Here is a 69628-nt window from a genome sequence, read left to right on the forward strand (position 1 = left end):
CCCAAATTCTCACCTGATGGCCCCCCTGCGACTGTGCCTGTCTTAGGTTGTTCCTCCCTTGAGGAATCTTACCCGTCTCTGGCTAACCAGTCATCTTCCGGGGCCATACAGGGAAATGTAAAGTTGGTAAGTGAGAGAGAAGCCATATTGTTTGCAAAGGTTAGCTTTTTACTTCTTTGCAGATTTATGCCCTGTGGCTTCTATGCCCAGCACTTGTCTCGAGGTATCTTTACCACCTGGAGGAATTATGATACTCGGTAAATTCGATATGAGGCACGAATTCTATTTAAGGTTTGTAATTAGGAAGGAAGAAGAAAAGCTATAGATGTAGCATATGAAGGAAACTTGGGAGGATTGATTATTTCTTTGACATATCTTCTTGTATAGTACCTTAAGTATGTATAGGTTTTAAACTACTAACTAATTTGCACACACATATTAACATAATAGGAATACGGTGACATAAACAAAGCAAATCTATAATTACCAGCCATCTCCAGTGAAGCCAAGAAAACCATTTAGGCACCCTAGGCATTTGTGAAAATTTATCTATGATATGATGGATATTGTCCAACTGTACTTGAACCATCAGACAAATTAAAGCAGCCCATTTCTGGGATCTGTTCACATCCCATATGTTCTTTTAACCATAGATAGTCTATAGTCATGAGATTTTGGGGTGCTACAACTTGCACCCCTCCCAACTCCTGGTTGAGTTCCAACAGTACAGATCCAGTCAAATTCGTTGTCTCACTGTATGCACATGCCAGCCTAGACATCTCCCTCCTCCTTCTTATGGCAAGTCCAGGAGACGGTGGGCTGGATGCAGCCACAACCGCAGCATCGTCCGGATCCCTGTGGAGGCTTTTTGATGATCATCCCCCGGCACGAGTCCTCCAGAGAGTGCTGATGCCGGAAGCTCCTCCTCATATCGTATCTTAGTTCATTTTCTGGGTATCCAAGCTAGGCCTTGATCTTCTGCGTAGAAACAAACAGAGCCTTTGCCCACACTTTGACATGCCCTCTACACCACTGTGCAGAACTCATTGGAGGTCAGCACACAGTAACTGCTTTCTTTTTTTTTTTTTTAATTAAGAGAAAGGAATATTATCAGAAAAGAGTACCTCCATAGCTGATCATCTGACACCCTTTAAGTGATCAACATTAAGGATATTTAAAGCATGCGTTTATCTTTGATTTACCAATAGTTTTATCCTGTTAAGGAGTAATCCCCCTTTTCTTTCTTTCTTTCTTTTTTTTTAAAAATTTTTAATCTACACTTACCTGAAGAATACTATGTTTACTATGCTCTCCCCTATATCAGGTCCCCCCTAACAACCACATTACGGTTACTGTCCATCAGCTTAGCAAAATGTGGTAGAGTCACTACTTGTCCTCTCTGTGTTGTGCAGCCCACCCTCCCCTTTCTCCCTCCCCCCCATGCATGCTAATCTTAATACCCCCCTTCTTCTTCCCCCCCCTTATCCCTCCCTGCCCACCCATCCTCCCCAGTTCCTTTCCCTTTGGTACCTGTTAGTCCATTTTTGGGTTCTGTAATTCTGCTGCTGTTTTGTTCCTTCAGTTTTTCCTTTGTTCCTATACTCCTCAGATGAGTGAAATCATTTGGTATTTCTCTTTCTCCGCTTGGCTTATTTCACTGAGCATAATACTCTCCAGCTCCATCCATGTTGCTGCAAATGGTTGGATTTTTCCACTTCTTATGGCTGAGTAGTATTCCATTGTGTATATGTACCACATCTTCTTTATCCATTCATCTACAGATGGACATTTAGGTTGCTTCCAATTCTTGGCTATTTGAAATAGTGCTGCGATAAACATAGGGGTGCATCTGTCTTTCTCAAACTTGATTGCTGCGTTCTTAGGGTAAATTCCTAGGAGTGGAATTCCTGGGTCAAATGGTAGGTCTGTTTTGAGCATTTTGATGCACCTCCATACTGCTTTCCACAATGGTTGAACTAATTTACATTCCCACCAGCAGTGTAGGAGGGTTCCCCTTTCTCCACAGCCTCGCCAACATTTGTTGTTGTTTGTCTTTTGGATGGCAGCTATCCTTACTGGTGTGAGGTGATACCTCATTGTAGTTTTAATTTGCATTTCTCTGATAATTAGCGATGTGGAGCATCTTTTCATGTGTCTCTTGGCCATCTGTATTTCTTTTTTGGAGAACTGTCTGTTCAGTTCCTCTGCCCATTTTTTAATTGGGTTATTTGTTTTTTGTTTGTTGAGGCGTGTGAGCTCTTTATATATTCTGGACGTCAAGCCTTTATCAGATCTGTCATTTTCAAATATATTCTCCCATACTGTAGGGTTCCTTTTTGTTCTATTGATGGTGTCTTTCGCTGTACAGAAGCTTTTCAGCTTAATGTAGTCCCACTTGCTCATTTTTGCTGTTGTTTTCCTTGCCCGGGGAGATATGTTCAAGAAGAGATCACTCATGTTTATATCTAAGAGGTTTTTGCCTATGTTTTTTTCCAAGAGTTTAATGGTTTCGTGACTTACATTCAGGTCTTTGATCCATTTTGAGTTTACCTTTGTATATGGGGTTAGACAATGGTCCAGTTTCATTCTCCTACATGTAGCTGTCCAGTTTTGCCAGCACCATCTGTTGAAGAGACTGTCATTTTGCCATTGTATGTCCATGGCTCCTTTATCAAATATTAATTGACCATATATGTTTGGGTTAATTTCTGGGGTCTCTAATCTGTTCCACTGGTCTGTGCAGGCCAAACTTTTAATAAAGAAAATTTATCCACAGTTCTTCTGCCATCCGCTGAAATATTCCGTTATTAGAATCTGGGAGAGTTAGTGGTGGGCCGGTTGTTTTATTTCTCCGTGGATGGAACCATTTTTCTTGTGTATTTAATATCCTGGAGGAATATTTTCCCTACCCAATACTCGGTCCAAGACAGCCAGTCCACCGAGGACCTCCGGGTCATTGTTTCGTCATCTGGTGACTCGGGACAGGTTATTTGTACATTTGTGTTTTCCTCGGTCATTAAGGGGGAATTATGAAGAAATTGGCCCATAATCGCAGCTCTGATTACAGGACAATCCCTGCCCTTGGAGCTCGGACAGGCCCCCATCGCATCAGGAATGGTCGGTGGCCTTGCAGACGGTGTTAACGGCTTTACTGAGACTCAGGGCTTTTGTGTGAATGACCCCCCCCACCCCCATCTCCCATGAGGAGGATTTTGTATGTTGTCTCACTCCAGGATAATTTGTAAACGTAGAAATATGAAAATGCCCCCTGTTTCCAAAAGTTTTAATGGGTCGTCCTGCGGTGGTGCCGGGGCCGACTTGCTCAGGGAGGCCTTCCAGCTCACAGGGCTGCAATGGAGGATCAGGCTCTCCGGCCCCTCCGGCCCCTCCTCTCCGTGATGCTGCCGTTCAGCGAGCCTCCGAGGTCCCCAGCAGGAGGAAGGTGAGCAGCAGCAATAAGAGAGGATTCTTAGGACTTTCGGTCTTGGTCTTGGTCGATTACCAAAGGTCTGGGTCCCCAAATCCCAAAGACGATACTGGGTGTAAGAGGATCACAGATGGTGGGGAGAAGCAGCCGATGAGAATGGGTAACACAGGAAAGACTTGACGGGGCACAGGAAGAAGGGCTCCTCCTTGGCGATGGGGACGAGAACCTTCCAGAATGCAGGACCTCTGAGCTGGAGGGGGAAGGGCCGTGGGGAGGGCAGGGGGTGTGAACGTCACTGCACCCCGTCCAACCCCACCTAGGCTCTGGCCCAGCTGTCTTTCCAGGACGAATGTCAGAAATGCGGGAGGCTCTTTTGGGAACATGTCACCTCCTTTACTCCCTGGTTCGAGCCCAGTGCTGCCACAGGGTGCTGGCTGTCCCAGCAGAGCCAAGGGCCGGAGGGTGGGTACCCAGGGAGCCTTACTTTGACACTCTTCCCCTTTGGCGGGCAGGAGCCCCGGGGCACTCCAGAATGTCTCGGGACATTGACGCGTGGCCTGTCCTGTGGGGACCTCAGGGCCTGCCTAGAGGCAGGGGTCGACCGGACATGGACAGGCACAGTGGGCTGTGTGCTGGCCCGGTCACCTCAAATGCACAAGGTTCCCCGTCTCCCAGCCTGGGGACCCAGATCCCAGAGAGGCCAGCCGCTTGCTGCCCTAGGGAGCGAACCCGGGTTTGTGTCTACTGCGTCTTCAGCAGCTGCTCCCCAGCACCCCATCCCCCGCCGTGTCTACACAGGTGCCTGTCCCAGACTCTGTCCAGAGGTGTCCTTGTAGGAGCTGGAAGGTGGGGGGTGGGGGTGGGATTCCCTGCCGTTCAGCCCTCGGATTCAGGCTCACCAGCAGCGAGGGCGACTACAAGCTGTTCTCCACGCTCTGAGTTTGGAGGGATGGGTGGTAAGAGACCCCGTGGGAAATGTGTCCAGAGCGTGAGAGGACCACCCCACTCTGGACCATGTCTGCGAGGACCTGGACGTCTTGGTCATTTTAGAACCCCCAGGAATGATGAGAACCAAAAACATCTCCTAATATTTTTATTGTTCCTTAGATAACTGGATAGTACAAAGTTCCCCTCTTTGTTACTTAAAAAATGTACTTTCCACACACTGTTGCCCTCAGGAACATTCCTTTCCTGTTGGAAACTGAAATTCGTCTAGATAAGCCCTTCTCATCTGTGGCTACATTATTTAGATAATTTAACAAGAAGAGAATAATTCCTTTGACCGTTGCTAACATGAACTTGATCGTCTCTAAGGGTGAACACTGATTTTTTTTTTCTTTTTAGGAAGGAAAACCATCCACTTATTAATCCAGACTACGGCATTGCATTTACAACATTAATTGCATAAACTGAACATACAGAGGTACCACCTCGAGGAAACAGACGGACGCTGCACGATACATCTACGGGGCACGTGAGTTCACACGGGTGGGCGCTGTGACTGTCCACGGGCAACTTGGAGTCTCAGCACAGTTAACTTAAGACACAACACACGGTCGAGAAACAGCAGCTGTGATGGGATGTGAGTTAAACTAGCCTACGTGGACCCCTTGGACGCTGAGCGTGGCCTGGGGGATTCTCAAGGAGACACAACCACGCCCATCAGAGCTGACCACAATCTAAGGAAATGTCCATGCGATTCTAACGGTGGGATGTTCTGGGGCGAGAATTGGCCAACAGTCATTGCCTTCCCTTTTTAGTATGTGATTTGACCAGAAAGGGGATGGGGGTGGGGGTGGGGAGGGCCAGGGAGTCCTGGGCTGCAGTTCCAGCTGCAGAAACGGGGGCTTCTTCCCTGCGCGTCACCCCCGCGGCTTGACCTAGAGAAACATGGAGGTGGTGTCGTCCCGAGATGCCGGAACCCGTGTTGCTGATGATTTGTCAAAATGAGTATTATTAGTCTCACTGGGATCATTTTGGCAGCCATGTCCCAGAACTTCCACACGGGTGAGGACTCGGACCCTGGCTTCTAGAGGAGGCAGCTACAACTCGTCCGAGCGGATGACGTGGAAGAGGGTGACGTTGTAGAGGATCTGGTGGCCGTTGTTCCAGGCGTACAGGGCGCGGTCCTTGGGGTTGTAGTCCAGCATGGAGATGTGGGAGTACTTGTTCTGGAAGGGGATGTCGATGTACTCGTAGGTCGAGGCGTTGGTCTGGTATGCGTAGTGCACCTTGGTGCCCCCCGAGTAGCCGTTGGTGACGTAGAGGGTCCCGCAAATGATGAAGGCCTCGCCGGCGCTGCGCTTGGGGTAGCTCGTGTTCCAGGTGTGCAGCACCTGCAGGGACACGGGGTCCAGTTTGCTGATGACGATGTTGCCAGCATTCTGGTTGGTGGCGTAGACGGCCCACAGCCCGTTCTCGTCCACCATGAGGTCGATGTCCGAGTGGCCGCCCCAGGCATAGTGGTACATGTTGTTGTAGCCGGCGTAGTCCAGGCTGCGGGTCTTGAGGATGGTCTCGGTCCTCAGGTCGAACCTGATGACGATGTGGCTCTGGAACTTGTTGAAGTAGATGGACCCGTTGTAGACCACCTGCCCCGTGCCTGACCAGGGGTGTGGGAGGCGGTGGGACGTGAAATTGTCCGTGGTCATGAAGTCGATCATGGATTTGTACTCGCGGACGAAGCGGTTGTTGTGGTAGCCGTCCATGTACCAAACCTGAGGAGAGAGCAGTACCTGTTAGCGGTTCCCAAGGCGGACAGAGGGCCCCTCACCCCGAGGCAGCCTCTCTCGAATGTGGAATTTACTTCACTCAGCACTGCGAGCAGGGGCCGGGGGACCCGGGGGGAGAATGGTTAAGATTAAAGAAGTCATGCCCTTCCTCCAAACCCACACAGCACCTCCCAGAAGGACAGGGCTGTTCCCCGGCAGGGAACATGTGCTCTGTGGAGGGTGGGGGACACTGATGCCCCGCGGTCGCCCTCTGTGCATGCGCTGCAGCCGCCCTCTCCAGCCCCGACACCGAGCCCTCTGTTTGGGATGCTTCCGGGCTGTGTGGCGGCAGACACACCTGTTTGTTAGCTGGCTGAGGGCACACAGTAGGTGTGCACACCTATTTGGGGAAGGAGAGAACTCAGACCGTGTATAGAAATCCCAAGCCAGTCACTCGGCATTGGAAAGGGTGTGGCTGCCTGGGTCCTCGCGAGGCCAGATGCTCGCAGCGCCAGGCAGCGCTGGTCTGCCGTATGGACCCATTCTCAAGCCCCAGGCACGGCGATCTCCTGAATCCACCTGGCACCCTTGTCAGGCTTCTGCATGCCACAGGGCACACGCCATTAGTCTGGCCTTTGGGATGCTGAGAGAGTGATCACTCTTTGTCACACCCAACCTGGGAAAAGTGTCTCTCCAAGAGGAATGGGGGCCTTTGCCCAAGGCCCTGATTGTCACAATCAAGCACAAGCCCAGTAGCGGCCCGAGTTCGGGGTTACAGAGGAAGAGATTTCAGATTATTGCTTAAATGCCAGTTGACTTGAAAACTGTCTAGACTTTGTATCAAACGTTTAAGTCATTTTCAACCAATATGGGAGCAAATTAGAAAGCATCGCAGTTAGTCAGACGGAAATCTGCTGGGCTACTGCGGGCCCGGTGCATCTGTCTGGCAATAACACAGCTGCTTGATCCATCAAGGGCTCTCTGCGAGCTGCAGGAGAGATTACGGATGCGGGAGCTTAAAGATGCAGCATTACACATGCGTTAAAAATTAAAAAAAACCCATAACCTTGTTCCTGAGACATCCATTCAGATGCTTGGAGGCAGATGCGCTTTTTGTTTTTAATGAGATTTTTTTTTTCAAACACTGGGTCTCCTGTGAGGCTTTGATCACCCTCAGCCTCCCATAGACCAGCCCTCAGCGATGTGGGTCTCGGGTTAGAACCAGCGACGGCAGACCTGTGGGGGCATCAGGGGCACGTGGGAGGGTGTGTAGAGCACCCCCCGACACACGTTGCCCAGAAGCCGACCCCCTGCCTCGGCTCGGCTGTCTCCCGACACGGGGGCACCGCCGCTTTCAAGACTCAGCTCAAACGAGCTCCCCCTGGCCATCTCCTGACCACCTCTGAAGGGCCTGCCTCAGCGAGGAGAATACTTTTTGGATGTCTGCAAACATCTGCCTCCCTTACAAGCGGGCCTTTGGCAGTGGGGCCCCTGCCCGAGGCATCCCTGTACCCCTGGGGTCCAGCGCCTCCTTCCTATGGGCAGAGTGGGGGAAAATCAGCATCAAATTACTAAGGATTTTTAAACTACCTTTTCCTCCTGCAAACTTGCAAACTGGACACGGTGCACACCACCTTCAGAAAATGCAATGTAGCCTGGGAGGAAAATCGGCACAGAGCGCTAACTACCTAACAAGCAGCTCTTGGCTGATGGCTCTAGGTCACCACTGAGAAGCCACACCACAGAAGGAGGGGCATAACCAGAGGCCAGGGCCTCATGGTAAGAGCCCCCTCCTCTGAGTATGTTCATTCTGATCCCACCTGAAACACCTTCTCCTTCCCCTCCTATCTGAGTCCTGCTCAGGTGGAACCCTGATACCTCCAGGAGCCCCCTCAGGTCCCCCGAGCTATCTGGCCTCGCTTGAACCCCTGCATCTGAGCTCCGGGGCCTGGAGCCAGCAGTCCTCAGCCTGGCTGCTGTCTGTGTCCCTGACTTTGACACCCCAGGGCAGTTACATCAGACCTGTGGGGGTGAGCCAGGCATTCGTGCTGGTTCCAGCTTCTGGGTGATTCTAACTGCAGGCGAGGTACCCTCTCCCGCCTGGCCCCGGGGCAGCGCATTTCATGACCTGAGCACACCTGGACTTTGTGGGGCTCTCAGCCTGGGCTCCTCACCTGAGCAGCTTAAAAGCCCTGGGCTGGGTCCTAGCTGGACTAGTCTGATGTAGCGGGTTTGAGTTCTGGCCTTGGCACCAAGATTTTAAAAACCTGCCCACTTAAAATGCAGAAGCCAAATTGAAAACCACGACTCTGGCTGCACAGCAAGCAGGTGGGGCCAGAGCCCCTCCCCACAGCCTCCCCAACGCCACTCAGGGCCACGCCCGGGGGGAAACTGAGTCCTCGACAGACTGACGGCTTGGGGGTTCTCGTCCCCAGCCCGGGTCCAAGACCAATGTCCCAGCAAGGCTGAGCTCCCAGAATGCACAGGGGCATGGGGACGGGCTGCACTGGCCTCTGGAGAAGTCTGGGGGTCCAGCTCCCTGCTGGAGGCCAGACCCAGCCAGGAAGGAGCCTCGGGGCAGTTTCTCAGCCTTGGCATACAGCATTTGGCATTTATAGGCAGCTGGGATTCTGGGCCACACCTGCAGTTTAGTCTCTGGGAAGGGAGCCCCAAAGAGGCTCCAGCTGTCAGGGTGTCACCCTTCTGGGAGGACCCATCTTTTTCTCATCAGGACCCAAAGTCACCCAGATAAAACCAAGAGCAGAGCCGGGGTGTCAAGATGCCTTGACACTTGCCTGTCTTCACACGGACTTGGCTCTGGGTGCTGGCATTCTCCTGGCTTCCAATTTTCAAGCACACGTGTGTACCAGGGGCACTGGCATTACCCCATTTTCAGACTAGAAACTGGCCAGAGGGCTTGGGTGCTGTAGCAATGGCCAGACACTGACAAACTCAGGTGACCAAGCCCTGTGCTCGAAACTCTGGCCCAGGCCAGGGGCTCTCAACTGGGGGGGTTCTGTGCCCAGGGACGGGTGGAGGTGGCCACTGTCACCTGGGGCAGGAAACCAGGGGGCTGCCGACACCCCCGCACTGTACTGCATGGTCCTCAACAGACAGTGGTGCCATCCCGACGGCAGCAGGGTGGGCCAAAGCCCTGCAGCGGGTGAGGGTACCCCAGGCCGGGAGTCTGGCCTGGCCAAGTGGTCCGTCGGTTCCCCTCTTTCCCTGCTAAAGGTCCTGGGATGCAACGGGAGACAGCTGCGGGACCAGGGCCTCTGGCTTTGGAGGCCACAGAGCTGGGGGTGTTGACAGTGAGTGCAGATAGCACACGCCCCCGAGTTTCTTTTGAGGCGAGAACAGCACAAGAAGACATTTCTTTCCTGCGGGGAGCCTGAATCGAGGCACACCCGCCCCTGACCGTTAAGGGTGCTGGTGGTCTTGAGGAAGAGCTTGCGGACATGTAGTCCACCTGGAGTTGTCGTCCCAAATAAAGGTGTGGGCTCCTCTGTTCCTGCCTTCACGGAACGGGGTTGGGTGACATTCTCTTGATGCTGTCACCGGCTTCCTATGCTAGAGGCTCCGAAGGCGGCTGAGGGTCACTTGAGGCCACAGACACCACCTCAGAGTGCCACCTACCACGAAAATGGTGGCCTGAGCCTCCCCTCCCCTTCGCTAGGCCACCAGCTCTCTGCTGGCCTCCGGCCTGGCTGCCACCTGAGCGGACCTGACAGGACTCCAGTCTGGCCCTTACTCACCCCCCTAAACCGGACTCCTCGGCCCCACTGCCTCCCGCAGCACATGTCTGGCCCTCTGCACCCGGCAGGCCACCTGCGTGGCTCTCCAACACAACCTGTCCTGGGCCTCCCTGCCCGGCACGTGCTGCTCCCACTACGGCGCCCCCCCATCTCCTCAGGGAGCTTTCCAATGCCACCTCCTGGGCCCCCAGAAGGGGAGGTCTCAGTAGTGGGGTGAACGGTGGCTCCAAAAAGATATGTCCGAATCCGGGAACCGGTGAGTGTGACCTTCTTTGTAAAAAGGGTCTTTGCCGATGTCTTCAAGCATCTCTGGATGAGATCGTCTTGCATTGGGGTGGGCCCCACACCCAGCCTGCTGTCCTTACAAAGATGGAAGAGGAGAGCCATGTGGCAAAGGAGGCAGAGACTGGAGGGGCTGCAGCCGGGACCACCTGGACCACCAGAGCAGGTAGGAAGGGTCTGCCCTGTGCCTTCGCGCTTCTGGTCTCCAGGACTGGGAGAGAATGGCTTTCAGATCTTCTGAGCTGCCCTGGGCGTGGAGATCTGTTACACCCGGTGGACTGCCACATCATCCTTGCCGACAGGGGTGTCCCTGTCTGTCTCTCCCAACTCTGAGCCCAGAGGGGAGGGCCTCTCATGACCACTGTGGCCCCAGCACCTGCCCCATGTGGCTCAAGGCACCTCTGTGGCTCTGGGGACTCCACGGATTAGAGGCTCCCATGAGGCTGGGGGCACTCAGATGGCCAAGACAAGGGAGGCCTCCCAGCCAGTCTGCTGGGGGTCTGGGCCCCACACTTCAGCATGTGCCCCGGGATGGGGTGCTGCTGTCCCACTCTAGGCCTCAGCTCCCCTGGCTGCAAAAGGGTTCATTAGGCCCTCCTACGTATGATTGTTCAGTAACCACCAGCTGTGAACATTCCTGATGCCACCTCCTGGGCCCCCAGAAGGGGAGGTCTCAGTAGTGGGGTGAACAGAATGAACGGGCTTGTTACCCTTCGTGGGTTAGACAGCCCTCGAAGCCTTCCAGGGCTCGCCAGCCCCACATCCGGCCAAAGGGAAGAGGCTCTATGGCCTCCAGGGCCATGGGAGTGGGGGACTGCGTGCGTAGCTCCTCCGAAAAGTGAGCCCACAGCAAGGTCAGCCTTGGACACAGCCCAGAGCCTCAGTGACATCCAGACCACGGTGCTGTCCCCCATGGGATCCCAGAAGCCTAGGCAGGGCAGGGGTCCCGGGGCCCACCGGCTCCAGACCCCTGTTCAGAGGCCCAGAGACTTGGAGGGAACTGGCTGTTGACATTCCATTCCTTGACTCTGCCTGCCTTTGGGGGACTGGCCCCAGCACCCCCACAAACCCCCTGGAAGGCCCCTGTGCCAGAAAAGATAAAACAAATCTTAGATTTTTCATTTGTAAGTGCCAGACTCGGAGGGGGTGAGCTCAAGAAGTTCACCAGAACCAAAACAGCACCCCCAGTAAGGAAACCCAGGCCTCCCCATCTCGTCTGCATTTCCGTTCCAGGTGGGGGTTTACTGAGGCTTGGGGTTCTCCTGATTGTCTGCTTTCCAGTGAGGAGGGCAATCTCAGTTCAGGGCAGGGCGGGGTGGGGGCATCAGTCTGGTACCACTCTGCAAAAGGCACTGATGTGGCCATGGAGTGAGGAGCTACAGCAGAGCCAGCACCCCGAGACCGTGTCTGCTCCCCCAGAGGAGGGGCTGGAGGGGTGCCCGCGTCCACCGAGCACCTGCCTGCAGGCTCTGGTGGCCACCGGCCACACCTGATTGTCTACCACATTTCGGATAACTTGGCCTTCAAGCAATGGCGTTCCACACGACCCTTATAAAATACCAGGATGGCTTTGACCACGTTTCGATGACAGGGAGGACTTTCAAACACCGAGCCAAGCTCACTGTTGTCCATAAAAATGTAACGTCTCGGTGATGATCTCACCCTGACACTGAACTTCCTGGGGCGGCCAGGAGGGGATGGGCCCCCTTCTAATGTCTGACATGAGCCGGCCTGGGACTGCAGGGGGCAAACAGGCCAGTCAGAGGGAAGGCGGTCACCAGACTCCACAGGGCAGTCAACGCATCCAGAGTGGGGGAAGGGGGTTGTGTGGGGAAGGGCACAGCCTGGCATCAGGGTGCCATCAGAAGCATGTGGGTACATCACTTGGACATGGTGGGAGAGCACCAGAGCCCAGAACAGCGCCTGGCACACGTCTGGTGCTTTGTGAACGAGTCAGGGCAAAGGACACAAAGGGGCCCAAGCTAACTCTGCTCAGTGCAAAGGCAGTGGGCCCTCGGAGCTGCGCAGGCTCTCCTGCGGCCCTGTAGATGGGCTCTCTGAAATTCTCAGGTGTCCCCGAAATTCTTCCCTCCCTGGGACCTTTGGCCACCCCCCTCCTGCCACACCCTCTGTGGCAGCCCACACTGAAGCTGACGCGGATGGAGATAGTTGTTCTCTGCATGTGTGGGATCAAAACTGGATGGGAGAATGAAGCTCAAAATAAAACAAAACAGCGCTTGCTCCTCCGGATCAATGTCGGGGCCTGGGGACCTGTCGGTTAGCAGGGGGCAGCGGCGACAGTCACTTACTTAGCAGGAGGGTTCAAGGTGGCTGTGCTGAGTAAGTGGCTGGAATGGCCTGAACCCAACTTGGGGTGGGGCTGCCAACTTTCCGAAGTGCCCCTGGGGGCCCTGCCAGCCCAGCCCTGCCTCCTCCCTTGCTGAATCCTCAGCTCCCCATGAAGACCCCTCTTCCCACCGTCCCTTCTCTGTCCATCACTAGGGCCTCCTTTCCTGGAGGGCGATCAAATCATCAAGCAGAAAATAGATGTCTAACTATCAAAAGCATCCATTGCCACACCGAGGGCGCTGTGAACTACAGCCTCACTGCCCCAGGACATGAGGGCAGGGGGTGGGGTGGGGAACAGCCGCTTCCATCCTTGGTGTCAGAAAAGATCATCTGACTAGGCTCTGCACAAAGGAAACTGATACCAAAGGACATTCAGTCCACCCGGAGGCTTCTCTGCAGCGTCAGGTATGGGTGGAGTCCAGACTGGGGCTCACCCTCTGGGCACCAAGGGCATTGGCTTTGCCTCCTGGATGCCAGCAGGCCTGCCTGGGTTTGTGGGGTGTGGGGGCGGGCAGACTGCAGGCAGGGGAGAGGGCGGCTGGGGGGCTGGTAGCGGGAGACCCAGCCTGGAAGGTCAGCCGGCCTTTCCCGACACTCCGCAGGTCCTGGACCTGGGTTTTCTCATCAGCACAGCGGGGACAGCAGCCGCCGGCGGAGGGGTCGCTCCAGGACCCGACCAGGAGGGCGCGCAGAGCGCCCAGTGAAGGGCTCGCCTGCTTTACAGGCACAGAGCTGCCTCCTGTGTGGGTGGGGCCAGGGTGGGGCCTCCACGGCGCCCAGTCCCGCAGACCCGCCAGCATCATCTTGTTTTTCTTTCTGTATTACCGCGTTGAGCACCAACCACCATCTGTGGCAAACACCAGCGTGCTCCTAACCAAACTGGGAGCAGAGGTGGGGTTTTCCAGGTGGGATGCGGACTAGAACAACAGTCCCAGTAACAATTAGCCAATTCAATTGTTAGAAAGCTTGCAGGCACCAGCTGGCTGTCACCATTCAGAAGGCGCACAAAACCAACCTTTACCCTGAGCCCAGTCCCGTCCGGGGTTCACTGTCCATAGCCAGCCCCCCACCGCCTCCCCAGCAAAGCGTGGGCAGGGCCATCTCGAAGGGCTGCTGGCCTGCCGGGGCGGCGGGGGGTTCCTCCCACGGGAGTCTGGTGGATAAAGGCAAACGACAGGCTTCCAGGAAGCCTGTCAATGTCCCCCCATCTCTCTCCCCCACAGGAAGAAAGTGTGCCAAGCTCAATGCCGCCTCATCTTTAAATACAAGCGATCATGAGTTAAGCTGCCTCTTAAGTGGCAGTCTGGGGGTACAGAGGTCAGAAGCCTCAGGAGAACAGAATCCATCCATTTCCATTAAAGATCCTCCAGACAAGGCTCAGCGCATCTCAAATTTCAAAGCCCCTCTCAATCCTGCCTGGAGGGAGAGTCGAAGTTTTTAAGTTGCTTATTTTCTGAACCTCCTGCGAGTCCCTGAAGGCAAGGGACGGAAACACCCAGACTGTGGGCCTGCCCCCTCTGGGGGCAGCATCAGGGTGGACCCCCCAAGGACGGAGAAGGCCCGACAGCTTCTCTCCTCACCAAAAGGCCTGGCGCGTCCTCCTGGCGGAGGGCCCATAAGGCGGTGCTGTCCTGACTCACAGCTGGGGCTGCACAGTGTCAGTTCCCCCCAGCCAGCCCGCCCTCGGCCCCCCACATCCCCAGGGGTCTCAAACCCCAGGAGACTGCCACCCACCCAATCAAGACACATGTGGTGGTTCTTTCTCCTTGTCTGAGTTTTTACTCAGGGGGAAAGTCTACAAAAAAGTACTCCGTCTCTTTCTTAAATCAAAAGGGAACATGAGTTCCCATCAGCCATGAAAGGAATGGCAAATGAAATACAAATGAGGTGTCATTAAAACAAGAAAGGCCGGGTGGCTGCTTCCTGGAGTGGCAGCGGCTGGCAACTGGGAACTGGGAACTGGGAGGGTTTTAGCCGGGAGCCAGGCTGAGCCACACGCGGGCCCAGGGACGGGGCGCGCTGGCAGGGGCACTGTCGTCGCCATCGCCCTCATAGCATGCCCTGTCCCTGTCTGTGACTCGGGGTTATCAGCACCTCAGTAAGGGACCTGGGCCGTTCCCCAGAGTCTCCCAGAACAAACCCTCCCGGGGTGTAGGCCCTGCTCTGTCCCCACCGCTGGAGTGGCCAGCTGGGTAGGTGGGCACACTGGCATTGGAGTGAGGGCCAGACGCTTGGGGGTGGAGACCAGGCCCATGAGAGCACCCCTGAACAAATGACCCCCGATCCAGGCCAGGGTGGGGCTGGGGGAGGCACTTACTCTGTTATCGCCTTCTGGGGCCAGAGGGTCTGTCATCCAGGACCCAAACCTTGATCCGGAGGTCTTGACGGTCACTGGGTCACTGATGCCTGTCAGCTTCCCACAAGCTGGAAGAGAGTCACAGGAGGAGGAGGTGAGTGCCCAGGCCCCCTGGACTGCCCCCGGGGGTCCCTGTCCCGCAGCCCCTCCCGGTCTGGGATGTGTGCCTGGTAGACGCCTACACCCTTGTTCTTCCTGGTGACACCCTGGCCCCGATGCCGGATAAGCTACCCCTCCCCTAAACAGACAGCAACTCAGCCAGGGCAGGCAGGGAGGGGACCACATGGCCGGGGTGGGGTGCCAGTGCAGCCCCTGGGGGCAGGTCAGCCTCGCCTGCCCGCACCGGGTCTCCTCCCCTGGGAAGCGGGATGGCTGCAGTTTGACACCCGGGGCTGCTGGAGGGAGGGGATTGTAATGGCTGGTGCATGTTGGGCACGCTGTGGGGCTCCATGCCAGCCACTGTGCGAGGCAGATTTGCTTCATGGGGCAACAGGACTTGGGAGCTGCATGACAAAGTGCCCACCCCTCTGCACCCCTCCCAGGAGAAAGGCCGGCTGCCCTCACCCAGGAGCCCAGGGCGGGGTTGCCCCATCTGCCTGGACGGGGCCCCAGTGGCTGCAGAGCTGGAATTTTGAAAGCACCGACCAGGGAGCACCAGGGTGGACGGGACCTTGGGCATGACCTCAGCACCCTCCCATCTCAGATGCAGGCTGCAGACGGCTGGGGCTCGCTCAGGGCCACTCAACAGTTTGCCGGCTGGACCTGACCCCAGCACGCCCAGGAGCCTGTGCAGTGCCCCTCCCCTAGCTCCCCAGCCTTCCAGGCTGCCCCTGATGGCCCGGGGGCAGCTACCATGCCGAGTGCAAAGCCCACTCCTCCTGCTCAGATGCCAACCTATGTGCTCAGACACTTAAGTCTTCTGGAGCACAAGAATCTCAGCCAGACGCGGAGGGGCCGTAGGAGCCAGATTCTCAACCTCTGGAGGTGGAAGCGGGGGCCTGTGCCTTCTGAACGTCCTGCCCTTCCTCCAGGCAAGGCCTGTGTGGCACTGCTCAACTGCCACCCCATTAGCATATGTGCACAGTGGTCTGCAGCGTTCGGAGGAGCTCTGGGCATTCTGGGAGATTGTCAGTGACTTGGCCCAGCGACCTCGGTTTAGCCTTGCGAAGTGGAGGGGCAAGGCCCGGCCCACTCCCCTGTCCACACAGGCTGGGGTGCCTCCTTCTCTCTCACAAACTTAAAGTGGGGTGAGTACATCCATGAGCACCATCAAACAAGATTGGAAAGGTACAACTCCAATACCCACCCGCCCAGCGCCTGGCGCTGCCGCTTCTCTGTGCTGGCAGGAGACCCATCTCTGAGCAACACAGAGGGATCAGGAGCTGACGGCGGGCAGAAGAAAGGCTGGCTTTGCACCCAGATTCCCATCAAGCCACGCTGCCCTGCTCCTAAGTGCCCGAGGCCCGCTGCAGGGCCGCTGCCTCTGGCCCGCACCTATTTTTACCCATCCACCCCTTCTCCGGGCTTAATTGTTGTTCCAGCTTCAGGAGTCACGCGCTTTCTCCCGCGGACACTGTCCCCCCGCTGCCCATGTTTCTCAGTAGCAGCGTTGCTTGCAGGGCTGGAGGGCATGTCTCTAGACAGGCAGGGTCACTGCTGAAAATCCGAGCAGTCCACTTGGTCCTGGGCGTCCCCTCCTCAGCCATGGGCTGGGGGTCACGTCCAAGGCCAGCCAGCATCTACAGCGACCAGAAGTGAAGAAAGTGGGGGGGTTCTCAGAAAGCTCACGAGACTGCTTGCTCACAAGAGTCCCAGGCCAGCTTTCCACCTTGAGGATTCGGGGCGGGGCTCCCTAAGTATTTCTCCTGGAGGAGGACGGGCGTGAGCGAAGGCTGGCCTCGCCTGGCACTCTCTCTGTTCCAGGCGGCCCTGCGGGGATCTGGGCTGCCCCGGGAGACAGCAGACCCTCTGAGTGGGCGGGGGGCATCTCTACCATGGACTGCCTTCCTGTAGTCCTCCTTGCTGCCCGGAGGTGGCGGCTAAGGCAGCATCCCGTCCTGTGAACTTCCCATGGGAGAGCCTCCCCAGCCCTGAGCCAGCGAGCACTAGTCCGGTTGGCCCCAGAAGAGGTCCAAAGGAGCCCTGGCACCCGCTGGGGTCATGGCCGGGAAGCCCGTGCAGAGCCTGCTGGTGTTCTGTCCAACAGCCCGCTGTGGGTCCCAGCCGCTTCACCCTGCGCTGCTGGCTCAGACTAGAGCTCCATCCCCGAAGGAGACCAGCTGTGTCCCCGTCACACTCAGATGGTGAAGATGGAGGGTCAGCACCCCGGCCTGGCCCAGAGGCTGGCCACTCACCCAGCTCTTCCCGCCTCCACACCTTTGCTCAAGTGCCACGCCTGCCTCCCCACCTGTCTGCTGAGGCGTCAGGCAAACCGATGTCTCTTCCAGAGACCTCTCCCTTCAGAGCTCGGCCCACCTCGTCCCCCCTGACATGCACTGCGTGGGGTGAGGACCCGGGTCTGGGCCTTAGTGCCCCAGGCAGGACTCCTGCAGGACCCGTCCTGTTCCCCCGACTCAGCCTGGGGAGCTGTGACGGAATGAATGATGAATGAATGAATGAATGACTCATCTTTCTGAAAATCCTCGTCTGTCTATTGCTTTGCCCTGTGTCCCAGCAGAGGGGATGGAGGTGGAGGCCGGCCTCCTCTGCGGGCAGCAAGGATGGCTTCCCTTTTCTATAGAATGAGTAACAGTGGCGAGGCCGCCTCAGAGGATGGTGGTGGGATCCCAGGGGCGAGGGCTTCTAGAAGGATGCCTGAGGGGAGGGAGCACCCCCTGAGCGGCCTTGTCATGACCGTGAATCAGTTGCAGAAGGGCCCCATTCCCAAGGCAGGGCCAGGCTGCCCTGGGCCAGTCCACACCCTCCCCAGCCACCGCTGTCTCCTGGCCTGCCCGCCAGGGACCCCTATCCCTCACCCAGGCCCCGTGCTCCAGGGCACAAGCCCCAGCCCCAGCCCTGGGCAGGAGCCTGACGGTCCTGTCAGAGCCAGAGGGCCCTGCTGGCTGGGAGCCCCACTCTCCACGTGACTGGCCGCAGCTCAGGCCTCCAGGGCCCACGGCGCAGGAGGCCCCCCCCTTGCCTTGAGTCAGGGAGTTATTTTTGGTTCTCTGTCCAGACTGCTTCTGCCAAGACCTTGGGAACTGACAGGATCTAAAAAAGCCCCACGGCCGAGCCTCACAGCGGAGTCTTGGCACATCCGGTTCGGGCAGGAGTCCCTCTGTCACGCACGGCTCGGGGTGTGTGTGAGGAGGGCAGGGGAGGAGGGGGGGGCCCAGGCAGGGCCCTGTGCGGGCGCCCCAGAGGGGCCGAGCCCCGGGACAGCATGCTCGCTGGCAGGGCCTGGCCACCCCGAGCCCGGGACGACTCTCAGGGGGAGGATGGCCGCCTTGCAGAGCTGGGGGCCGGGACAAAGTAGGGCCCCGCCGATGGAAGCATGTGCCCCTGCTATTCCTAGAAGGAGGCCACTTCTGAACGACAGCCCGGATGGGACCCGGACCAGAGGACACACCACAGAGAGAGGCCAGAGACCAGATCGAGGGGCTGGCTGCCCCACAGCGGGCAGCCCGCATCCCAGGCCGCCCAGCACACCCCGTGCATCCAGGGCTTATCCCTTAAAGGCTGGGAGGCGTTTGCAAAGCTGGGGGCTTGAACAGACTAACTCCCCTCAGATGAAATCCCCTGAGGACTCAGAAGCCCCCCATGGCCAGCCGCATGCTCAGAGCCAGAGCCTGGGAGGGGGCGAAGGGAGGGTCACACATCCTGCCCTCCCAAGGGCTCGGGAAGGGGCAGATGCACAGCCCAGGCACTTCCAGGAGGACCCCGGAAGGGGACGCCCCTCCAGACCCTGCTCAGCTCTCACGGATGAGCCACTGCTCTTCAGAGCTGGGGTGCTTCCTCCCTGCCAGTCCAGCGGGCTCTCCTGCAGACCCAGGCGTCCTGACCCAAGCTCTCAGTCCTCCTCCAAACGCAAACCCACAGGTGCTACTTCATCCTGGTCCCTGCCAGGAGCGTGCTTGTCGGCTCCCTCCAGGTCCCCGGAGCCGGTGAGGGCCAGTCTCTCTGCCTCGACCCTTCCCCGCATCTCCAGGGTTAAGGAATAGGGAGGCCTCGGAAGTGCCTCCCCAGGAGAGCGAGCCCCAGGGCAAAGCATGGCGCCCCGACACCCCAGACTGGGAAAGCGCCCGCGCTCTGACTCTCCCAGCCTGGGCTCTGGCGGGCGCAGCTCCCCCTGGCTGGCGGGGCTCTGGGGCTTCGCTCAGGTGTGCTCCTGGTGGGACGAGGAGACCCCACGGACACCAGAGCTGGGGCTCCGCCTGAGCTTATAGGTGTCTGGGCACTTCCTTCCCACCCTTTAAAAGAAAAACTAAGAAGCCTCTTAGCATCTGGGTCCCAGGATGGTATACCTGGGGAAGCCCTAAAAATCAGCTCTTTTCCCCTCATTTGACAGCCAGAAAATTGAAGGCACATGACGTGCCGGGCCACACCGATGTGCATGAGCCGCACTCTGCCTTGGGTCTGGCTTCAGTCAGCTTAGTCGTGGGGGTGGCTGACTCCACAGACTTTATGGGGTGACAGAGAAGTCCACACCCTGCTCAGGGGACAGGGCTGGGGTCAGCTCTGCCCTCCCCTCCCAGAATGAGAGGAGCTGCTGGGAGTGGTGAGACCCCGAGCCCTCCCAGAGGACCCCCAGGGTGCTGAACTTCTGCCCAGTTCTGGGAAGTTTCAGATTCAAGTCTCACGTGGGCCACTATGAAAAACATACAGTCCCATTGAGAGAAGGATCTTCACAAATGGAAACAGAAAACAAATGGGGCCTGCATTCCAGGCTTTAGTTTTTCCTGCATGTGCTCTGGGTCAGGATCATCGGCACCGTCAACTTGAAAGGGGGTGACGCAGAGAGATGGAATTTAGAGCCCTTTTGGGGGACTGCAGGGACACCCGTCCTCCACGGCCACACCAGGAAGGAGACAGGCCTCTGTTCACTGGACCAAGACACCCATGGCGGGACCTAGACGCAGCTGAGGAGTGGAGGGGCGAGGCAGGCCACCACCCCACGACAGTCACCCTGCGGGCATCCTGCCCAGGGGTGCCTGTGGGCTCCATGGCTGCCTCCCCTGCGTTAGCCTGTGGGCGACTCCCACCCCTCGGGAAACAGGCTGCAGAGATGGTGCGGATGTGCAGGGCTAAAATTATGACTAAATTAAGGATCCACAGGATACTAACTTAGTCCCTGTTATTACTGAGAAACCCAGGGAGAGGGAGGGGCAACAGCCAAATCTGTCATCTGTCTGTCCACCAAGTCTACCTTCCGTCTGTCTACTATGTATCTATTTATCATCTACCTACCTATCATATATCTGTCTGTCTATCCATCATCTATCATGTATCTAACCATCTACCTACCTACCTGTCTGTCTGTCTGTCTGTCTATCACCACCCACTTACCTAGCTCCTATCCATCCCACAATCACCCGTCCTGCACTGGGCACCGTCGTGCACTGGGCAGCCCGAGGTGCCGCGGCGTCTGTGTCCCACTGCACTGACTCCAGGGTACAGGGACTCTTACACCTTCATTTTAAGGAGGAACAAGTGGCTGGCACTTGAGATGTCAGAGCCTTGAGACAGTCACACAGCTACAAAGTGGCATTCAGCATCTTACAACACTGCCTCCCCCCTACCCGGGCTCTCACAGCTTGGTGTTCTTCCAAATCCCCCCGGGGCTGGTTAAATGCAGATCCCCGGGCCCCACCTGCAGACTGATTCGGTGGGTCTACCTGCATGTCTAGGTCTTTCTGAAGAGAGAATTACACGCAGAGGTGAGCCACGTGGCTGCACCCCTACGGTGGAGAACACGGCCCCTGGGGGCTTACTCCTCCTCAGTCCTTACTCTCACAGTACCCGGGGATGTCCACCCAGCTGCTAAAAACAGGCCACGTACAGCCGGGAAGGCTGCTCTGCCTGGAAGGGCTCTGAGCTTCTCGCCAGTTAACTTTCTGCTCTGAATTTCCATTTAGCTCCCTGATCCCTTAATTGGGAAGTGGGAGGGTTTTCTCCCTGGTATACACAGTCTGCATACCAGGGAGAGAAAATGCTGCTCGTGGGAAATAAATAACCAACAGCCACCCACCCTGGATTCTCCCTGGGCTGAGGGGACGCCTCCACGTTCGGAGCATCTGGAGAGGAAGCGGCGATTGGGGCCTGGGGGTAACTGTGGGCAAAAACCCAAAGACTGTGCCAGCGGAAATATCCCCACAATCATTAACAATTCAAGCATTCTCACCGACTCCCGGAATGTCAACAAACATGGGAAGAACAGTTAGAGAGGGTGCGGCGCAGACCCCTCCTGGGATGGTCCCAGGTCCCCAGCCCCACACACCACCGGGAAAACGCGGCACCAGTCCCTCTGGGACAGGGCAGAGGCGTGTGCTTGCCTAAACTCCCACCTGTCCTCTCCAGAACTAGGGAAGTTAAGAGCTGATGCCTTTGCTAGGACACTTGAACAGCATTACAGGGGACTAGACGCAGAGCCTGTTCACCCCAAACGGCTGGCCAGCTCTACTTCCCTGCCTTTTGAATATCCTCTCACCCAACAGCACTGGGATTTGTAGAAGCGTTTGTTCCTTGGGGGTGTCTTAAGTTTATAATGAGGCATTTGGGGTGGGGAGGGATAAAAAGAGAATCAAGTTAGAACCTAATTAAACCTAACGGAAACTTCTTCACACAGCAGAAGCACCCTAAAGATTACCCTGAGTAACTCTAAAAAATGTATACTTCAAATAAAAAAGCTTTGTATGAAAAATGGTTGGTGAGAAGGGCTAGATCACCTTCATTAAGAAAATCTAAAAATGGAATTGGAATTTAAAAGGTGCTATTTAAAAGTAGACTTGGGGAGTAACACGTTCAGCTTTGCTAAAGCAGCTAACAGGAAAGGGGGTGACGCAGTGGGCATTTGGACTAAACATCCAAAGTGCTCCCCCAAGTTGGGGGTGCTTAGAAAATATGGGTGGGAGCAAGGCGCTCATTAGCTTGCAGGCTCCACGCCTTCCAGGACTCCACTTGCTGTGAATGGCAACTTCTACTGTGATGTGATTGAATTTTCTTTTCTTTTTTATCCAAACTCTGCATGATTCATATCTTGGGAGCTTCATCGGCCCTCCTTCTCACCCTGGAGGGAATCTGAGAGGTGTGTTTCCAGTCCTAAGAACTTGTGTCCTAAAAGCTCACTCCAGCAAGCACGCACACACATGCATTCTTCAGATGGTACGTAACATCTAATTTCATCCTACTTTTTCCAGGTGTGCAACTGCATGGGGTTTGTGAGCTGGCTGTTGCACAGGACTGGACAACCCTGGGGTGGGGGCTGCTGCCTAACTCCTCGCCATCCCTCAGGGTAGCCCTACCCAGAAGCCCTAGTCCAGCCATCATCTCATCAACTCGCTGCAGCCAGGCGGGCGCTGTCCACTTCAGCACCACTCCCCTAGGCCTCGTGTGGGCCGAGGTGGGTTGTGCAGTGCCACGCCCCTGCAGGGTCTGGGCCTACCTAGTTTTTGCATGCATGCACGGAGCCTTTCTTCAAGATTGGACACTCTGCTCTGAAGTTCATCGTAGTCATAGGCGCCAATTTCCTCTTGCAGCTCGTTTAGCACTGACGTCAGATTCTGGACCTCCTCTTTAAACTGCAATACCAATTTGGCATCGGCCTTGTACTCTTCCAACACGGGTATCAAAGGCCTAAGTTCATCCATTTTCGCTTTTATCGCCTGCAAGGTCAAAATAAGCTGGGTTCAGTGCGATGCGTGCAAAAACTTGTAACACCCTGCCTTGGCCTGGCTTCTCCCTAGGCGAGGGAAAATGCACATATTTACAGGTTTATTTATTCTGGTCCAAATGAGTTAGAAGAGCATATTAAACAGTCTTCAGAACACCAACACATTTGGGAAAGGTCTTTATTGTCAGTTTAGAATGCCACATCTTAAGGTTACATGCTTTAAGTCACATACACAAAGTTTCTCTTTTTTTTTCTTTTTCAAAAAATGCATTGACAAGTGTTCAAACTATTCATGAAATGCATCTACAGTCGCATGCAAAAGAGATCCTGGTTGTGTTCAAGATTCCTTAGTGAAATGGTGCTAAGTATTGGGAAATAATAGTAAAAATGCATGGTGCAAAAAACTCTCTGGCCCTCTTTCATGGTTACATGGGGTGGACTGTTTCTTCAGTCACTGCAGCGCTGAAAAAACGCTTTTAAGTTAGCCCTGCAAGCAAGAAAACGAAATACTGTTGAGGAACTAGCTCACTAGCCTGCCTTAAACAGCCAGTAACAGACAAATATTTTCATGGTCACTTAAAAAAAAAAATCACACTTCGATGCTAGAGTTAGTCCAAACAAACTGCTTTAACAATTATACAGACCTCCCTCACAACATTTGCTGTGGAAATCCTTAAGGCCATTAAAGCACGGTAAAGGCAAGGGGTTGCTTTTCTTCCCCTGGAACCGAATCACCCCACATTTTGGAACTGGGAGATGCTTGTGTGGACGATGCTTGCAAAGACGAGCTAGCCAGGGCTGCTAAAGATACCCTCGTCTTTAGAGGAACCTGAGTCCACCGCAGAGAAGGGAGGGCTGGCCTTTCAAGGAGAGACACAAACTCTTTTGGGTCAGGCAAGTCACAATCTCCTTCCCGGATCATCCGTGGTGGCATGTCAGAAGCAAAGACATGAATGACCACCTGCCTCCAATGAGCAATTGGCTCATTTCTCACCCAAAACAGGAACAGGCCTGCTATTATTTTATTTGTAATATAGACTTATAACTTCATTAGCTTGTCATTTGTCTGTATAAGGTATGGCTTTTCAAAGTGAGTTCTTGCTTCATGCAGGGAGCCCATCAAAGGAAAACATTTGCATAAAAAGGACGGGAAGACAGCCTCGGCAATTCCTAGTCAGAAAGGGCTGTGTAATTTGACTTGTTCATTTACATCTAGGTTAGGTTCCTAATTAACATGCATGTATATCTTAATTAAGGTGCATATAATTTCTCAGTTTGATCATTCTGAAGCTGAGTGAACTCTAGGTGGATATATACATATGTGTACATATGTATATATCATTTTAGGTCAAACAAACTCTGGCTTTAATGTCCAGAGTTACCTGGAGAAAAGGGACACTTACCACAGAGCGAGAAAGATGTTGGTGTCTCTCTCTTCCCTGCGAATCTACACCGTGTGCCTTGTCATAGCTAAATCAGGTCAGATGTGAAAAACCTCCCTGAGTGATCCCCGCGCAGAAATGGCTGTGATCAATTAAGCTAATCCTTGGCTAATGTGATTTACCCACAGCAGCTGTGGAATGACAGGGACCCATCAGGTCCCTTCCCAGCTAATCCGGAAGCCGGGACCCTGGCCTGGGAAGCTGATAGGGGCTGAGCACCGCAGCTCAGGTCGGCCCCTGCCCCTTTCAAGGCAGCCTTTTCACCAAACCGGGGTGAGGACCGGTCGCCTCTCGATTCCCAAGGACAGCAGCCATTTGCAAGGCAAAAGGCAGTCCTGGTTGGGCTCCTCCCCGTCCCAGATCGCTATTTCTAAAGGTAAAGGGTGGGGGGCGGGGAGGCATGAAGGGAAAACAAGCCGGGTCTTGGAGAAGGAGGAGGAGCAAACGTACCTTGAACTGCCTGGCCAGGTGTTGCTTATGACTCTCCTCCACCTGCTTGAACTTGGACTCCAGGCCTTTCATTTGGTTCTCCATCTTCTCCACGTACTGCAGGTCTCTCTGAGTCCGCCTGTCCAGGACCTCTATGGACTGAGACATGTTTTGCACCTGTCAAGAAGGCAACAGGTTCAAGCAGCAGCTGCGGCAGGTGCTGGGTGATGTGATTTGCCTCCTGACGCACGACAGCGACCTTTTCCCCGCGTCCAACACATGGGGAACCAGAAGCGGCCCGCACAATATTTACTGATTATCACCAGCATCCGGGATGGTTCTGACCAGGAATGCCCCAGGGCTCACTGCTTTGCTAAGCATTTCCCCTGCCATCTTCCAGGAGTTCTCTCATGCCCAGAGATGCAAATCCGGGTACAAGAGCCCCCCGGTTCCTCATGGGTCACAGTGCCAGGTATATGGTTTTGGGAGAATTTTTTCTGTTTCTTTGGTGCGGGGGATTGTTTCTAGCCTCTATTCTGCAGGATGAGATGGGTTAGGTAGACATGAACACCAACAAAGATGAACAGCACCACGGGGTTCCCCACACCAAGTATGGGTGATCTTTGCTCCTAAATCTCACTGGGTGTCTTGCTGCGATGGTTGCATAAGCGGAGAAGGAAGAACAGGCAGCTACTTTCCCTGATTTTGCATCACCCGTGTCCCCCCATCTTGTACACCATCCATCACATCCCACAGTGTCATAGGGGGGTGGCTACTCGACAAACATGCACATTCAGAACGTAGAGTCAGGAATCAATCACCCAGCAAATGAGGAATCGCTGTTTTACATCTTTCCAGGCAGATCTGAATTGAGTCTAGCCTCAAGACGTAACTTTAATATTCAACAGGATTCCAGAGAGCTTAAAAGAAAAACAGCTTTAGTGCAGCCACCTGCCAGTGCATTTTATTTTCAGGAAACTGGCTTGCGTTCCTGTGCGAATGCACTTGGGCGGTGGGGAGATGGAGTGAAGCTCAGGATTGCCGCAGTGGGGTTTGGGGCATTTTCTCAGGATCTAGGGACGAGGATACCTCTGTAACTGCAAATCTTCACTTCTGTTTTTTTGCTGAATTTGAAAATGCTTTCCCTTTTAAGAACAAAGTCATTAGAGTCTGAGGCTTAGCTTTGCCTGGTCAGTGAAAAGGAGACGCTAGTGTGGTTTCCACTGCTTACGGTAAATAACAGAGAGCAACCTAAGGCTTCTATTACTCATCTTAGCACCTAAAAATGCCGGGGATTTTAGGGCTTATTATTTGAAAGTAACGCACACAAATTCAGTTTAAAAACACAGGTTTGTACGATACAGTATGTGGGCGCCTCTGACTCCCTCTGATCCTTTCTCTTTAGATGTTTTATGGGAAACTGAAATGCACTTGCTCGATTACCTTACATCTCCCTGTTCTCCCTCGGCTGTCTCATTCTGTCCCTTTAAATAACTGCAGCACTTTTTTTGAGAAAAGTTGAAATGTTTGGTGTCCCTCATCCTTTAAGGCCCAGCCAAAATGCTACCTCCTCCGGAAAGGCTTCCATGATGAGCTAAACCAGAAGTGGACATGACTGTCACCTTGTTGCACATGGCTGACGGCAGTAACCCATGCACCTGCTCAACCACCTTGTTGGATAGCAAACTCAGGGGAGCAAGGGGGACTGGGCCTCATTCACACCTGCGACCCCAGCACAAGGCCCAGCCCCTCCTGGACAGGGATGCCCTGCAGCCCGAGGGCTAGAAGGAACACTCAGGGCAGCTGCAGTCAGAACCTCTCTGCCCTCCCTCCTGAAAGGATATGATTCCTGACATGAAGGGCTAACCTGCTAAGCAGAAGCTGCCCAGGCCATGCTGGCTTGGGTCTCCTCCTTCTAACAGGGTGCCATGCACGCCACAATGGGCTTTCCATTTGCCAGAGAGGGAATGCTTTTAACAGATTTTAAATAAGAATGAATTTAGTAAACATTTGAAGATGCCAAGCTACTCAGTTGCTTTAAAACAAAATACACATCCTGTGGTTCTCCCCGCCCGGAGGAGTCCCTCCTCTGGCCAGTCATAAAGCAGAGGCTGAGCCTAAAGCCACAGTCACTCTCCTGAATGTCCCCACCCTCGAGACCCTCGGGACCCCCGGGACCCTCAAGACGGGCAGGTCTGTAAGCCCACTTCTCTGAAACGTCTGTTCTCTGACCTGTGGGATGTGTCCCTGAGACACGGAGAACTCAAGGTCACACAGCTCAGTGGCACAGCCTGCCCCATGCATTAGCAGCTGGAACGTCGGGGGCGGGGTGGCAGCGCCCTGGGGCAGGCACACCTGGCCTCAGGGGACTGACTGACTGCCAATAGTTACAAACATTTTCCATGTTCCAGGCACTGTGCAGAACCCGTGGTGTTATTTATCTCATTCCATCTTTATGAAACCCTGGGAGGTAATGTTGTTTTGAGGACCATTTTACACACAAGGACACCAAGGCTCAGAGAAGTTAAGCAACTTGTCTACTGTCACACAGCAGTCGGCCACGATTCAAGGCCTGGACTGACTTCAAATCCCACACTTTCAAATTCAGGGCCATGCACTTCTTCAAAGAGAACAGGGCCTGGGGCCCCCATTGGCCTTTTGTTCTCTGTGGGTCTCCAGCGGTCCTTCATGCTGGTCAGAACCATCAGGGGAGCTATCAGGCAGGCTGTAGGCCCCTTCCAAGGAACCCGGAGCTTAAAACTGCAGACTCTGGGCTTGGGACCCATGTCTGCACCTTGGGCAGCTCCTCAGGGGGTTTGAAAGTGAAGCCAGGCTGGGGAGAGAAGAATGAGATGCTCTCAAGAGGGACCCGGGCCGCACTGACAGAGGACGCAGTCAGTTGGCGCTCCCCGTCCTGCTCCCCCAGGCGAGGGAAGGAAGGAGGACGAGGAGAAGGGGGAGAGGGAAAGAAAGGGCGGGTCCCAGAGACAATGCAGGGGGGGAGCACAGGGCGGGGGCCTGCCCCTTCCTAAGGCAGAAGGCGGGGAGCTCCAGGACCTGCTCCGCAGCAAAAGGCCTGACAGAATTCTGTAAGCAGGGCCCGCCAGGGTGTGAAACAGGGCTGTGAATTTTAAAGCAGTGATGCTGTGGTGTACTTAGGCACAGGGGAGAGCTCCAAGGCCTCGTTCCCAGGGGCTCTCAGGGGTCCTGGCCCCCATCTGGCGCCTCCTCCCAAGAGCTGGAGGGTCCTGTCCTCCAGCACCCCCACCTGCCCCAGCGTCCCTAAAGCCTGGTGGCAAGCTCCACCTCCTTTCTCTCCAATCTTGAATAATTAAAGGCCCAATTACGCGGTGGTCTAGTTTGGTGTTAATAAATGTTTGTGGAATCTGTAAAATGCATTTTACTTTAATTCTTTTTAAATGATTGCCTGGGTGGCTGAAGATGGCAGTGTCCCTTAGCGGGCACAGGCCGTTCCATGCCCCTCCTCTTCTGCCCAAGGAAAGGAATCCCTCCCCATGCCCACTGCACAGGTGGGGCTGGGGGCACCCTATGAGAGCTCCTCCCCACCCTCTCCGGACAGTTCAGGAACCCGAGACCAACACAGGGCCTGCCCTGCCTGCAGTTACGTGCAGGTCTGTGGTTGAGCTGGGCTCCAGCTGTGCAATACCCACCCTGGTACCCACCCACCCCACCCACCGGGCAGGCCTCCCCTCACACTTCTCCACGGGGGAAAAGCTACAACTTCACTGGTTAGGTGTGTATTTGTGTGTGGTGATGTGTTTGTGTGTGTGTGAGAATATGTATGGCGTGTGTGTGCACATGTGGGTGTGCGCATGTGGTATACAGGTATTTGGCATGTATGTGTGTGGGGGGGGGGTGTACTGTGACACCACTCTCAGGGTGTGAGGGGTCCCATGTGTGAACGCCCCTCCTCAGGGCCTGGCTGGTGGAGAAGGTTCCCCACTCACCTTCCCTCCCTCGGTAACTCTTGGGGCCTGACACTCAGGCTGTCTGAGAATCTGGGGTTCTTGGGGTGGGAGGGGCTAGGAGGTGAGCGGGCTGCGCCAATCAGGGCCGAGGACGCCAGGCAGGTGGGAAGTCAGCCAGGGGCTTGGGTACTGGCTCCTGGACAGCTGTTTGGCCTGAGATAGTCAGGCTACCCTCTGGCCCAGGTTTCGTGGAATGGGGTGAAATCTCACTTGATCTTGTGAAGATTAAGTGGAATAATGGATTCAAAATGTGTGCACAGACTGCACAGGGTTGATCCTAGGTGGCTTAGAGGGGACGACAAAGTGGCTTTTGCCCAGGAAGGCATTCATGGTGGTGAGGGCCAGGTCCAACCAGTAAGAGGCAGAAAGAGAGCCCATCAGGGGAAATCCAACTGGCCCACGGCAGCTGTCCCTGGGCGCTGTGTGGCGGCAGCCCTGAGCCTCTGGACCAGAGACTGGGCATTACTGGGAGGGGATGGTGTGGGAGCGGAGCCCTGCATCCCCACCCCCTTCACCCACGCGGCTCCTCAGTGGGGCCTGCAGTGACCAGGAGGGTCGATTCATCGCCTCCTTGGCCACCCGTGGGCAGTTGCTGTCTATTCAGCCTTCATTCACTCACTGATTCAAGCACTCACAAATATCCCGAGTGGACGAGCCAGGGAAGAGCCAGGCCTTGGAGCCGGGACGGACACACAGAGGGACATACACGGCACACACGCATCCCACGCGGGCTCACCTTCTCCAGCAGCTGCCTCAGCTGTTTCGTGCGGGCATCCCGGGAACACATGGTCTGCTGGGGGGCAACCACCGTGCAGATACACCTGCCCTCGCTGTCCTGGGCAGAGCTGTACACCTGCCAGCTCTCCTCAGGGTTGGTGGGCAACACCTGGAGAGGGGCAGGTGGGTGAAGGAGGGCAGGGAGAAAAGGGAGACCATAAGGCTGGGCACCAGGGCCTGCAGCCAGGGAAGACTGCCACGTCCAACCCCAGGGTGGGGAGGCATCCCAGGAGCAAGGAGACAGTCACCCCACGGGATCCCCACGCCTGGAGGGAGCAAACAGGCACTGTTCTTTAAACTTTTTTTAAATTCAGGGGATTATTCAAATTTGAGAGATGTTTGAGCTTTGGCATCTGACCAAATCTATGCTTTGGGTAGAAGAGAGGGGTCGAGAGGGCAAAGCCGGAGAGGGAGGGAGGCTAGGAAGCCAGTGGCTGACTGACTCACAGGGAGCACGTAAGTTAGAAATAAGATCTCCTCTCCAGAAGGCGAGCAGGGGCGGCCCGTGCAGCCTTCTCTGCTGCGGCCTGATGCAGGGGGGGGGAGCACCCGAAGAACAGCCGGACCCGGCAGCCCGTTCACCCAGAGCTGCTCGGGCCCCGAACCTCAGCAAAGGCTGCCTGGGAGAACGCCGGGCTTCCAACTCTGTGCACTGCTTGCCACCACCAGCTTCGGTGGATATCACTAAGTTTCTGGTGTCACGTTGTGCAGGGTCACACCCAACCTCAGTCCTGAGGTGTGCCCACAGACCACCAAGAAACCAGGGCTGAGAATGGCTGGTGTCACCTTCAGCCTGCTCAGGTGGTCCTGACTGCCAGGTACGCAGGGTGGACACCGCTGCCCCACAACACTCCCTGGGCACAGATCCTCCCTGGCGGTCTGCCCAGTCGCCTCCGGTCACCTCCCTGCTATTTTTAGAATGGGGATGGGCAGAAGTTGGGGGCGGCGAGGATCTGTAGTAATGATACATTTCATTTCATTCATTTCCAACCCCAGAAGCTGAAGACCCAGAGGCAGGAACGAAGCCATCAGGAAGCAAACACTGCATGCAATTCTGGGAGCAGCAGGTGAGGTGACATGAGGGGCCTTGGGAAGGGGCGGCCGCAGACCTTCCGGAGAACTGCGCCCTTGGCAGCAGGGGGCGCAGAGCGAGACCCTGCCCTTCACCTCCCCTTGCTGCTCATGGGGAGCCGCCTGGGGCCCCTTTCTCCGTTGCTCAGGGGTGGTTCCCGCTCAGCCTGGGCTCCAGCAGCTCAGCCACCATCCCAGCGGTCAGCCCTGCCCAGAGGCGGCCCTGGCCATTCTCTCCCTCCCTCCCCCAAGGCCTTGCGAAAGGAGCGGAAGGGCTGGGGGCGAGCTTGGGAAGGAGTTGGCCAGCCCCCAGCGGCGGCTCCCGGGGCCAATGTGCACCTCTGACACTGGGACCCTGACGGACCTTCGAGTGGGGACGGGGACGGAAAGGTGCCTTGGGGCTTGGGGGCGCCCGCTGTCCAGCCCGCCCGCCGGGCCCCAGTCCGCGCCGGGTCCAGTCCGGCTTTTACAAAGTAGGGCGGGCTTGGTTCAGAGACCCGGCCGCGCCGGCCCAGCCTGGGGTCCTCCGCGGCGCCCCACCCTTTACTCGCTGAGTGACCTTGGACAAGTCCTCAAGTCCCCTGCCTCAGCTTCCTAACCTCATCAAGGAGGGGCCTGCTGTTGGCTGAACGAGGACTCCAGGCTTCCAAGTCCCTGAGCAGGCACCCCCCCGCCCCGCGCGGACCCGGCCACCGAAGGACGCGTGACCCCCGGGGGGCCCGCGGCGGGAGGGGCGGCCGGGCCTGGGGGCGCAGGGGCTGGCTCACCCCGCGGCTCGGGCAGCCCGCCCGGGGGCCCGGCCGGCGCCCTTAGCCCCGCGCCCCGCCACCTGAGCGGCGCGCGCCCAGCCCGGGCTCGGGGAGGGGGCCGCCCCGGCGGGCGGCGGGAGCACTTACGCCGGTGCTGCGGTCGAGCGTCCCGCCGCTGGCCGCCGAGAGCCTGGTGGTGTTGAGGCCCACCAGCGAGGGCAGCGTCTGGGACATCCAGTTGGTGATCATGGCCATGGTGCTCAGCACGACCCCGATCTTGAGCAGCGGCACGGACATCGCGTCTCGAATCACCTCCTGCGCCCGCGCCGCGCCGGCGCCGGCTCCGCGCCCCGGGCAGCCTTCAGGCGGCGGGCACCGCGGCGGGCAGGGGCGCCCGGCCGTGTCCCCGCGCCCCCTCGGCCCGCCGCCGCCCGCCCGCCGCCGCCGCCGCCCCGCGCGCCCCGGCCATGGCCGCCCCGCGCCCGCGCGCCGGGGACAGTGGCCGCCGCCGCCCTGCGCGCCCGCCGCCGGGAAGGGCCGCCCGGCTCTGGCTCTGAGCGCCGCGCGGGCTGCGCGCGGGGGCCGCGGCCGGGAGGCGGGGACACGGCCGGGCGGCGGCCGACGCAATCTGCCCAGGCAACGGGTGGATTTTTCCTCCCCGCTCCGGCTCCCCGCCGCCCCCTGGCTGCTGGCAGCGAGGGCTGCAAACCCCCGTCGCGAGGGGTGGGGACGGGGTGACCGGGAGGGCAGGCAGACCACCGCCCGCCCCCCAAGTCCCAAGAGTGGGCGCCCGGCCTGGCCGCTGCCCACCCACCCTCAGGCCGCCGGGCGGGCGAGCGAGGCCGGGCACCCCTCCGAGCCCACCCCGCCCCGAGGGCTCGCTCCATCCCGGCTGCTGGGCACGTAGTTCGCAGGCGGGCCCAGGCTCCCCACCGGCCCAGGCGGCCCCAGAAACCCAGCCAGGAGGGCAAACTCTTGGCCGGCTCCGAAAACAGACCCTCCCGGGGGTCTCCAGCTCTGGGGAAAGTGAATGAGCAGAACGGAGCGGCCCTCGCGGGGGCCGGGGCAGCCAGGTGCTCTGAGGCCTTTGGGAGGGAGGGAGTCTCCCGTCAGGTGCTACACCCACCAGTGTGGGCTCCCGGTGGGGGTGCAGGCTTGGGCTCAAGCATGCCATCCCAGCGGGAGAGCTAAAGGGGTCCCACCCACGAGGGGGTGGTGGCTAGGGCCCTGGGCAAGACCCTGGGGGCTGTGGTTGGGGGGCAGGGGTGGAGCCCAGGCCCTGGGGCCCAGGCAGAGGGGGCAGGGTGGGCGGGCACAAGCCCCAGCCCTCTGCAGCGCCAGCGTCAGGGCACGTGTCCGTCTCCAAGCAAGTGGAGGGATGGCTGGGTCAAAGCCCTTAATAGGGCTGTAGAACTTGCAGGCGGCTTGTAAGCAGAGATAAAAGGCGCTTTCTCCAGGCCTCCCGTTAAGCTTTCCAAGCCTTTTGGGAAGGAGAATCCCCTACGCTCCTTTCTGCCTGGGTGAAAATTAATCTCCTTTTCCAGGTTGGGGATTGAAAGCTGGAGGTTGGGAGGGCGGGACCAGCCTTCCTGGCACCCGCCCAGGATGGACACCATCTTCCCAGGACTTGCGTCTGCTCAGTCCCCTACACAGAGGGGACTTAGGTCCAGCCAGGAAGGTCCTGACTTGATGTGGTGTGAGACCACCTGAAAGGGTTCCTCTGATTCTTTTTCTGATTAATGCTGGGATCTGTGGCAGCCTCTGGGCGCGATGTGGCTGATTCCAACTGCTGGGCAAGGGCGCCATCTCCCAGTGTGAGCGGGTACTGCAGGCTCTGCTTACTGGGGAGGTCGGGCTGCACAGAGTCCCGAAGGGCTGGGCCGCGGGGCGGAGGCGGGCTCACCTGACCAGGAATGCCCCGCCGGCTTAGTCTGTGGACGTTTGACACTGTTCAGAGTCACAAGCCTCCTCCTGAATCCCTTACACCTGCCCTGCACTGCAGGCCAGTGAGACCCAGCCGAATCCAATCTACAGAAGTCTCAGGCCACCCATATATTTGTCACCTACCAAATGCAAGATGTGGGGTACAGTGTGCTGCAGAGAAACCCCGAAACAAAACCAGGACACTGGATGCAGCATGTCACACCCCCTAGGACGGAAGCAACACCAATGTGATGGTAGTGGCTTGCTAGGCACTTCCTGTAACCGGGCAACATGTGTGAACAAAAATTTCCTCACCACCAACCCAGTACATGCCATTGCTGGAACAAGGCATCTCAGAACAGTCGCTCTGTGCAGGCTCTGGGGCCCAATGGCCTGGGGTGGAGGCTTGGCTCTGCCACTGGCCGTGAGACCCTGGCCATGGTGATTAGTCCCTCTGTGCCTTGGTTTCCCCCTCGTAAAGCTAATAATAGTAATAGTACCCTTCCTGTTGTCAGGATTAAATGGATGCCCAGGAGCAGGCTCAGCGCCCAGTGAGGTTTGCAGAAGACAACACATGCTCACGAGGAACCCTCTCAGAGCAGCTGACGCTTAAGCCAATGGCAGACCTGGGATCTGACGCCCCCAGGGACTTCTGCCACATCTTTTAAGAGCTGCCTTTGGCCGAAACCGTCCACCCACAAGAGATGCTGTGGATGGAGATGCACAAACGGTGACGAGGCATCGCCAGACATGAAATCAACTCCCTCCCTTCAAGGAACGTGAAGCTGTGGACACACAAAGACTTACAAAACCCAACTCTCCTGATTCTGAAGGACTTCTGATTAGAGTTTATGTCGGTAATATTCCATAAGGATTTACAACCGGTATTCTCACTGCGAAGAGCGCCAACTGACTTGGCTGGAGTCCTCAATGGAGAAACTGGAATCCAGGTAGTCTGCAACGACGGAGCCGAGTACCACTTCAAAGAGCTGCCGGGGGCAGAGGCCCCAGACTGACGAGCTGCCTTCAGCTGGGTGGGCCCAGTACGCTCTCCAGCTGTCTTGGGGACAGGCCATTAGGGCTGCTCGGGAGACGTGCAACTACTTGTCATGTTCTGAGCTCACAGTCATGCTGGGAGCCAGAAAGGGTTTATAGCATCTTTTAAGGCAGGGCTGGGAAGCAGTCCTTTAAAAATGCAGCTTGGGGTCACTTACACGGGGCCTGCCAAATGTGGACTGTGCTTTGGGATTCCTGCAGTTCCCTGGGAACTAAGCTGACCCAGGGTGGGAGGCGGCGGGTATGGGGGGAGTCAAAGAATTTGGAGGTGATGGGAGGAAAAGCTGATTCACACCCACCCACCCGGATGGTTTTTAAATCCCAGGCATCTTTTCCTTTACTCATCTATGTTGATAGAGAAGTGAATAGGTTTATTATGTCCCTTGTGCCAGGTGGAGTCTGAATAGAACTGGGATGTGTGGCAGGTACAGCCCTGCTTCCCACCCAGCTGGAAGCTGCCCCCAAACTGCTGTGACCTGCACTCCCAATGCTCTGATCTGCGCCTGAGCTTCTGTAACCTGCCCCCCGGCTGCTCCCACCTGCCCCCCTGATGCTCCCATCTGAACCTTGCCTGCAACCCCACCCTTACCTGCACCCCTGCCCCTCACCTGCAGCCCTGCTGCTCTGACCAGCTTCCAGCTCATCTAATCCTAACCAAAGTCCTCTCCTGTGTCTGGAATCCATGATTTGGAGGGAGGAGCTGCAGCTTTTAGTGCATTTGAAAGGGTCATTCGAGAAACCCAAGCAAGTGTAATTTGACTTAGAAGCCTACACAGTGCTTCCAAAAGCAAACTGGCTTGTGGAAGAATGAAGGCATTTGGATTAAAGGATTCACAGCCTGGGCCGACCCCAGGTATTCCTAAGGAGGAGTCTAAATCCCAGTTTCCACATGGCTTCCCTTGAAGCCAGGACCCATTTGTGTTCACAACTCCAAACAGCCATCGTAACCCTGATGGAGCAGGCGCTGTGCCCAGACACCCTCAAACCCTCCCACGGTCACAGACCCTTCCCGGGGCCCACAGGCAGTGCTGCTGTCACTCCACTTTGCAAATGAGATGCTTGGGGCTTAGAAAGATAGTACGATCTGTCCGAGGTCACATGGTGAGCCAGCTACTCTCAGGGTCGAGCTCAGAAACACGGCCCACTGCCTTTCAGATGTCATGGTGTTCCAGTCCACCAGGGCTGCTGTAGCAAAATGCCACCAACTGGTGGCTTATAAAGAGAAACATATTGTTCACAGCACTGGAGGCTGGAGGCTGAGACTGAGGCGCTACCTGGCACATTTTGGTTGCGACTGCTCCCTGGCCCGCAGGCAGCCCCGATGGCTGTGTTCCCACGTGGTGGAGGGCAGGGGCTCTCTGGGCCCTGATCCTGCCAGGGCAGAGCTCCTCCGAACAGCCCTGCCTCCTAAAACAGCCCCTTGGGGGTTAGGATTTCAACACTTGAATTTGGGGGACCAGCCAGGTCTGTGTCCTCACGCTGGCCCATTCTGGCCATGACCGTGGTGGGCTCTGTGAGTTCACCAGCACACGTGAATATAAGGATGCCGAGACCCAGAGACTGGGACATGCGTGTGACTCTCAGCGTGTGTGTCAGTGAAAGCGCCCCTCGCCTCCAGTCCTGCCTTCTCATGAGGGGCGGGCACACATAGGAGCCTTACCTATACCGAAGCCCCACAGCCACCGTGCGGCGGGCAAGGACGTACATCTGAGTGCCTCCATCCCACAGACAGAAAACAGGTCCACGGTGGGGACTTCCTCGCAGCCTGGCCAGCCCCGTGCTCCCCATGCACAGGGACATCCCCAGGGTCAATGTTTGGATGTCTTCCTATTTAAAAATACACACAATTTTCGTGGGCTCTTCGCACACAGCTTGTGGAGGGGCAGGGAGAGGGAGGGGAGAGAAAGGGGCAGTGGAGGAAAAGACGGGGAGAGAAGGGCCGCAGGAGCTACTCTGCCCCTGCCCCTGGGGGCACCCTTTCCATTCACTTTCTCTGCCTGGGAAGAACATTCCAGGAGCAAGGGGAAGGACCTGGTCCTGACACATGCGCATTGACATTTGTAAGCACATTCAAGCGAAAACTGACTAATCCCGGAGCTGGTAGACTAATTCCTCTGAGGCCGTATCCTGCGCCTTCTGCTCAGATCAAGCTCCCCCTGTGGCCTCTATCAAATGCCCCAGGGACAGGAGCCACTTCCCAGCTCTCACGTGGGGCTGCTCTTCCCACTGAGCCACGTCCGTCCTCAGTCCTAGCCCTTCATCCAGAGAGCGTCTGTGCCCTCCGTCCCGCCTGGAGAGTTCCACCCTGCTCCCACAGATGATGCCCCAGACTGGCTCCCAACCAGCCGGGGAGGCCACAGTGCCATGTTCTCTTAGTTGCCCACCGGAAGTGGGTCTGGTTCTAGGGGTGGCACTTGGAAGAGAACATGGACAAGATGATTCAGCAGGCACGTCCCCCTCTGGACTGAACTCGTGGCTTTCAGGGAACCCATACACCTTACCGATCCCTCCTTTCCAGGTAGTGGACGTATCATAACCAGTTGGGAAGGACAGTCTCGTTTCTGTTGAGTAAGTAATTGATTATGACATGAATTAATTGATCTGGACCTGAATTAGAAGGTGATGTTGTCATAAAAACATCTGAGTCAACTCTGGGGCCCAGCTGGGCCTGCAGGAAACACAAGAATGCAGCCCTTGCTCAGAGCTAGGGACGTCGGAGCTGCAGATTCGGGACTCTGCCCCCCTCCTACCACAGCGCACGCGCCTTCCATCGTGGCTGCCCTCCTGGGGCACAGACTCCACCCTCAACACCATCCTCGCCATCCCAAAGGGCCTGGGACCCCTGCCTGCGGAGCCCGATGGAGCCTCGGAAGCCTTGTCACCCCCTCTACCAAAGGCCAGTGCCGTCACTGGGGGCAATCGCCTGCCTCGTAAATCGTCGAGTTGCTCGTGCAGTAACCTCAGCCAACATCAGGCAGCTGACAGCATCTCCACAGGGCTGCTCATCACCGATCCTGCCCCTGCGGCCAAAGGACAAGAGGTGGAGGTCTGCTGTCTGGGGCGGGGGTGCGTGTGCACGGTGGGGCAGGGCACAGGGACTCACTCTCTGAGGGCAGGACTGGGTACATGTAGCTGTTCCCTTTCTTTGAGTCCTACTGCGCTGTCAGATTTCTAGCTACACCTGGGGGGTTGAGTAAGTTATTCGTGATGTTTATAAACACATCTCTGTTCTTTCTTCCACCCTCAGACACCCAAAGCGTCACTTGAGGCATGTGGGAGTAACTTTCTTTCCAGAACCACCCATGCGCGCCATTTGGCAAGCTGGAGAAGTCCCTGTCTTGAGGTTTACACTCCCGCAGGGCGTCTTGTGTGTTTGCTGGAACTCGGATGGGACTGGATCTCTTTCTACAGCATCTCCAGCATCAGCACCACAGACCTGCACATCTAGATGTGGACAAAGGCTGGGGCTCCAGCACCTGCCGCCTCCCCCAGGACACGTCGTTGTCGCCCACACTCTTACTGATCACCAGGTTTTAAATGTCACGAACCACACGGAGGGTGCAGGCCAAAGATTGGAGTGAGCGGACTAGGAAGCCCACATTTTCTAAACTGCGTGACAGCAAAGAAGGTGCCACCAGCCACTGTCACCCAGGCAGCTGTTGTGAGCTGCAACCTGGGTACAGAGACAGGGGACAGCGCTGGCAAGGGTCGTCCCCAGCCTCGGGGCCTGGGAGAGGCCTGGTCACTGCACACAGCCACCCATCCTCCTCACCGGCAGTCTCCCCAGTGTTGTACGAATTATGCCAAATGCAAATGGTGAGGCAGACGTTTCAAGATGTAGAGGCCACATTAGCTCAGCCCGGCTGTGTCCCCTCTATTTCTTGGGGCTCAGCCCGTGCATGCACCTTCCTCTCACCTCCAAGAAACTGAGGTGAGGAGTCTGAGTGTTTCTCTCAGATGCCCTTCACAGAGGGGTCACATGTCTGGGGTCACTGTCCTGACCCCTGCCGCCTCCCTTCTCGAAGCCAGACTTCAAGGTCTGCAGCCCGCAGAGCGCTTGGCCGCACAGTCAACGAGACCCAGCTGGCTTGGCCCTCAGCCACACCTCTGCAAAGGTCTCGGAATGGCGTGATGGCACCAGGTCCCTCCATTTCTAGAGGTTCTGGGGGACACTGCACCCTTCTCTCAGCTTCTAATTTTCTCTATCTTAACAAGAACATGAACTCAGGCGTCCGGCTGGGACTGCACTGGGCGTTTGTCACATACGTGCTGGGCCACGAGGCAGCCCACGCACCCTCCCCAAGCCTGGGCTAGGAGGGTAATAACACAGGGGTCCTGGGACAGTGGGACCTGATCCAGACTATGCTCCTGGCACAGAGTTTGACATGCAGTTAACACTCAAAAAATACTAACCCTCGTTATTGGTTTTATCCCTAACGCTTTAAGGTCTGGACGGCAAGTTTCTTACATGTGTAATAATTGGAAACAACGAAGAGAATGCCTTTTCCGTTGCACACCCTGCCCCCTTCCCTTGCCCCACTCGTGACACCGAACAGGTTGGAAGCGGCCCTGCCGTGGAGTGACCTTACGGCTGGTGGCTTCAGAGTGTGGACAGCATGCACCGTGCATCTTTCAGAGACAAAAACTGGCTCCTCTCCCTGACAGCCTGGCAGTAGTTGTCATGCATCTAATTCAGTTTAGCTAGTAATTAGTTTTGTATTACTTTACACGGTGATGTTAATACTGATTACAGGGCCTGATAACTTTAGTAATAAGTACAACCCAAGGCAGAAAATTACCTTTTCTTTCTACTGGGGAATGCGGAAGTCGGTGGAATGAGAAGCAAATTGCTTTCGGCGATGAAGCAGCTGCTTCGTGTTGGGGATTTGCAGCTTAGTGTCCTCTGGTGTCACGGTGCCTTCCAGGCCACCCAGAGACGAGGAGCGCTTGGGACCTGAGCTGCGTGTGCGCGTGTCCGGAGCTCTGCCCCAAGGCGGTGCGGAGACAGAAGGAGCTCCGCGTACCATGAGCTAGCTGGTTTAGGAAAAGACCCAGTGCTCCCCGAATCCCCCGACAGCCACCCCCACTGTCACTCCAGGGTCCAGGGCAGACGTGGGCCTTCAAGCCGGGGGAGACCAGGGGCTGGGCAGCTGCACACATCAGCAGGGCCAGAGGCCCAAGTTCAGGCTCAGGCAGGTCACAAAATCCAGCTGTTTGGATCTCATTACATTTGTTCAAGGACGTGAGTTAGCGTCTTCCACTACAGGACAAGCTGAATCTGAGGATGAGAGGACAGATTGGAAGTGGTGGGCCTCGGTGGGATTTGGAGGGGCTCATTAACCCCCGTTACTGGTTAACACCAGCCCCACAGGGACACCTGCCCTGTCCCCACACCACATCACCCACGCTGACCGAGGAGCACCCCAGGGCTCAGGAGCCTGGACTGGCAAAGAGCTGATCCGACAAGGACCAAGCACACACCATCACTCCAAGGCCTGAAGGCACAGGACAGCCACAAGACAGCCACAGTAGCTGCTGGCCTGAGGACACTGAGCTCACGCACAGCGGGGGCTGTGGGGAAGCTGGGCCTTGGGTCATCCAGCCTGGGGTCAGCACGGCTGATGACGCAGGCTCTGCCTCACTCTTAAAATAAGTCAGATTCCCTGGCACCCCCTTGTGTGTGCTGCGGTCCACACTGCCCCCTACTTCCTGCCCCTGGCGCAGCGCTGGACCCTGATGCAGCCTTGCGACCCACCTGCGTGCCCCTCTCCCACACCCCTCCCAGTGCTTTCTCCAGCTCCCAGCGGAGCGCCCTCCTCCACTCCCATCCCCAGCCCTGGGTTCAGACAGCTCTCCTGCCCACTGGCGATACTGACGGTAGAGCCTGGGGCCTCCCACCAAGCTCCTCGGCCCAGATGCCAGACGGTGGACTCGCTCAGCGGGCTCAGCGTCACCATGCCAGTGTGACTTTGTCAAACCCGAGCAGCTGGTGTCCGAGGACGGGAACAGGCAAGGACGAGGGAGGCTGCCCACTCAGGACTGGGGGTCATGGCAGGGGTGTCTTTGAGAGCCATCATGTCTTAAAAAGGTGGAAGTTCAGGCTGAGGAGTTAAGAGACTTTCTCAAGGTCACCCAGACTGTGTCTGGGGGCACTGAGGTCAGAGTGGGGGCCGAGGGATCCAAGGTGGTGGCTGCAGAGCTTCTCTCCCTGCCACTCTCCCCGCCCAGGCCACTACACTCAGGGCTTCCGCCTCCGTCTGAAGGGGCTCTGAGGTGCTTGGAGCTCAGGGGGCCCCATGCTTTCCCGCCTCCCAGGCAGGGGGGCGACTCCCTTGCACCTGGACTCCACTGGGGAGCCTGTGCACACTTCTCAAGGAGAGTGAGATGCCAGCTTTTCATGGAAAATCACAGAAGAAGACCAGTAAAATGCCTTTCTGTCCGAGGACAAAGTTCACCTGGGCCACTAGCCTGGCACGGTATAGGCCACAGATCAATAGCTGGCATTCGATTGAGTGGCGCATCATAAACAGGCTGTGGGAGAACAGATGGCAGGGCCATGTGCGCGCCTCCCCCCGCCGGCTGCCAACCCCGGCGGGCACTTAGGAAGCGCAGGTGCAGCCCCCACGTTTCTGACTTGTTCCCATTTCAACCCGTGCCGATCAACAAAACAGAGCGGTCCTGGGACCTTGAGTCCTACAAGTGAGGGCATGGCTGCAGGAGCAGTTTACCTGAGTGGGAGGGGCAAGGGTGGAGAGGGGGACAGGGACCCCGCCGCTGGGTCACTAGCGCCCTGCTCAGCCTCTCCTGAAGCCCAGAGGTGTTCTGTTCATTTACAGATTTGGGTGGCACTGAGCTCCCGACTCCCTGCAATCGGCTTCCTAGGGTCGAATCACTTTGGGATCAAGAAAGCAAGATTCTTGGTGTGAGGTCCCCAGATAGCTCTCAGATGGATGGAGGCCCCCTGCAGGCAGACCCGCTGCCTGTTCCAGTCCCTGCCTTAGAGGTTGTTGCTAAGGGTGAGAGGCACCGGGCCCAACCCTGGGGGCGCCCAGCTGAGGGCCTGGAGCCAGCCACTCTCTGACCCTCTCAGAGACTTGAATGGCTTGGGGGGTGTTAGTGGGTTCAGCCTGTGCTCTCAAATCCCACCACAATTAGGGATAATAGGCCTCCAGGGGCGCCTCCTGGTGCGCCCAGGGACACACTCCCTTGAGAGAGCCTACAGCTCAGCTGCAGAAGGAGGAACCTCCCGGAGAAAACAACATTGTCCCTCCTGGCCCAGGAAAGGGCTGTGGGCTTGGGGAGCTGACCAGGGCAGGTGAGGTGCAGGGGCCGGTGAGGACACAGGTGAGATGCAGGGGCTGGCGGAGGCTCGGGCACCCAGCACTGGTCACACGGACAGACACACGCTTCCACCACTGAGTTAAAGCTTCCAGTTGAAGTTGAACCAAAACTTTCTTCCAAGAACAGACATCTTTGAAAAGATGGGGGCAGGAAAAGCATCTTGTAGTCTGTGAATGGAGGCTTAGGGTGCCGGGAAGCCAGGAGGCCAGTGGAGCAAGGAGGGCCCTCAGGGGGCCTCTTTTCCCAGGGTTGTCGGAATAAGATGCAGGCTGCTAATGAGTGCCCGCCTGGCTCCTCTCTGCTTGTGCTCACCTCTGTGGGTGTGAGTGTGTGTGCGTGCGTGCCTGCAAATGCCCAGCGGGGTGCACAAGCCCCCCTTGGCCAGGCCCACCTCCCACCACCAGGGAAACTTCTCTCCCAGAGACCATGCAGAGCCTCTCCCGGGGAACTGGCTGACTGGGTGGCACCCAGGGAAGGGGGCTCTGGGGGTGGGTGGGGCAGCAAAACCCAGGTATGCTGGGGCTGCACTTCCTGGGCTCCAAGGCAAAACAAGGGCCTCTTGTTCCAGAGCCTTCTCCTGGGATCTACCTTTTGCTTCCTCTTATTCTGAGAGGGAAGGAGGCTGGCAAGGACAGGAGGAGGGTCAGGGGAGCAGGGTGCTGGCAGCCCAGCACCTCCCGGCCTTGGAGCTCTAAAGGGTCGGAGTCTCTCAGCTCAGAGCACGGCACGGGGCCACCACTGAAAGGGCATTTTAATGTCACTCCCAAGCCGCCGGGCTCCCAAAGCTGGCAGGCTCTTCCCGGTACCCTGGTGCCAGAGCAACAGCCCCATTCCAGGGCTCCCAGACAGCCCTTCTTCTGCCAGACCTGCCAGCTCCGAAATGCATTTTAAAATGGAGAATACCAGCCAGAGACAGCTTCTCTATTGATACACTGTGCAGGGGACGCCAAGCCTGCTTAGAGCACCTGGCAGCCCCTACACACGCACGGGGTGGCTTGCCACTCACACTCCATGCCGTGCATGTGGCCACAACCCCCAGCCCTCCACACCGAGTCCACAGAGCACCCCAGCCCTGCACACGCTGCCTGCCCTCCCAGGTTTCAGGGCGCAGCTCCCACTGCCTGCTTGGGGGGGGGCTCCAAGGACAGTGTTATAACCCAGGTCAGGGATGCAGGATGCTCCCCAGGAGGTGTATGGGGGTGGGAGTTCTGCTCTACCTCTGAAGATGACAGGGGCTTGGATATCCTGCTCTGTCCTCCCCACAGATGACAATAGCAGCCAAATGCCCCCCTCCTGCTGCCCTTTGAACTCAGCAGGAGCTGGAGGGCCCAGAGTCAGAGGAGAGAGGGCACTGCAGCCCCGCTGGGCCAGGGCTGGGGGTCCTGCGGGTCCTGGGGACCGCGGCGCACGGGCTCGGGTCAGCCTGCACCCCTCCCCTCCCTCCAGCCCGGCGCAGCCGGGTCGCTGGCCCCGTCCCCACCCATGGGCTGGGCGCCGGGCAGGACGCGCCCGCAGACCCCGCCGCTCCGGGATCGCGCGGGAGGAAAATGGCGTTGGACGCACATACTTGGGTGAGTTCGGTGCCCATCAGGATGAGGAGGAGGAGGCTGAGGAGCTTCCGGGCCGGTTGCATGTCTCGCTGCCACCTCGGCCGTGCTGGCATGCGGAGCCTGGGTGCTCGCCGGCCGGCGGCTGCGTGGACGCGGACGCGCTCCCGCGCCCCTGGCTCGGCGGCGGCGCCGGCTGTGTCCCCGCGTCCTCAGCGCCCGGAGCCGGTGGCGCGCGGGCTGTGCTGCGCGGAGCCTCCGCTCTGCATGTGGCTCGCGTCCCGGTCCCCGAGGTCCCCGCAGGGCTGGGCGGCGGGCGGGGCGCGGCCCTCGGCCCCTCCTCCTGGCGCCGCCCGGCCGACGCGCGGCGCCGCTGCCAAAAGTTTTCTGGAAGGCGCGGGGGCGGCTGGCGCAGAGGGGCCCGCGCCACGGCTCGCGCGCGGGATGGGGGGCGCGGCGGCGGCCGGCGGGGAGGGAGGCCGGGACAGGATGTGACATCAGAAAGGCGGGGTGGGGGGGTTCGCCTCCGAGGGAGCCCTCGGTCCGCGCCGGACGGCCCTGCGGCCAGGCTCCAGGCCCCTGCGACCCGGGGTGGGCACGCAGGGACAGCCGGCGCTGGGGCCCCGGCCCCTGGGCGCAACGATGGACCGCAGAGCGGGGAGGGAGCAGGCCTGGGGGCGAAGGCTTGGCACCTCCAGGAGGAGAGAGGATGACAGCTGGCCACGCCGGGGCAGCCCTCTCACGAGGTGAACTGAGGCTCGGACCCAGGAAGACTGTTTCCACGGCAGGCGGCCCGGCGCAGAGGTGGAAATCGGGCCATAGGCGGTGGGAATGGGGCCCCAAAGGGAGCAGGCACGGCAAGCTGGGGCTCCTGTCCCCGCGCAGGGCCGTGTGGCTGAGGGTCTGTCCTGGTGCTCACGCTTTGTATGCATACATGTGGGGGCCGGCACACACAGGCCTGTCCCGTTCCAGGGGTGGGCAGCGTGGGCACCATGTTTGGATGGATGGGTACAGAGGACACAGCTTTGCCTTCCCAAATGCCCCCGTGAACCTGGAATCTAGGAGACGAGCTGGAAAGCCAGGGCTGCGACCTGCAGACCCCGGCGCCTGGCCTGTCCCCTCCCGTGGCCTGGAGACCCCGTCCAGCTGCTGGAGATGCACACTCACCCTCAGTGCCCCTCTAGGAGCTTCTCTTGGGGACCGCATTTTCCATTTATGGTCCCCATTTTGGGGGAGAAGTCCCCAGGCACGTGTTTTCTGAGAAGCAAAGGTGACAGATACTTAGAAGAACCACTCTTAACTGTCCCACTGCTTAGTGTTTAGTCTTTGGAAGATAAACTCTATAAAGAGAGTGTCTGAAGGCAGGAGGCCTCAGACATGATAATCCCAGAATGCACAGCTGAGGGGTGATGTGGCCCTGACTTCTCCTATCACAGATGGTGCCCAAGGAGCTCTGGAGGGAGGACGAGGTGCCAATGCCTGCCTGGTCACCTGGCATTGCGAGCTGCCATGGAGGGCTGCTCCTTGAGCCCCAGAGGCCAGGGGTGCGGGCCAGGGCAGCCAAGGCAGGCTGGCTTGTCAGTAAGGCTGGTGACGCTGAAGCAGAGCGCCTCCCTGGAGGGGGTGCCTGTACTCTAAGGTGAGATGCAGGAGCAGCTGCTGGGGCTCTTCCTCCGACTCTGTTCATTTACCTGAGGGTCCCATCCCCTGAAAAGAAAGAAGGCTGTGTGTAAGCCCCTGGCCCCTTCACCCCTGGTGATGTCCGGGAGGGGCAGCAAGGAGCTGCGTGTGGGGCTCAAGGGGCTGGTGTCCGGCCCTGCCTCTTCCAGGGAACGGGCTTCCGAACCTGTGGTGCGGGGATGGATGGCGGTGGGGCTGTGTGCCTCGCAGGCTGCTGAGCATGTCAGACGCAGGGATGGGTACAAACATTTTATAAACTCAAAAGAACCACAAGGAAGGCTGAGGGGGCACTGAGTGCCCTCAGCGCACTGGGCACTCACCTAAGTTTGTCCTTCAGCCTTTACAGTGCCCTGCTGGGGCTGCTGGTGATATCCGCAGTGCCCGGAAGAGGGCAGAGGTGCAGGCAGGCAGGCAGCTTGGGGACTGGGTTGCGATTTAGACCCCAGCCTGGGGGGCTTTGAGTCTGTGGGGTGAGGAGGGAGGAGGGAAGCTGTGTGGACTTCCTCAGGTGGACTGAGATCTAAGATCCACTTCGGCAAGAATTGTTTTTATTTTCAAATTATACAGCTTTAAGGCCCTGCAGTTCCCCTCCTGGGCACCTGCCCAGAGGAATTGAAAGCAGGTCTGGAACAGATATTTGCACACCCAGGTGCATGGCAGCACTATTCACAACAGCCAAATAATGGAGACAATCCAAGCATCCACCAGCAGGTAAATGGGTGAAAAATACGTAGTATGTTCATAGGTTGGAATATTACTCAGCCTTCAAAAGGAGGAGAATCCTCACATGATATACGGATGGACCTGGGGGACACCACGCTCCGTGAGAGAAGCCCGATGCAGAAGGACAGACCCTGTGGACTCCACTCCCAGGAGACCCCTGGAGGGTCAGATCCACAGAGACGGAGGGTGGGTGGGGGGCCAGGGGCTGTGGGGAGAAGGAGTGATTAGCTCATGGGGACAGCTTCTGTTTGGGGTGATAGCGGAGTTTCAGAGCTAGGTAGAGGTGACGGCTGAACACTGCCATTGAATTTACACTTACAGGTTCAACTTTTATGGTTGACAAATATACAATTTTTTTTTTACCACAGTTAAAAAAGTTATAGTGTAAAACACCAAAACCCAGTGAATTATACACTTAAAATGGGTGACTCGTAATGGCATGTGAAGTATAGCTTAACAAGGCTGTTTCTAAAAAAATTACACAGACTTGCCATTGTATTGCTTAAAAAAATATACAAAGAAGGAAGTAAAAAGCACAGCCGATACCCAGAACAGCTGGTGTCGTCACTGAGTGGTTGTGATGAGATGTGTGTCTGCCCACATGTGCAGAGGAAGTGCAATATAGAAGTGCAAGACAGGACCCTAAACCCAAATCCTGGCTCTGTGACTTGTCGGTATGTCCGTCCCCTTCGTGGGGCCCTGCTGCCGGTGGGGGTCTGAGGTCTGCCCCTACCTGCCAGCCGCGTGGGGGAGGGAGCCACAGCGTCCCCAGGCCGAGGGCTGTGCCGGCGTGCACACGCTCAGCGGCTGCAGACAAATAGCAGAGAAGGGCAGGAATTAGATGGCCCTGTGCAGGCTTTGCGACACAGAGCGACAAGATTTGTATTTGAATTTAACAGAGGGATGGGAGACCAAAGTAAGCTGAAGAAATGGCTCCCTTGAAGCCTGTTCATCTTCCCCATGCGAGACTTAATCTTCTACAAGAGCTTCTAACGTGGAGAAAGGTGGGCCTTTGGGGATGCGATGCTCACCATTAACCCCCGGAGGTAGACACGGTTCTCCCCCCATGACCATTTGACCATATGGGCCATGTCCTGTTCTGAAAGATGGGGAGATTTTCCCTGCCTCTTCCTCTGGCCTTTCCTTTCCTGTTTCTGAAATCAGTGCATATATTACTTTCACGTTGTCAGGGTTTATAATATTTATATTTGCTTCTGGGACCAAACCCCGAATTAGTAGGTCCCAGTTCTGGATTTAAGTGGATTGGTGCCCGCCAGCAGGTGCCTGCTGAGCTCTTTGCTGTGATTCACTCCTTCTGGGTGGGAGAAGCCCGGTGCAGACCCCACCAACTGCCCTGCTGGCCATCGGAGCCTCGCCTTTCCAACCACCCTGCGGCTTTCCCTTCAGGGAAATCGTGAGGGGCCTCAGCCCAGTCTCTCCATGTAGCTCCATGTAGACAGAGGTGGGCACAGGTGGGTCTGAAGGCCGGGCCCAGCTGGGGCAGCTGCCCCATCCCTACATGCCAGCCCTGAGCCCATGGGCCATGCTGGGATGTGGCTTCATTTTTCAGTGGGTGCAGCAGGTCAGGGTCCCACGCCCAGCCCTCCTGCTGTCCTTCAGACGGGACTTGGCCAGCGGGGAGTGAGCTCGTTGCTGCTGAGGCTCATGGGGAAGCAGATCGATGTGCCCCACTCCCTTAAGGCAAGCCTCCTTCCACTCCAGCCTCATTTAATGTGACAGAGCGGTTGCCGAGGCAACGGCACTAACTCCCCGCTCCTGTCTGCAAATCTCCTAGCAAACAGGGCCAGATCAAATGGGGACTGGCTTGCTGGGTCACTGCCCTGCCTCCTTGGCCTCACCTAGCTGTCCCTGGTAAACTGACTCTGGTGGATGACGGCCCAGCATGTGACAGGGAAGGGCAGACGGAGCCCCTCGTCGGGGCTGCAGGCATCAGGCTGGGTGCTGGTGAAGGGCTCATACCCAGGACCAGGGCTGCTGTCCTTCAGCAGCTCCAGGACTCAGCCCGGCTTTCGGGTGGCTGGTCCCACATAGCCAAGCAGCTTTGCTCCCGGACACGGCAGGGAAGACTACACTGCTGCAACCTTTCGCAGCCCTACTGTGTGTCCCACTGTGCTCACGGCTTGTACATCACCTCTGACGACGTCCCCAGGGCCCATGGGGATGTGATGCCCACCTGTTTGTCTGCAGAGGTCCCCCGGGAGCCGGCAGCTCTGAGGCCCCTGCTCTGTTCGCTCTCCCCACTCCCCCCGTCCTGGGAGCCTCCCTTGGAGCCACTCTCCGTCCCAGGAAGGGCCAGTCAGAGGCCTCCTTGGAGCTGCTGTATCGTAAGTGACGGACTAGAGGTACCGGCGCCAGCATCATGCTCCCTTTGGGAGTTTGCTCAGAGGGTACAGATTTGGGAGGGGGACCGAAGGGGCCTGTGCACCTGGGGAAGGTCCCTGGTCCTTGTCACTATGTTTGCAGCCCAAGCAATGATTTTGCACACAAATAGAGATGGCTTACTTCTCAGATCTGTGCTTTCACTTCTTTGCTGTCATTTGGCAATTACTCCGCCTCCAGTATATGTTGAGTGGAAGTGGTGGGAGCAGGAATCCTTGCCTTGTTCCTGATGTTTTGGGGAAAGCGTCCACCACAAGTGTGACATTAGCTGTAGATTTCACAGAGCCATGCTTTGAAGTTCTTTGTGAGTCCACTGAACGCTTTATTATGATTAGGTATTTAATTTTGTCAGGTGCTTTTTTCTTTATCTGTTGAAATGATCATGTGGTTTTTCTCCTTTATTCCATTTATAGGGTAAATTACACTGATTGATCTTCAAGCATTAAACCATCCTTGCCTTCTGAGATAAACTCTGCCTGGTCATAGGCATTATCCTTTTACAAGGAATATAGGTTTTGAGTTGTTACTTACTAATGTCTTTGTTTTGATATTAGGATTAGGCTGACCTCATAAAACAAGTTGAGAAGTTTTCTCTTCTCTGTTAACTGAAAGGATTTGTGTAAATTTGATGTTATTTCTTCTTGGACTGTTTGGTAGAATTCACCAATGAAACCATCAAGGCCTGGAGTTTTCTTGGCAGGAAGGTTTGTTTGTTTTTATTGAAGAAAAACCCCTAATTTTTCAAAATAGCTGTAGAAATATTCATATTTTCTCTTTCATCTGGTGTAAATTTTGGTAAGTATAATTTTTCAAGGAATTTGTCCTTTAACTGTAGTTGTCAGATTTGTTAACATAAAGTTATTCATATTTCCTCATTAAATTTGCAATATTGTTGAATGTATTGACGTAAAGTAATTCATAATATTTTCTTATTATCTTTTCAAGATCTGAAATAACAACCATTCTTTCATTCTTATATTGATGATTTGTGTTTTTTTTCATTTTTTTCTTGGTCAATCTAGCTAGAGGATTTTTTGAATCTGTGAATTCTTTTACTCAAGATAATCGAAAGTTTTATATTGAAGTACATACCATAAAATACACAAATCTTAGTGTACAGCTTGAGGAATTTTGACATGTGTATACACTCATATAACCATCACCCAGATGAAGATATCGAACATTCTCATTAATTATTTTTCCCCTTCACCTATTTCACCCGTTCCCCACCTCTCCCCCCCATGGTAACCACCAGTCTACCTTCTGTGTTTATGGATCTATTTCACTTTTGTTTGTTTTGTTTTTTAATTTCCACATGTAAGTGAAATAATATGGTGTTTGTCTTTTGCTGTCTGACTTACTTCATGAAGGTCTAGTCTAGCTAGAGTTTTTGTCAATTATTTAGTGTTTTCAAAGAATCACCTTTTGGCTTTTAAATTTTTAACTATTTTTTTTGGTTTCCCATTTCTTTGAATTCTTATATTTATTTTTTTATTCCTTTCTACTTACTCTGGGTTGATTTTGCTCTTCTAGTTATTGAGGTAAAACTTGGTTTATTGATTTTAGACCTTTATTCATTTCTGATACAAGCTACTCACGGCTATAGCTTTCCCTCTGGGCTCTGTTTTACCTGCACCCCTCAAGCTGTCATATGTTGCATTTTTCATTACTATTCAGTCTGAAACACTTTCTAACTTTGTGATTTCTTCCTTGAGCAGCTGTTGACATTTATGTTCGGGAGTTTCCTAGATGTCTTACTGTTACTGATTTCTGACCTACTTCCGTTGTGAACATGCTCTGTCTGGCTAGAACTGTTTTACATTTAGTTATTGGCGCTTTGGCTCAGAATGTGGTCTGTCCTGATGAAGAGATCATATTCACTTGGGAAGAATGTGCATTTTTCAGTTGTTGGGTGTAGTTCAATATCAGTTTTGTCAGGGTGATGGATAGTCTTGTTCAGGTCCTCTGTGCTTTTACTGACTTTTCCCTCTAGCTATTCTATCAGTCTCTGGGAGACGGATGTTAAAATATCTTACTTTGATGGTGGAATTGTTTTTCTTCCTTCTTCTGTCCATGTTTGCTTCATGTATTTCAAACATTGTTACTAGGTACCCACACATGTATGATTATTTTGTCTTCCTGATGAACTGACCTCTTTTATCTTTACAAAATGTCCATCTTTATCTTTGGCAACATCTAAATCTTTGTTGTGGAGTCTATTTTATTCAATATTAATAAAGCTACTTCAACTTCTTTTTCTTATGTTTTGCATAGTATATATATTTTTATCCATTTACCGCAACCTGTTTCTGTCTTTATATGTAAAGTCCTTCTCTTGACAATAGTACAGAGTTGTCTATTGTGTTTTTATTTTACCCATTCCAAGAACATCTGCCTTCTAAATGGGGCACTAACTCTATTAATATTTAGATGTATTGCTTATATTCATTTTCTGGCTTTCCCCTCTGTTTTTTTGTTTGTTAATGTTGTTCCTTTCCAAGTTTCTCATTCTCTTTTGGATTTCTTGAAGAATTCCTGTAAATTACCTCTTGACTTTAAGTTACACATCTTTGCATTGTTCTATTAGTGACTCCTCTAGGATTATAATGCACATCTCTAATTTTTCACAGTCTACCTGGGTTAATACTGTACATCATAGCCCTATAGGTCCATTCACACCCTTATCCTTTATGTTACTGTTGCCAAATGTATCACTTTCATACATTATGAACCCCAAGACAATGTCTACTTTTTGCTTTAGCCAGTCTTATGAATTTTAATAAAATTAAGGGGATAGCCATTTTCTATTTACCTACATATTTGCCATTTCTGACACTCTTCGTTCATTCCCCAAGACTCACGTTTCCCTGGCATCACGTTCCTTTTGCCCGAGGAAACTGCTTTACAATCCTTTGCAGCAGGATCCCGGAGCAGGAATCCCTTAGATGTCCTTTACCTGAAAATGCCTTTATTCCTCCTTGTTGGGGGCTGCTCTAATTGGGTATAGAATTTCTGGTTGAGAGGCGCGTTTTCCTCTCGGCACTTTGAGGGTGCTGTGCTCACTTTCCTAGGGTTTTTTCCCTCTCTTCTTCACATTGGGTGATTTCTATCATTCCGTATTCAGGTTCACTGAGACTTTTCCCTGTCGTCTCCTATCTGCTAATTAAGCTCATTGGGGAGTTTTTTTGTATTCACGTTTTATTTTTCAGTTCTAAAATTCCCGTTTGGATGCTTTTTACATTTTCCATGTCTTTAATTCTCTATCTTCCACTCACTGGGAGGGTACTCTCCTTTCCCTCTTTGAGTGTAGTTAGACAGGGCTGTCCTTATTCCTAATTCCAACATTCTGTCCATCTCAGGGTCTCTTTCCTTGTAAACATGTCACACTTTCCTGAGTCTTCAATTGTTGAATATCATTGTGATGGAAACTTTCATTGCTTTATTGTGAGACTGGATTCTGACATTGCTCCAAAGGGTTGGTATTTCCAAAGGCCTGAAGGCTGCAGAAGGCTTGACATCTGGGGGTGGGGCTCCCCTGAAGTCTTGTCATTCACATAACCCCCCTGATGCTGGCTGTTCGCTGGGGCTGCCCGCAGGAGCACCTGCCCATGGCCTCTCCATGTGGCTGCTGGGCTTCCTCCTGGGAGGGCAGCAGGGTGCTGAAGGAGGCCATCAGGAGAACAAGGTGGACAGAAGGGCATGGTATCTGTGTGATCTGGCATCACTTCCTCTCATTGGCTAAGCCAGCACAAAGCCTTCCCAGGTTCAAGGGGAGGGGACGCTGGGCATGAGGTGAGAGGAGGGACGCCATCAGAGTGCAGAAAGAGCTTGGGAAACATCATCAGGGGGCCACACCTGGAAAACACCATCTGCCACAGGGAGTAGCTGATAAATGAGTGAATGTTAATAATTGTTCATGGATAAGCCGCTATTCTGTCTTGTGCTTTAAAGAGGTCAGAATGGATTACCCAAAACAGCTATTTTTCTACACAAATATGTTTGCAGCTTGTGCTAGGTGCTACTCAAAGCTCCTGCTCTTCGACTGCTAATAGGAACCACTGCTAGTCTATAAAATGCTGCTTTCATGCTAATTACTCATGCCAGGCCCTTTAAGGGCTCTGTAGATACTAATGCTTTCAGGCTTGTACCTGTTGATTGCACCCGAGGGCGGCAACACTTGCCTTCCAGGATACGCAGATGGAAAAAACTGTGTGACAGCTGAAAGATACTCATGTACCCGAGACTCATTCTCTCCTCACCATTGTCTGGTTTCCCTCATTGTCTGGCGCCTGGGTGGTCAGATGACTCCACGCATGCAGACCCAGCAGCCTAGCCAGAGTGGAGGAAGGATTTTCACAAGGCCAGGCCATGTTAGGCTTGTGATGTACGGTGGGAAGGCACAGGGTGGACAGAACAAGAGTCAGCGGGCAGGTAGATGGGGCACCTGCAGGAGGCCCTTAGCTGAAAACACCTGGACGCTCCTTTCCAGCTCTGAAATGCAGCTTTGACTACGGACAAGAGAGGCTGGCTCCCTCCCCGGATCCACTGGAGGTGGAGGGTGGGCTGCTTCCAATGTGCTCTGTGCTGGGCGCAAGGCCTGGCCGGGCCTGGGACCCGGAGCAGGGGCTGGCAAAGGCTGGCTGCATAGACAAGCACATCCCAGTGGATGAGGCCATGATGACCACACAACCTCCTCTAACTGCAGGTGGAGGTTTGCCGCAGACCAGAAGGCGCGACCCATCTCTCATGCTGCCCAGCCCCTGACCGGGACCTGAGGGGTGGCCCTCGCCATGTCACCTGAACCTTTCTCTCCCCACCCGTCTCTCCCCATTAAATCGAGCCTGCCACTCTGCCCACCCTAGAAGAAGTCTTCCTATCACATTGCTTTTTGCTTCAAAACCTTGCCTTTCTTGTGCACATGGTAAGGGATAACCTTCAACCGGAACTGGATCCCAGACCCTTCTGTTTCCGAATGAAGAGAAGGGGCTGCCTCCTTCCTCAAGGGATTTGCTCCATGACTTTGACTCTTTATGAACAAATTTTGCACAAGGAAGGACATCCCAGCGGGCCTGTGTGGCTGCTGCCATGGCAGACCATGCCCAGTTCCCACAGCACCATGGGTACCACGTCCTGGGTGGGGGGTTCTTGTTGCCTGTTACAGGGTTTCACTGTTTTCTCATCCTGGCATGTGAACCAGAAACAAGGGACGTAAGCAACGGTGGGCCAGGGTAGAGGAGTCCCATCAGGCTGGGTGGCAACCAGGCAGACCGAGGTGCCCTTTGAGGAATTTTTTCCAGCCGATCTGTGGTGGACATGATGCGGAAGAGAGATTTCAGGATAGGGTTAATTTTATTCCTGGGAATGGGAACAAAGTTACTTCAAAATCCCCCCAGGACTTCACCCCAGCCTGAGCCAAGCTGGGCAGAGTTGGCGATGGAGATGGAGTCGGGAGGGGGTGGGGCTGGGGGGAGGGAGAGGGGTGGGGATGGAGGGACGGGGAGGGGCTGGGGCTGGGGGTCCCGGGGGGGGGTGTGGGGGTCGGCCAAATCCCCCTCTGCAGATGGTGGTGCCTCACCTGCTCTCAGGCGAGAGCCTCCCCAGGACCCAGTTTCCGGGTCTGCACTCAGGGAGCGATGGCGGGCTGTATAATCAGCTGTGTTCTGTCACCGAGGGGTATCGATCCAACAGCCCCACCCCGTTAGCGCCCCCGCGCTCTCAGTCAGACCCCCTCCCTGCCGGGCGGGGGGCTGCGGCGGGGTGGAGGAAGGGGGTGCAGGCAGACGCACCCCGTGGTCCGCAGGCTTTCCCGTCCAGGGGGCCTCCTGCTCTCCGAACAGCAGAAGAACACTGGTCCATTAGTTCTCCAGCCGGGCGAATTCGGGAGGCTGGGGGGACGGGGGGACGGAAACATTCCGTGCGCAGCCAGGGTCCCCTGAAACGGGTTTTCCAGAGCTGGCGGTGGGGGGCGCGAGGCGCGGTGGGAAGTAAGGGTGCGCGCCCCGCCCCTGCCGGCCCGGCCGCTGCATTTCTCCAGGAGGAGGCCCCGACGCGGGGGCGCAGTGGGCACCTACATCTTGCTGCCCACACGTTGACCCCTTTGCTGAGCTTTGCACCTGCCCGCCGCCACCCAGAGCCGTGAGCCCCCAACGGGGTGGTCGTTGTCTCTGGACCAACTGTCCCCTCTCCACACTGCAGTGGATGCCCACCCCACCTTTTGTGCTCAACCTGCACCCTCTGACCTCCTGGGCCTCTACTGGGAAGGGAAGTGGGCCGCGGGTGGGCGTGCAGCCCCTTCCCTAGAGGCGAGCCCACGCTCCTCCCAGGGACGGGGCGGCCCCGCCGGCACGCGGAGTCCTTTCTGTCCCTGGTTCTATCGCCGATAGAATCACAGATCATTTTTCCTGCCATTTAAAAGCCGTTTTGTGTGTCTTTCCTTGCTGACCCCTCACCCGGGTGCCCGGCCGGTTTTCCCTCCTGGCCCTTCTCCGATGATGTGTGAAAGGTCGCTGAGGTCCAGGGAAACAACTGCCGTATGTTGGGAACACGCTGCGCCCACCGTGTGGCTGGTGACTCTCTCCGTCAGGCAGAATGAGCCGTTTTATGACAGGAGATTCATCCATCTCTTCTTCCACAGCTTCCTGCTTTTACGCTGTCTCCACTCCCAGATTATACTTTGGAAAATCCGTTTCCTTTTGGTAAATTTATGGCTTCATTTCCTACAGTACTCTCTTTACTCTTATGGAATTTATTTTGGTGTACGGAGCGAGGTGGGACCCGCCTCCACTGGTTTGTCCCCAGTTCACTGTTGCAGCGGCTTGTAGCCCACTGGCTGGAAACACCACCTCTATCACAGATCAGCCTCTGGGCACCCCGTCTCCTGTTGGACGTCAGCACCTTTCCCTTGTCTGTCTACCTTTCCGCTTACAACCTGCTGAGATGCCTGTGACACGCCTGGGAAGACGAGAGCTGTGCCCTGTGGGCGACTGTGTAACCATCAGCCCATGTGCCCCCCTGGTGTGTGGGGATGTCCTGCACAGGAGAAGGTGGGCTTCTCCCTGCGCCCTTCCTGGGCCGTGCAGGGTCAGTCTGCAAGGATGAGGCAGTTGTTATGGATAAATATTCCTCACATTGGAAGAAAAATCAGGCCTGAAATAGCATCCCCACCCTGCCCTCGGCCGCGGAACCCTCGCTCAGGTGCCAGACCCTGGGCGGCCAGGGGCCTCTGCAGCGGCGCAGTGAGCGCTGAGGAGCCCCAGTCCCAACCAGGTCTCCTGGGCACACGGCCAGGCCCGGAGTTCCCGGCTCCAGTCCCACACTGTCCCCTCAAAGCCTGTCTGTCCCACATTCCAGGCCCACAGGCAACCTGTAAACCTCTGTTCAAAGGACAGAGTGGACTTGTCAAAAGTGACCCTGGTGAGGTTTTGGGCCATGGGGCCAGCAGACAAGGACCTGTTTTGGACAGGGGTGCCTCTCACCTGGCCCCAGCCTCTATTCCCTTCTGGATTCTGTGCCCCCTCTGTCTGCCTTTCACTTTAGAACATTCTTTGCAGCCTGGGGTGGGAGCGGGGTGGTCTGGGAACCCCTCCCTCACTGGCTACCATGTTCAGCCCAGCACACAGATTCTGGGTAGGACACCCCTGAGAGTCAGCAGTGACTGTCCCTTGTCCCACCCTCAGCAGCCAGGGTCCAGCCCCAGACTGCGTGTTATCACCAGGATGCTGGTGGTGAGTGTCCAGCCTGGTGGCGGCTTGGCAGAAGCCAGGGGGAGTCAGGATGGCATAAATGACCCCGTGTTTACACAGTGCAGGCCATTCAGCTCATCACAATGGCCCTTGATGGCAGCTGACAGATGCTGAATGGGGCTCCCACCCTTGGCCCACAGCCGGCAGGGCAGGCGCAGCCAGAGAATGTAAGCCCCTGGCTGTTTGCCGGCCTCAGGTCTGCCCGTGCACCCCCCCCACACCGGTGGCCCGGGCAGCCTCTGGCTTGCTGGCTTCTGTTCCTGAATCCCACAAACCTCTCTCCCACTGGCATTTCCTGGACCGTCCCTGTCAGCACGGAAGCACGCCAGGCTTCTCCTGTCTTACAAAGGCCAGCAGCGAGCGCCCAGACCAACCCCGTCCAGTCCCCTGTCCCTCCAGACCCTCTGCTATTTCTCTGCCCTTCTCACCCCAAACCTGCTCAAGGATCCCTGCCCCGCCTAACCCCAGACTCCAGCTGTGGCCACCCCAGGGCCCCGTCACGTGGCCACTCCCTCAGTCTCCCTGCTGGGGTCTCAGACAGGCCTTCTGGGAGCACCAGCTGCTCCTGGCTCCCACAGCACCCCTTCCTGGTCCTCCAGCCCCTCTTCTCTTTCACTAGTGCCCCCGGCAGGGGTTCCCCAAACCTGCCCTAGTTCCTCGCATCCTCCATCTGAGCACATCCCTCCAGGTATTGCCTCTCGCTTCCTTAAGCCTCTCCATACCCTGTGTAGTGACCACTGCAGGCCTGTCTGTCCAGCGGGGCTCTCCACTCAGCCTGCCTCCTGGCCACCCCCTCCCGGGGAGTACCAGTCCACCCCCACGGTGCTCAGGCCCAAACCTGGGAGCGGTTCCGATGTTTCTCTTCCTGCATCTAACCCACGAGTGGACCCCAGTCGTGAGGAACCTGCCGTCCTCCTCTTCTGTCTGTCATGGCCACGCTGCCAGGCCGCTCGGCCCCTGGGGCTCTGTGCTTGGCCTGGGGCTCTGCCGTAGTGCCGGGGTTCTTCATCATTGTGAGCCAGGGCCCTGCACTTCCGTTTGCACTGGGCCCCACAGCCATGCAGCTGGCCTGCCTGCCTGGGGTAACGGACCCCTGCCTCGCGAACCGTTCAGCAGCCTCCCAGGCAACACTCTGTGGCCTGGCCCTTCGTTGTCCCATCCCGATGCAGCCGTCGGAGTGGTGCCTAAGCACTGTGTCTTACCAGCCCCTCAGCCCAGCTGTTCTCTGGCTTCCATGTCGCTGAGGTCAAAAGTCCAGCTTCCTGCAGTGGCTACTCAGCCTCCATGACCTTATCTCCCCCACATCCCCCACCAGCTCTGCCTCTCTCCCCTCCTCAAACGTGCCACAGGGTCTGCCCTTCTGTCCTCTCTGCCCAGAACGCCCTTCCCGGCTTTGCCCCCCACCTGTCCTCCAACACCACCTCATCAGTGAGGCTCATTTAACACCTGCCCCTCCTGTCATGCCTGAACTCCCGCCTGCTCTGTCCAGGGCGTCTGTGACTCTGGTGCAGCAGGCTGGAAAACAGTCCCCGAGCCCGCCCATGTGCTGATCCCTGGGCCTGCGAACGCTACGCAAAGGGACTTCGTAGCTGTGAGCAGGGATCTTGAAATGGGAGACTCTCCTGATACTGTCCTAAGGGTCCTCCAAGGCGGGGCAGGATGATGGGACAGTGACGGGAGACTGAAGGGATGGATGCGCTTTGCAGGTGGCGGCGGGGTCCCCAAGGCAAGGAAAGCAGGCTGCCCTGGAATCCAAGAGGTGGAGCGACGCCTGCCCCAGGGCGGCCTCCCAGACCAGGCCTGCCCACTCCTTGGCTTCAGCCCAGTGACTGATCTCAGACTTCAGACCCCTGGAACCGTAAGAGAATATGTGTGTATTGTCATAAACCTCCAGCTCGGGGGGAGTTTGTTACAGTAACCACAGGAAACTCACACACCTGGCATACTGTGTATTTTACATGTTTATTTATTTATCATCTTCCCCCCTGAATAGAATGCAAGCTCAATAAAGACAGGAGTTTGGGTCTGTTTTGCTCATGGTTGTATGTATGGTGACCAAACAACCTGGCTCTTGGTGGGGACTCAATCCAAAGCTCTTGTTCAAAGAATGGTGGAATGGAAATGACCCTTCACCGTATGAAGGAATGCTGCACCTGCCTCATGATCTTAGAGATGCAAGTGGAAATGCTAGGGAGACGCTATTCTCGCCTTCCAGACTGACAGCCTTTGAACACCTGACCCCTGCTCCGATGGTGGGACCACGCGAGGCCGGCGTCCTCCTAGCCTGTGGCTGAGAATTGAGTCCTGTGCCTCCAGAGGACAGGTTGAGGTCTTAACTCCTGGTCCCTCTGACTGGGACCCTATTTGGGAATCAGGCCTTGGCAGATGTCATCAAGTTAAGATGAGGTCATTGGGGGTCACAATCCAATGTGACTGTTGTCCTTACAAAAGGGGAATGACACCAGGGAGAAGACGGAGGTAGGACATGGAAGCAGAGGTTGGGGTCGCGGACCTCTGAGCCAGGGAACCTGGGAGAGGCGAGGGGAGGCTCGCTCGAGGTTGAGGAGGCATGATCCTGGTGGCATCTTGATCATGTCCTTCTGGCCCAGACCCGTGAGACGAGACATTTCTGTGGCATAAGCTGCCCAGCCTGGGGTAGCTTGTTCTGGCAGCTCCGGGAAACACTCACAGAATGCAAGATGATTTCCCGTGGAGGGAAATCGGGTGACGCCAGCAACAATGTAAAATTATGTAGGCACAAGACTGGGGAGGGACCTTCAGCTGTTCTGTGTAGCTGTAAAAACAAATAAAGACCATCTCCACATCCCGCCCCAGCGGGACCACCAGGACGTGTTAGAAGCGGAGAAGAAAAGATGCAGAACCCTGTGTGGAGCAGGCCATCTGTAAAGGGGGCTGTGCAGGCAGGTAACATGTGCAAACACACACACACAGTTACTTCTATTTTAAAATGTGGGAGAGTAAATGTTAAAATCTGGCATAGTGATCATGTGCCGTGGGGGAGCTGGAGCGGAGCGGAGAGGCAGGGAGGGAGGGGAGCTGGCCTGGGCGCCCGCCTGCGCTCCGTGACTTAGCTCAGGATGCCTGAAGCACTTACACACCCCGTGTGGGTGCACGTGCCCTCCAGATGAGAAGAGACAAAGCAATTGAGCTATTTTGGGCAACAATGTTGTTAGTGAGAACAGTGACGCTGTTATTCTGAAAATATTATGCTTGTGTGTTTGTGTTGGGGATGCGCTAGCTCGCGGTGGGGCAAGGCAGTTAGCAGGAGGACAGAGACCCAGATACACGTGGAATAAGTTACATAAAAGCCAGTAATCCTGCATTTGCGTTGGAGACACCACTAGGATGTTGTGATGTGCTTTCTCACGAAAGCCTGTGTGCATATGTGCATGTGTATGTGTTATGTGTGTGTTGTGCACATGCATGTGTGTGCATGTGTATATATGTGGGCTACATGCATGTGTTGTATGTGTTCTGCATGTGTGTGTGTGTGTGTGAGAAAGAGAGAGAGAGAGAGAGAGGAAAGCCCTGAGAGCAATGGCCCCTGCAGCCCGATGAACACCCATCTGTACACACCATTCTCCCGCACACACCCAAGGTTTTTGGAGAAACGGCTGATCCATTTTGGGGTCAAGAACTACACAAGCTGAGCATCTCGTTGGCCAAAGGCAGGGAATGCATCGGGAGGACGAAGTCGCTGCTCGAAGGACGCAGCCCCGCCACCATCATGAGCAGTGTGCGTCCTGCCTCCCCAGCATTTCCCCTTCTCACCAGTTTTCTGTACCTTGAGCCACACGGAAAAAGAATTTTAAAACTGCCCTTGCCCTTTGTTTTGCACACCCTCCATGTGGAGCCCATGAGCCTGCCAGCCTCTTCCTGTGCTGTGCACACTGTGGCGCCCCTGCGTGGGGCCTGACCTTGCGAAGGAGCAGAGTCCTGCCTTCAGGGACATCTCCGACCAGTGGACACGAGGAAGCCATGTAGTTTTCCTATGTGCTGTGAGCGCCAGCCCAGCCTAGGAGATCCCCAGCCTGGGAGAGAAGACAAGGAAACGGCCGGATGCATGAGAAGCTGGGGCTGGAATGCCCAGGGGTCTTCGCCCTGCCTGGTACCCAGGATGTGGGTCTTGAACAGATTCTGTCGACTCAGTGATCGTGGGCTGGGAGAAAGGCATTCACACATCTCCGTGGCAACATAGCGCAGCCAGATCTTTTGAAGGAATTTCTTATGAATAATTAAAGTCAGCTTTTTCAGTCTTATGTAATGAAAATATTTCTTGGTCTGTCCTCTTTTTATAACCTTGTTTGTTGGTATATGTCACAGAATTTCCAATGTATGCATACTCATATTTTCCTTTTTGATGTATTTTTTATCATACTTAAAACCACCCAGAATTTTGCCTGGCACCTGCTTTGTGGGGGAGGCAGTGTGCAAGGCCGTCTGTGAGCCTGAGCGGGCAGGAATGCCCTTTACAGATGAACATATTGGGAGTTATTTCCTTTCATTGCTGGGCGATGGCTGGATAGGCATGTTACCTGGAAAAATACCATCCAGAAATCCTGGGGTCTGCATAGCTTGGTGAACCATCAGCCTTATTTTGATTGGGTTTTAATGGAAACTGGTTGAAGGAGGGAGCAGGGGTGCTGGGTGGAAGATGCGATCTCACCTTCCTAAATAAAGTGCTGGCAGAGGGTCCACATCCATCCAGAACCGGCTGCCGGCACCCAGGCTCCCTGGCCCGCAGCACGCAGGGCTGATCACTCTGGGGAGCCAAGGCCTCCTCCCGATGCAGGGGCTTATCTGTTCACCCCACCCCCACCACCTGTGGGCAGAATGCAATGTGTGGCCTTTGGGTCCTAATTCAAACACCCACTTGGAGAAATTCCAGAAACAACAGGCAAAATATGAACCTGTGCATCAGATGACATTGGAACTCATGTTCATTTTGTTGGGAATGACCGTTGTGGGATGTTTTTTAAAAGTCTTTACCTGTTAGAGAAACATCCAGAGGGGATATGAACTGGGATTTGCTCTCAAATGACTCAGTTCAGCTGAGCTGAGCTTCACCAGGGTCACAGGTGTGTGGATGTTTGCCATCCTGTTCTACTTTATATGTTTGGAAATTTTCATAACGACAGCTTTCTTTCATTAAGATTCAAAAGAGTAAGTGTGTTTAATGAGTGAAGTTGTCAGTCTCTCCTGTTCCGGCACCCGGGTGCGAGTCTGGCTTCGGCGTGAATGGGATCACGTGTCACACAGCTGCTTAGTGAGTTCAGGCCTACGGAGCGCCCGGCACAGAGTCAGCGCGCACCAAGTTATCCACCGTGACTCGAGCAGATGCCAGACACGCGGGCCATGTGCATGGAGCTCTGGCTGCCACCCTCTCTGCTCCTCATCCCCTTGTCTCCTGGGCCTGCTGGCCTCAGGCAGGTACCATCTGCTCAGCCTGGGGTGGAGTGGAGCCTTTGAGGTTTATGTTAACGGGTCCAAGGTCCAAATTTAGGTTACAGTCTCAGAATCCTGAGAGCTGGCTGGCTCCCAGGGCCACTAGAACCCCCTGCCCCCAGGTGGAATCCCCCTCACAGCGTCCTGTCCCCCAACCCCCCAGTGGGCCTTCTCTAGAAGGGGCACAGCCCTGCAAGCCCCAAGGATCCATACCAGCACTGATGCAGAGACATGGCAAGAAGTCTCTGGGTTTCCTTTAAGAGAGGCCACAGGCAGTAGTCAGGGCTGCTGCAGACCGGCCGGCCTCAGGAGGGCGTGGGGGCCTCGTCTCCGAGGGGCTCAGGAAGATGGCACTCCACAGGGTGCAGAGAAGGATTTGAGGATACTGTGTGCACACGTGTGTGCATATGTGTGGGTGTGCATGTATACAGGTGCCTGTGTGTATGTGCATGTATGTGTGTTCACGTAGATGTATATAGGCATGTGTGAACATGTGTGTGTACATGCCGGTGTGCAAATATACATGAATGTGGGTGGGTGCATGTGCATCTCTGGGCAGAGAGGCAAGTGTGGGATGTCCCCGAGCCTGAAATCTTTGCCTCTTGGCAGGACCAGCAGTGAGGGCTTGGCTCCTGCGCTGGGATCAGCTTGGGACTCTGTTTCTTCCTGCGCCACCCTTTCCCTGTGGATGTCAGTGGACGGGCTTCTGGCTGGTGCATAATGCGTGCGGTGGACACACCAAGTTCTTAGCCACAGAGGTTCCTCTCCCGCCCTCCCCTGGCACTCCCAGTGAGTTCTACCCCTCTGAGGAATCCTGAGAGGAATATTTAGGCTGAGGCTCGGGCCGGCCAAGGTGTGTGCCCCAAATGCTCACTCCCAGAGGCGGCCTTCCCTACACACCGGGGACGGGCTTCGGGTGCCGCCCACCCTCCAGGCAGGTGACATCCCACCTCTCCTTACAAGAGCATCTCCCCCTCCACCTACCCAGGTCCTGGCAGGGTGGGCTGGCAGTGCCAATCAATTCCAGACCCTGCAGTATAGCCGGTGAATGCACGCCTGGCCAAGGGAGGCGCAGTGGTTTGCAATCAAGGTCAACGAATTCATTTATTCATTAAAGAACTGCCTTTCACTTTCCCTCCCATCAAGAGGGAGGAAAACAGCCTTCCCTTCCTTTGTCCTAGAAAGCCCAAGGTCTCTGGGGAAAGGTGAATTGACTCTGCCCGCTGCCCTCGCTCACCTGGGGCTGGCACCCTGGCTGGGCCTTGCTACAGCCTGCCTCTGGCAGCCCAAAGCCCCAGAGGTAAATGTGCACCCTTTCTCTGCAAAACACAGCCCCTCGGCCCAGGGCTCCACCCCTGAGAGGCCTCTATGGACCCCCAGTGCAGGCTGTCCTACCTTATCCACATGAGCCTCACCCACGAGTCAGCCCCTCTCCATGGTGGCCACTGGCTACCCACCCACGGGCTGGTGCTTGGCCATCCACTAGTCCTTCATGATCATGGATATGCTCACTGGCATGATAAGGTTGAGGGTGTCCTTGGCGTTAAGTGAGGCGTCCCCACTGGAGCAGGGGCTGGGACCTGGCCAGGGACACGCCAACACTGCTGCGGCCCTCTGACCCAAGCCTCCTCATCCTTCAGTGGGGGTGACTGCAAAATGAAAGGTTAGTACTTTTCCACTTTAGCGATAGAAAGAGTCAATGAGATAATGTGTAAAGTGCTAACACAGCTGTTAGGACAACTACAGCAAAAACAAGCAGAAATAAGTGCTGGGGAGGATGGGAAGAAATTGGAGCCCTGTGCCCCATGCAAGTATAACATGGTGTGGCCACTATCACACAGCCCTGCCCCTTCTGGGGTCCACACCCAAAGAAGTGTCAGGCTTTTGAACCATGTTTGCTCTCCATGTCCATAGCAGCATTATTCTAATGGTTAAGAAGTGGGAGTGACACAGGTGTCGGTCAGCAGATGAAGGCACAGCATGGCCCACCCACACAACGGAGCCCTACTTAGCCACAAAGAGGAAGGGGGGCTGGCTCTGCTCAGCACCGGAGAGCCCTAAGGACATTGTGCTCAGTGACATAAGCCAGTCGTGAAAGGACCAACACTGTGGGGTTCCACAGATGGGGGTCCCTAGAGTCGTCGCATCTGTGGGCAGGGAGTAGGGTGGTAGGGCCGATGGCTGGGGCAGGAGGAGGGGAGGCAGTGTGTATGAGGACAGAGTCTCAGCTGGGGAAGAAGGGAAGTTGTGCGGATGGACGGCAGGGATGCCCGCGGCGTGTGATGGTCTCATTGCCCCGAGCTGCGTGCTGAAAGATGGTCACGATGGTGAGCGTCGTGTGTATTTTATTGCAGCAGAAATGCTGACATAGCCTGACGGCGGTGGGGTAGCTGTCAGTGAGTGTGGCTCTCGGTCGAGATCTCAAACCGTTCTTGCCAGAAGAGGAGATGGGCTTGTGCCCAGAGACCTTGTAAAAGGTCCTGCCTCTGAAAGAAGGTGCGGATGAGAGGGGCAGGGTGGGGGGCCAGGCATTGATCTGCTGGCCTCGCACGGTTTCCTCCCTCCTTGGGCCTCGGTTTCCTTTTCGTTAGCAAACGGGATGCTAAGGAGCCGACCTATGACCTGTGAGGATTCAGCGAGCCCAGAACTGTGAGAGCCAGGCCCCCACCCCCCGGTCACAGAGGAGGAAGCGGCAGGAGGAGGCAGGTCACCCCTGTGGCTGTTCAGGGACAGCTGCTGGCGGAGCAAGACCAGCCCCCGGGAGCCAGGGAGGGCACTGGCCGGGAGAAATTCCTGCTGTTTCTGCCAAACCACCTGGAGAAACAAGTCCCTGTTTATTGTCTCCTTCCTTTCCCGTGCTCAGTCTAGGCCAATAAACACGTGCACGTGTTACGACCAACGTCACCTTCCAAGGGTCTGTCTCCTGCCAGGAGGACCCTGCTCCCCTGGGGCTCAGAAGCCACCCAAAGAAATGACAGGCGAGGCACTGGCCCAGCAGACATGCCCCGGAGGCCGTGGGCCGGCTCCCCCCCACGGGCCTGGCTGTCCCAGAGCGCGGACCGCAGGATGAAGGGCAGGGGGTGATTCCAGGGCTGGGCCATCTGGTGTCCCCAGCGCCCACCCAGAGGGCCCCCCGTTCTAGAGCTGCCTCTCCTCCTGGGGAAGGTTCAGTCCCCCCCGACGCAGCCACAGCGCCCCCCCTCGCACCATCTCCAAGGCGCTGTTCCCACCCCTGCCGGCCAGGTGTCCCTGTGAAGGCCTGGAGCTCTGGTCCACGAACATCCGTGAAACAGGAACCAATAGTCTCTCTCAGCAAGTGTTGAGACTGTGGGGGGTTGAGCACGGACGGAGGGAGTGTTGTTCACCGACACTGGAGGGGTCCTGGGCTCTGCCTGGTGAAAGAGGCCCCCACAAAGCTGTGATGCGGGGAGCAGCGTGAAGCCCTAACCCCCACGACCTAAAGGGGTGGAAGGGCCTCAAGACCGGGCCAGTGTCAGCCTAGGACCTGGGAGACGGCGCACCCAGTGGCCTGTAGCCCCACCCAGGGGGACATCCATGGTGGGACAGAGACAGAACATGCCTGTCTCTCTGTGCCCCCTCCACACTGACCACCGGTGAGCTGGTCTGCTAATTCCCAACGTGGAGCTTTCGACTGGCTGTCGACTGGCCCATGAATTGGCTGCCTCTGTGTGGGCGTCCATTCCTGGCCCACTGGCTTTTGCAGGGCCGTGGAGAAGGGAATCAGGGACATAGTGCTGTGTCTTCTAGAAGCTTCTGGCAGAACAGTTGAAGCTGCTGTGAGTTCGGCCTGGCTGTCTGCACAAGGAGGCAACTCAGCTCCAGTGGCCCAAGTAACAGCGTCAGGCGCAGGTCCTTGGAGCAGGAGCACGTGAAGCAGGGGGCGTGGGGGGTGGGGGTGGTGTGGGGGTGGAGGTGGGGGTTCAGGGACACAGCATGAGGGGCCCAGGGGCCCCAGAAGCAGGCGGGGGATTGGGGGGCAGTGCTCATCTGAAGAAGGCCTGACCTGAGGGAGGCAGCATCTCACACGCACACGTACACACACACACACACGCACACGCACACACACCAGGCCCCAGCAGCAGGGTGAGGGTGAGGTTCTGTGATCAGAGGTCAGGAGCAGCGGTGCTGGGCTGGGGCCGAGCGGCTTCACAGTTCAGGCCTCGCACCGCTGTGCTTCCCCAAGCGGGTCGCCCTCCTGAACGTCTGAGGCCCCAGCTTGAGTTTAGGGATGCCAAGTCTCAGGCCACAGTGCCCATAGCCCCTGTGGTTGGCACCTACACTGTTGCCACCTTCCTCAATCCAGTGTGGACACTGTGAGCATAGCTCTGGGCCTGGATTTGTGGGCACGTCCGCCGTCGCTTCCTAAGGTCCGGCTGCTGGAAGCAGGCCTGCAGGAGGATGGGGCCCACGTAGTTTTCCCTGCAAGCACGCAGTCCGGCTCTGCACGTCCAACCCAAGCTCGTTTGTGTGAGAAGAAGGGAAGCCTCGTTCCTCCTCTCTGAGACAGTCCCTAGAGGCTGGTGGCCCCTAGGAGAGGGGTCAGGATGTCTGCTGCACCCTGCACACCCCGAGCAGCAGGCCGGCCCTCGGACCTGGCCTCCTCTGGCCCCCCTCCCCTTGAGCGTGGCTGCCTGCTCCCTAGAGAGCTGGGGAAGGCGACAGAGGCAGCGAATGCTGCATATTCATGAGGGCAGTGGCAGGAGATTCATTGTGCAGCTCTGCTGTCATATTTCATGCTCATTTGCAGCATCAAGTTGGGCTCAGCAGTCTGCTCTGGAAAATGCCCCTGGGGCTGCGCAGCAAGCAGTGCCTGGCCCAGTGTTGGGGGCACCTTCCAAACACATTGGAAGGTTTCTGGGCCAGGCAAGCCCCCTCCCCCGCCACAGAGTCACCCCAGCTCCTCCCACCAGTCAGAAGCCCTTCTTGGCCCCATTGCCTTGCTGGACAGGAGATGCCCCGACGTCCTGCCTTTCTGCGGTCTTCACACCTGTCACCTAGCCACCCGTCCCTCTCCCTGCCTATACGAAGTGACCATCAGAAAGGATGTGCCACCCGCCCATGACTGGCCCTCAGCTCAGCCTGGAGAACAGAGGTGACCGGCTCCTGGGACAGTGGGTCAAGGGCAAAAATGAGCAGCCTGTCACTTCCCGTGGGCAAAGTCCACGGGGCACCTACACTTAGAGAGGAGTTCCACAGGGTGGGGAGGCAGGTTTTGGGAACTGGGGGTCCTGGCAGAGAACATCTATCAGGGCAGCAGTGAGAAATCAACGGCAGAGCATCCTGTCCCTTGTGCTGAAGGCAGGGCTTTCCACGGGAGCCTTCTGGAAATGTCCATTCCACATGGTCTCAGGGTGGGGTTTCAGGGACTGTCTCAGGTCAGCGGGGTGCAGTGTCTTACTTGGGAAAGACCGGGGAGCCTTTCACAGCACGGGCAGCTCCACCTCGGAGTCCCTGGCCTCCTCCAGCTTCCTCCCCAGAGACAGTGGGGGGCAGCCTCTCGCTTAAGCTGCCGGGCACCGTGGCCTGGAGTAGGAGCCGTGTCTCGCCTCAGAGATTACGTACAAATGAGTCTCGTCCATTTGCCATCGTTCTTGCTCACCTGTCCAGGTGAGTGCCCGGGCTGGCGGGTACCCAAGCTGTTCTGCCGCGTCTCCCCCAGGACTTGGCAAGCAGGTGAAGGACACACTGGGTATGTTGGGGACAGAACAGGTACATTTCCTGGGTGAGGCTGCTGGTGGTGGAGGACCATCAAAACCCATTGCTGCCCACATCCAGCTCACCCTCCTCGAATCCCACCAAGCGTCTGGAGAACCTTGGGAGGGAGCCACCCTGAGCCGCACACTCTGGGATTTAAGGGCCATGGAGCAGCAGCTCACAGATCAGGGACAGGCCCGCACCCTTCGGAAGGAAGCCGTGCACTGCAGCCCCACTTACAGGAGCGGGGAGCCCTCCCCCCTCCACCTCATGCCCCACGAGGGCGGAGTAGCCACAAGCATTATTTGGAATTCTGCAGGAGAGGTGTCCTCTCCCCCCCATTTATTGATTGAGTCGATCATTTCTCGTGTCAGTGTGGACTCATGCATATTTATTTTATGCTTTGAGGTATAACCCAATACGACTTAATTCTGTTGCTCAGATTTTCCAACTTTAGCTCCTGGGAGCTCTTTCAGGTTGGCCCCTGTGCCCTTTGACAGGCCGGCATCGTTGTGTATGTGTGTGCATGTGTACATGCGTGTGTGCATATGTGTGCATGTGTGTGTATGTGGTGTGTATGGGGGGAGGTGGGAAGTGGGTGGGCTCATGGGCGTCTGGAAAATAGAAAGGACAGGGCCTGGAAGAGGTGAGGGGATGGTATGGATGGTTCTGCAGAGATTTGGATGCCTGCAGGGGTCTTGGCACCGCTCTCCCAGCAGAGGGTGAGGGGTGTGCGTCAGAGCTGGGTGACCAGTTCGGCTGAATTCACACTGGCCCAAGACACCAGGTGAGGGATGTCCCCAGGGTGACCAGCAGGGGGCAGGAGCACGGGTCTGAGTCTGGAGGGAGGACGCCTGTGCAGGGCATGTGGCTGGGCCCTGCTGCCCCACAGCCATGGCCCTCGGGCAGTGCGCAGCCCGCGACACTGTCCCCTGGAGTTCTGTGGGTCCTGCCAAGTCATAGTACCGGGCAGCACAGAACCGTCCAGAGCAGCTCCGTCCCTCAAAAGTCCCTCATGTTGTCCTTCTGTGGGTGACCTTCCCTCCCCCAGCCATCAGCCCTGGCAGTCACTGACCTCTTCCTCATCCCTGTAATTTTGCCTTTTGTGGAATTTCCTGTAAGTGCCCTTGTGGACGCAGTAATCTCTCAGCCCCTGCAGTGCCCAGCACACAGCTGGCTCCAGACCAGGCCCCTGACTCACCTGATAATCTGGGAATGGGAAAAACTTCCCAGCAGGGACAGAGGCCCCTAGCTGGTGCTTCTCAGAGTGTGGCCCGGGGGCCTGTTGAATGCAGGTTCCCAGGCCCTCCAGTACCTCTGAATGAGAATTCTGGGCCAGCATCCAGCTCACCCTTAAAGTTGGATGCTTCTGTGTTGGGACCTGGCCTCACTGCAGGCCCCACGCAAAGCTTTCTCAGACCCTCCGGGTCCCAGCAGCTGTAAAATGCATCTTGGCTGCCATGAGATGAGCCAGTGGTATCGATTTATTAGGAATTCTGGGAACAAATGCCCTTCACAGCTCCTTAAAATGGCAAAGCCAGTGACAGGGAAGGCGGTGCAGGCAAACATCTCCCTATTTGCTTTGAAGCATGTAGGTCACTGTTTCCATTTCAAGGAGGCAGCACCCCTCAGGTCTGTTATTAAGTGTAGGGAGTGGAGGGTGGAACGAAGAAGGCCCTTCCCAGGCCAGCAAGCGGAGAGGTGTTCACTCTGGAAGCACAGTAATGACCGGCAGCTGCCTGCAAACAGGAGGAAGGCCACATCGGGACAGTGCCCCCTGGGCTGCTCTGTGTGGTAGCATCCAGCCTGAGGGGCTGAAGGGGGGGACAGCAAATCCCTGGACTCCAGGAGGAAAAGCAGGAGCTGCCTGATGCATCCCACCAGAACCGGGCTGGCCGGGGACCACAGCCAGCTTTCAAGTTGCTTACTGTCCTCCCGAGAGAAACATTTAGAAAACACCTGGTATAAAGACGATGATGAGCGCCCATCTTCTCACAGGCAGAGATGGCAACTGCAGGTGCCGTGGCTGGGGGGGTGCGCTGTGCTGGGCACCCGGGACCCTCTCCTCATCCTCCTTAAGCTTCTGAGGAGGGCCAGTACCAGCAAGGAGACTCAGAGCCAGACGGGTGCGGCTCTGCCCACGATCGTGCTCCTGGGGTGTGTGCCGAAGTCTAGATCGTCGCCTCCCCTGCTGCCCCCACGGTTGCTGCTTTCAGAGCTCGAGGCCCCCTGGCCCATGCTTCCCTACATGCGTGTCCACATTGCTGAGATCACGGTGCATATGTAAAAGGTGTAGCTTTGGTTTGCTAAGAACCGTCCCAGCATTGCATCTCCTCCCAAGATCCACGGAGCCGTCCCCCTGGCCAGGCAGTTCTGCCTGATGCCATCGCCTCCAGCCACCTCTTCCCACCTGGGCGTGAGCGCTGCCCGGCGTTGGGCACTCTGACTGCTCGGACTTCCTCCTGCACAGCGAGTCTGCAATAGGAAGATGAGGTCGGCCGCCTCTGGGCCCTCGTGTGCAGGGAACAGCTCGGGAAATGCTTCGCCAGGGGCTCACGACCCTCCACCAGCCAGGTCTGCACTTGCAGCTGGAACTGGGAGGCCAGGGCCTCTCCCCAGCCCCGGATCACAGCCAGAGAGGGAGTGAACCCCGGCCGTGCCCTGCGGCTCCGGCTGGGCTGGCCTTGCCCGGCAGCAGGGGTGGAGGGAGGAAGAAGAGGCTGGCTGAGGCCTCCTTCTTGGGCAGCCCTCCCTGACGGCCGCAGCCCTGGGAGGGGCAGGGAGTCCCCTCCCCGGGGAATCAGGGCCCTTTAGACAACCACGGCATGTGGCCTTGAGGACCCCGGCCCACTGGGAGGAGCCCTGTGCCT

At 56.3% G+C, this 69628-nt stretch overlaps 1 protein-coding gene and 2 long non-coding RNA genes across 4 annotated transcripts; 2 read left to right on the plus strand and 1 right to left on the minus strand.

Annotated features, from left to right (window-relative positions):
- Positions 1–4503: 4503 nt before the first annotated feature.
- On the minus strand, positions 4504–43451 carry OLFM1 (olfactomedin 1). Of its 2 annotated transcripts, none has more exons than XM_017646009.3 (6): positions 43053–43451; positions 29305–29454; positions 24601–24756; positions 22481–22700; positions 14842–14948; positions 4504–6144 (listed from the first exon to the last, which is right to left on the minus strand). In XM_017646009.3, exons 1-6 carry the CDS (start codon positions 43146–43148, stop codon positions 5470–5472), a joined length of 1404 nt encoding a protein of 467 aa, XP_017501498.1. In that variant the 5' UTR covers positions 43149–43451; the 3' UTR covers positions 4504–5469. The 2 variants fall into 2 exon arrangements, with proteins under 2 accessions (XP_017501498.1, XP_036863629.1); XM_037007734.2 differs by lacking the exon at positions 43053–43451 and adding an exon at positions 31313–31611.
- Positions 29466–39422, plus strand: LOC118970435 (uncharacterized). Its single transcript, XR_005058392.2, has 3 exons — positions 29466–30412; positions 33604–37190; positions 37392–39422. It is a non-coding gene; the product is annotated as an uncharacterized lncRNA (long non-coding RNA).
- A 71-nt stretch (positions 43452–43522) lies between the features above and the next one.
- On the plus strand, positions 43523–45600 carry LOC140846210 (uncharacterized). The gene is made up of 3 exons (XR_012125164.1): positions 43523–43778; positions 44469–44671; positions 45280–45600. It is a non-coding gene; the product is annotated as an uncharacterized lncRNA (long non-coding RNA).
- Positions 45601–69628: the final 24028 nt, after the last annotated feature.

This window comes from Manis javanica, chromosome 2, assembly GCF_040802235.1.
Source record: "Manis javanica isolate MJ-LG chromosome 2, MJ_LKY, whole genome shotgun sequence".
In the NCBI taxonomy this organism is placed as follows: domain Eukaryota; kingdom Metazoa; phylum Chordata; class Mammalia; order Pholidota; family Manidae; genus Manis; species Manis javanica.

Bases quoted from the DNA above. Each gene is read 5' to 3' on its own strand.
- OLFM1 (XM_037007734.2), bottom strand. From the start codon at position 31,462: ATGTCCGTGCCGCTGCTCAAGATCGGGGTCGTGCTGAGCACCATGGCC. The intron at 29,455-31,312 runs GTAAGTGCTCCC...GCCCCTCTCCAG, and splicing joins CGCTCGACCGCAGCACCGGC to GTGTTGCCCACCAACCCTGA. The intron at 22,701-24,600 runs GTACGTTTGCTC...TTGACCTTGCAG, and splicing joins ACCTGGCCAGGCAGTTCAAG to GCGATAAAAGCGAAAATGGA.